This window comes from Alnus glutinosa, chromosome 1 (assembly GCF_958979055.1).
Source record: "Alnus glutinosa chromosome 1, dhAlnGlut1.1, whole genome shotgun sequence".
NCBI classification, from domain to species: domain Eukaryota; kingdom Viridiplantae; phylum Streptophyta; class Magnoliopsida; order Fagales; family Betulaceae; genus Alnus; species Alnus glutinosa.
Genome location: NC_084886.1, coordinates 19,589,349 through 19,661,437, shown reverse-complemented (window position 1 = coordinate 19,661,437; position 72,089 = coordinate 19,589,349). Strand labels below are relative to the sequence as shown.

Sequence of the window (72,089 nt, the reverse complement as noted above, 5' to 3'; positions counted from 1 at the left end):
GCCAAGCCACCCCTCCCCTTTTTATATTTTTTTCCTTTTAAAAAAATAAGTTTATTTGTTTATTTTTTAATAATTTTTTTTTTTATTCAGATGGACATGTGTCACCATCTTATTAGTTTGACATGGCGCCGACGTGGCATTTAACAAAATCTGTCAAAAAATTTAACGGAATTTGACTCCAGGGATCGATTTGTAATTATAGTTTACCATAAGGGCCTCTCATGAATTTTTTAAACCATATGGAGTGATTTGTAATTATGGCATACCTCATGGACAAATGGTTCAATTATCCCTAACAAATAAGTTGAAGCACAATGATACTACAAAACAGTACCATACCAACCAATTACCATATATGACACAAATTTCCTACAAAATAGACTCTAAAAATTACTTGTGTTTTTAATATGTGACAAGTATAGGCTTGTTTCTTTTCCAAAAAAAAAAGAAAAAGTATATGCTTGTTTAATAGCGTGTGAGAATTTAATAGCTTAATAGACCTATATTGCTTTTAAAAAATGATTTGACTGAAAAAAAAAAAAAAAAAATATATATATATATATATATATATATATATATATATATATATTCTTTTTTTTTTAAATACATGTCCCTCTCCATGTGGGAAAGGGACGGGCAGGGGATGGCTAAAAGTCCCCTGCCAATCACTACTTATTGATTTGTAAGAATTTTCTATATTGGGTAGCTAGCCCTACTACAAAACTGCAGGGGCACAAAAAAAAATAATAATAATAAATAAATAAATTCAATAACCAACTATACAGCAGTTGCTTACCACCTTTTGCAGAATCGTAACATTATGCTTAAAGAACAATTAACAAACAAATCTAAATGGCTTTTGAGAAAAATAAGTGTTTAATATGGTAACAAAACAAATGATATAAATTTGAACATTGTTTATTCATTTTAAAAAAAAAAAAAAAAAAAAGAAAAGCAAAGAAAAAGAAAAAGCTCTATATTCTCAAGGCTTCTTTTAAATCTACCTTTACCCAAAACTCTAGTTATGACTTTTCAAAAAAAATTAGGGATAATTCCACCATTGGTTCTTGGATTGGCCTAAATTATAAATCACTCCCTATGATTTACAAAGTTCATGGAAGCTCCTTGTGGTAAACTATAATTACAAATCAGTCTCTAAACACGTTTTCCATCCTCCAAGTTAACAAATTTTATTAGTCAACCAGGTTACACCCAATAAGAAGCTGACACGTGTCCATTACAATAATAAAAATAAATAAAATATATCTAATAAAAATATAAATAAATAAATAAAATATTTGTTTTTTTTTTAAAAAAAAAAAAAGAAAATACTGAAGGAGTAGCTGCCGATTGGGCAGCCACCCCCAGCCACCATTGGGGATGGCTATATATATTTGTTTTATTTATTTATATTTTTTTTATATTTTATATTTTTTTTTATTGAAATGGACACGTGTCGGCTTCCTATTGGGTTTGGCATGGTTGATTAACGAAATCTGTTAACTTGGTGAATGGAAAATGTGTTCTGGGACTGATTTGTAATTATAGTTTACCACAAGGACCCTTCATAAACTTTTTAAATATAGGGAGTGATTTGTAATTTAGGCCAACCCTAAGGATCAATGGTGCAATTATTCCAAAATTTTATGCATAATCTCCTTCTCCGTTTTTGGATGCTTACCATATTTAATCATGTCAATTCCGCCAAACATTGTAAAATGTTGAGCAAAACACCCGTCGACAAATATTAGCATTGAAATAGTTCCTTCTCCATTCTTGCACGGCTTTTTGAACAATGTCTTCCCAAGTTTTCAGTGGATGATTTATATTACATACTTTCATTCATTCCTTCCAAATCCTTCCACTAAACCCACATTCAAAAAAAGATGATCTCTATAACACTTGAGAGAACATATGATGTACGTAATCATTACTTGGAGAGCAAGTATGGGTTAATAAGGAGCAGAATCTCCATTTAATTTCCAACCTTTTATTTCCTAGTCTAGTAAGGAAGATACATACCCAATAAAGATGTAGGCTATTCATAAGGATCCTTAATTCCTTACTAGGTTTAGCCTTTGTAACGTGTAGCTTATAGTCCTCTATATAAGAGAAAGACAATGAATAAGAATGCATACTTGAATATTATTAAACCTAATATATCTCATTGTATTTTGGAGGTCACGGCTCCCTCGAAGTAGCAATCTCACGATTTTTTGGACTTATACTATTTGTTTCTCATCAAGTGGTATCAAAGTCAGGCTACCTCTTGTTAACAAGAAATTGTTAACCATAGAGGCCTGTTTTCCCTCAAACAAAACCAAAAAATTGCGAGACAACTGAAGAGAATCAACCATAGGCCGGTCTAGGAATAAAAGAGTAGACTACCGAGATTTTTCTCTAGAATTTCGGTCTGCAACGCTTTCATTAACAAAGAGCCTTCATCAAGACATTATGGAAGGGCGACTAGGCAACTTGGAGCAATCAGTGCAATCCCTAACTGACTTTCGTGAGCAACTTATTGGCCAGAATGAGGGAAGTTTTTTAGATGCTATCCACCCAAGGGAAGCCTGTAACGCCCCAATCCAACTATTCTACATAGAAGCATACTTTCTATTCCTAATATTCTCAAAGGGTCTATTACAATAATTTCCACAGGTTAACCACGGCATCTATAATCTTCAAGCTTCAATCAATTAATATTATCCAAAAATCACCTGATCAATTCCATATAAACAAGACGTTTAATTTTAATTCTCCCAAATAAAGACTAAACATCTCTATATATTAACCCACATAAGTTCCATAACTTCAAAATACTTACACTATTACATGAATTTGGCTTCAGTGTTGTAGTTTAAAACTACAGCATACATCATATCTGATGTAGAAAATAAAGGGTCTAGATTTATTTCTCCAAAACAAAACTGAAAAATAAAACAGGCGTATACTTAACGCCGTTTGCGGAGGTGGGGACGTCTGACAGCATCCATCTCTGTCCCTCTCGCTCTCTCTCTCTTCCCTATCCTTCTCTTTCGCCTCCTTGTCCTCCCAAATATTAATCCTTGTCATTTCCTTTGCTTCAGCTTCCACGACAAGGTGGGCCCCTTTCTGTGGAGCTGAAGGTTCTGATCTCTCTGAAATCCTTTGTGAAATACCTCACATACATATCTATTTGTTGCCTTTAGAGTTCTTGGTGACAATGCTACAACCTCTGCATCTGGGTCTGCAAAAATTGCACACAAGAATTTAGTAGATTTTCATAACTCTGTGGTTCACCTGCTCAGTTGTTTTAGAATATGCTTAAAAGACCTTCCAAGTTCCATCAACCTTCCCTGGAAAAGTAGAGACTTCAATTATCCTAATATGAATGGATTCCCTTGAAGATTTCTTTTCTTTTTGGATATGGTGGAGGGAGTGGAGGCATCACGGCCTTTTTCGGCAGGAGGTGGACTCCCGGTAGAAGACTAAGAAACAATGGTGCTTTGGAATTGCTCATCGTCTTCAAATTCCTGAGCAAAGTTTTGGACTCGGAGAGAGAGATGACGATACTGTATGCGGTAGTGGCTCGGCGGATCCTGGAGAAGTTGCCGGCGGAGGCCAACTCCAAGCTCTGCTTCTCTTAGGACTCCTACATCTTGCACATACTTCGATCCGATGGCCTCGCCCTTCCTCTGAGAAGGACGGGGAAGAGAGAATGAGCGAGAGTTAGACGTCCACACCTCCTCAAACGGCGTCAAGTAGACGTTTTCTTGTATGTTTTATTTTTTAGTTTTGTTTTAGGAAAACAAATCTAGGCCGTTCGTTTTCTACAGTAGATGCGCTGTAGTTTTGAACTACAGCACTGAAGCCGGATTCCTATTACATATCTCCAAAAAGTTGCTAAAACATACATCAAAAATAAATCACATAGGATTTTTCCAACTAACTAGTCACCAAAAATCTCTCCAAGATACCCAGCCTTTCGCTAAGCTCCAAGATCTTCAAATCTTTCCTGTATCGATATTATTAAAATTCTTTGCTATCTCTGAAAAAATTTAAATAAAATATAATGAGCAACCTCAATAAGTAGAAATAATTAATCAATGGAATGATGTCAAGCCGTTTACCAATTGGAATTATGCATATAACTTAGTAAAACAATTTCCAATATTTTCAAAACAATATATGAAATATTACATTTGTAGCATTCAATAACTATGACAATAATTTGTGCACATGAGTAACCATTCTTACTATGAACAATAAAATAATGCAAATAATTCAAATCTATTAAAATTATCTCCCAAATGTCATACACTCGTTTTCAAATGTTTTTGCCCTGTCTGACTGGGTTGTGCGGTCCCCATATTGGAACCAAAATTTACATCTTCTTGAGCAAGAAGAAGCGACCCTCAATGGAGTCTCTAGCCATGAGACTGCCCATATAATTTATGAGGAATTCACTTATGACCAATTACAATGTTGCCTCTCCCTACAAAGCACACATAGTTGCACGATCCCAAAATTTAGGATCCAAACACTCGACATAAATCTCACAATGCCATAGGGAGTTTTCAAATAATAATCAAGAGGCTCATAGTTAATATTGATCATTCATAAATCATATATAAAGTGCAATGTCCACTTCCAAAAAACTCAATGTCATATTTTATCATAAAAATATCATCGGTCGCATTGGCAATCCAATGCTTTTCCAAATCAACAATACAATTCATACTTATAAAATTTCACATATAAATTCTACAATGGCACCACTGTATAAATCTCACATTATCCATTAGCATTATCAAAAGATAGCTCGACTTAGTATTTACATGATTTATTCAAAAAAAAATTATTTAATTTGAGAATCAATGACAATAAGACATATGCACATGTGTATACACCCAAATACATTTCATTTGAAATCTTTACTTTTGGGTATATTATTTTCATAAAATTCTTGATTAATCAGTTATACGTACCTTAAATTCCTGTACCACTACCACGGGGATTTACCACACCTCAGCTTACGCCACTTTTTTTTTTTTGAACTTTTATCTATTATCTTTAACATTTCTCAAATTTTGTCTTTTTCTTACACTTTCCTTTTTATTCACGTGTATATGACCTTTTTTTTTTCCCTTTTTTTTTTTTTTTTTTTTTTTTTCCCTTTTCTTATTTCTCTTCTTTTTCTTTCTTTTCTCTCTCTCTCTCTCCCACGCACCAGACCCCTCTCTTCTCTCTCTCTCTCTCTCTCTCTCTCTTCTTCACTTCTCTTCTCTTTTTCTTTCTTCTTTTTCGCTTCCCCTCCTTTCCTTCTTTTTCTCCTTCTTCTCTCTCGCACATTCTGCCTCTTCTATCTCTTCTGTTTCTTTTTTTCCTTTTTCTTTTTTAACTTCTTAACAAAAGGAAAAGTCACGAAGGTTTTAGAAACTTTAAGAAATAATTGCGTTTGTTTTTTTTTAAAAAAGTTTTGTAAAATTACTAAAAAGCCCTAAATTATTTTGGTTATTACAAAGCCTCATCATGAGGTAGGGGAGTCCTCACATGGGAAGCATCACAAAGTGGAGGAAGAAAATTCAGATGCTAACACGGGAGAACGAGGTCCATCTTTCATTAACTGACACATCAAGTTGAATTTTCCTAGGTTCGATGGAGAAGAAGACCCTACCACATGGGTATGTCAGGGAAACAATTTTTTCGGTTCCAAGCAACCAATGAAGGTAATAAGACATATTGGAATAAGTGGCTCATATTCTCTTGAGCATAGAAAGTAATACGAGAGTACTAGGGTATTTTTTTATTTTTTCATATTTGTCCATATAATAGGGTTTTGTTATAAATATATAATGATGTAACCCCAAATTATTATTGAATATAGCAACACTCATGTGAATGTAGGGATATTACCGAATCACGTAAATCTGTGTCTTAATTTTCTCTTGCTCTCTCTTTTCTATTACATATTATTCATCATTGTTGTGCACAGTAACAACAAGACAACATTAGCTTCCATCCACTTTGAAGGCGAAGCCCAATTGTGGTACCAAATCTTACTACGTGAAGGGAGAGAAATAGGATGGGGGCGAGTTCAAGGAAGGTGTTTGCCCGCTTCGAACCTACCCAATTCTACGATCCTTTTGCTGACCAAACTGCAACAAGAAAGGAGTGTTAAGGAGTATCAAGCAAGGTATGAGTCCTTACTTTCAAAAATAGGAACTTTAACGAACAACCAACATGTCAGTTGTTTCGTGAGTGGCCTGAAAGAGCCAATCAAGGCAGACAACATGATTATAAGACCTTTCACTCTTACTTCAGCGATTGTACTAGCACGGGTCTATGAGGCTCGCAATCTAGCTCTTAAAAAGAATTTTCATGGAGATACGAGGGGAGACGACTGTTGAACTAGCGAAGCACGACCAGTATGCTACCTCCCAAGATAGTGAAGAATAATTGCATCGTATGATAAGGTACACTGGTATGTGTGGGATAATGGTCATGGGCTTACTATACATGTTAACCCTATGGTCAAATGTTCATTTTTATATTTCGCAACCATATTTGATTCGTAGTCACTATAGACAGTCATTATTAGCGGTGTTGTAACGCCCAAAAAAATAATTATTAGAGTTATAAAAATATCATATAATAGAAATAATCGGTTTAGAGGGCGATCGATCTTCAATGTTAGTGATCGATCCACATCGGCGATCGATCCACTTGGCGATTGATTCCCCCAAAAATGGTGATTGATTGACATAGTGTTACAAAATGCAGCATGCACGTAGCACATGTCATTAATTTAATATAAAAAATAAAAAAATAAAAAGGGAAAAAAATACAATTTAGCCTCCAAACTATCACCATTTCTCCGGATGGCCTCCCAAACTACCAAGGCTTACACTCTGGCCTCCCCAAACTAACAAATACTTGTTATTTGGCCACTCTGTTAGTGTCCACCGTCTAAATGGATAGAAAGTGAGTCACGTGCTGAAGAAAAAAAAAACCCAAAAATACCTTTCTTTTTACAGTACGACTATTATACGCCTTCACATATTGCTCATGCCAACCGGAGCGCCAACTAGCCGATGCCTGGCTTGAGCAGGCATAGCATGTAAAGAAGATTTAGTATTATTATTACTCATATCACAAGATTTTTCCATTAAAAAAAAGAAGTCAACAAAAGATCACACTCGAGAAATAAATCTTAACCAAAGTGTACCAAGCTCTGATACCAATTGAAAATAATTATTAACTTCTAATTTAAACCAAGTGTATGTGTTTGTATGCAAACAAATATCTTAAATGCAGAATTTAAATAAGACAAGATATTTGTTTTGAAGTGGAAACTCTGTGAAGAGAAAAACCACTTCAGGGCAACCAAACCCAGGAAATCCACTATCCAAAAACAAAGTTAGTTACAAGACATTCGTACTCACATAACCCTATGCAGTAGTCATACCTTTAATTCTGACACGAAACCCATCGTGAACGCTTCCCAACCAGATCTCCTACCTGAAGGGGTTTTTGATGGATTCCTTTAGCTTAGGGCCAACCCCTAAGATAGACTTCACACGAACAGTTGAGCACACACCGGCAACGGCTTGAGAGCTAGCGGATCTTCGATTCTCCCTAAACACCCTTTCTAAGCACTATGGAATTCACTGTCGAATTCTGTACAAAACACAAGCCTAGGGCCCTCTATTTATAGGCTTACAGGAAACCTAAAACTGCTGAGATTCGGGCTCTGGCTGGCGAGCGTCCGGACAGAAGTTAGCCTCGTCTGGATGGTTTTCTGCAATATCCGTTCAGAAACAGCGCAATTCTATCTTTATCATGTTCACATCCGAAAGGCTTGACCGAGCGTCCGGACGGTTTTCGCTAAAATCATTTCCGCGTTCGAACGAAACTCTGGAATATTCTGAAATACTGGACATCATCCGGACGTGTTGCTTAAGCCTGGCATGTCTACTCATTATTCGTCTAGTAGGAATGGAACTAAAAGGTACAAATCTATCCCTACTTGTCATTATTGTGGTATTATTGGTCATACTCATCCTAACTGCTTTCAAATACGCTCTCAAAAGCCATGGATTAAAAAGCATGTTCTTAGGGATAATGAGCCCGGTATTAGAAATCAAATCAATAATCTATGTGATCAAGTAAAACTCATCAGTGAAAAATTAGAGAATCCTACCCTTTTTAAGAAAAATTCTGTCATGTCTAAAAAGGAAAAAGATGTCTCGAATAAACATGTTTGGGTTAAGAAAAGTGACAATCTATGTTTAGTTGCTCATACTGCTTTAAAAGTCCTAGATACTTGCTTGTGGTATTTGGATAATGCTTGCTCCAAACATATGACAGGTGACAGGACACTCCTCAAAGATATTAAAATGGCCAGAGGAGGAAGAATTACTTTTGGAGATGGAAGCCAGGCCAAAGTGATTAGAAATGGGTAGATTAACATTCCAGGGATAGAAGTATTCAAAAAGCCCTATATGTGGAGGGTCTCAAGGCAAATCTTCTCAGTATCAGGCAATTGTGTGATGATGATCTGGTTTGTCCAATTTTCTAAAAAGGAATGCAACATCTTTGACAGCAATGGAAAGTGGCTAATGGGAGGAGAGAGGACTAGTGACAACTGTTATGGCATTCCAAATCTCTCTTCAGATTCTCAAATCATCTGCAATAAAGCTACTATTGATGAAAGTGAGTATGGCATCAACGGTTGGGTCATTTAAACTTCACCAACATGTTCAAAATTGCAAGCAAGGAAGTTGTCAAAGATCTTCCTAAAATGAAAGATACTGGGAAATGAGTTTGTGGTCCATGCCAGCTGGGAAAACAGACTCGTACTGCTCATAAGAAGACATCAGGTATCCTTAGTTCCCATAATTTAGAATTGTCACATATGGATCTCATAGGTCCCACCCGAACCTCTAGTCTCGGTGGGAAGAAATATATTCTGGTTATTGTAGATGATTATTCCCTGTACACTTGGGTTCTTCTTCTTCGGGAAAAATCTAATGCCTTTGAAACCGCTCAACAGTTGTTCAAAAAAATTCAAATAGAGCAAAATTGTCATAACATGAGGATTCGTAGTAATCATGGCAAAGAATTTGAGAATGCTCGGTTTGAAGAACACTGTCACTCATATGGCATTTAACAAGAGTTTTCTTTTCCTATTACTTCTCAACAAAATGGGGTTGTGGAGCGGAAAAATAGAGTTTTACAGGAAATGGCTCGAGTAATGATTCACTCTCAAAATCTTGCTCAACTTTTTTGGTGAGAAGCTATCAATACTGCATGTCATATCATCAATAGAGTCTACCTGAGGCCAGAAACTAGCAAGACTCCATACGAGATTTGGCGAGATAAGAAACCCACTGTTAAATATTTCTAGACTTTTGGTAGTATATGCTATATTTTATGAGACAGGGAAAATCTGGGAAAGTTCGATCCCAAAAGTGATGAAGGCAAATTCTTGGGATACTCCACCAACAGTTGTGCCTACAGAGTCTATAACACCAGAACATAAACAGTGATGGAGTCCATAAATGTGGTCATTGATGATGAGATTATGGCACATAGCAAGGGGGAGATTCCTCAGTCCACCCTAGAGACACTACCTTCTCTCATTGGTAATGTAAGTGAGACTTCCTCTGCAGCAGTAGAACCTGTATCTATTCCTCCAATCTCTTCTATAGCAGCAGATGTTCTTCCTGACTCAACTGATGCTGCACCTACTGAGGAAACTGATCCTACATTAGATCAAGATTCAGAGCCGATAAATCCTCTGATTGAACCTGCATCTTGGGTCAAGCTCAATCATCCTTCCAGGCAGCTTCTTGGGAATCTTAATGAAGGTAGGCGGTTGAGAAGCAGAATAATCAACCCCTCTAATGAGGTTGCTAATCAAGTGACTTATAATTGCTATCTGGCTCAATTTGAACCAAAGAAAGTGGAGGAAGCCTTACAAGATGACAATTGGGTTACTGTTATGCATGATGAGTTGCATCAATTCTCTCGTAATGATGTCTGGACCCTGGTTTCCAGACCATATGATCAAAATATCATCGGCACAAAGTGGATTTTCAAGAACAAATCAGACGAACATGGCACGATAATCCGAAATAAAGCACGACTTGTTGCTCAAGGGTACACTCAAATTGAATGGGTAGATTTTGATGAAACCTTTGCTCCAGTTGCCCGCCTTGAATCTATCAGAATTCTACTCTCTATATCTTGTCATCTAGGCTTCAAGCTTTATCAAATGGATGTCAAGAGTGCTTTTCTGAATGGCATTCTTCAGGAAGAAGTTTATGTAGAGCAACCAAAAGGATTTATGGATCCTCACTATCCTCAACATGTCTACAAACTGAAGAAAGCCTTGTATGGTCTCAAACAAGCTCCACGAGCATGGTATGCGAGATTAACCACTTATCTTCTAGAAAAAGGGTTCACAAGAGGACAGGTAGATAGGACCTTCTTCATCAGAAATCAAGGAAATCACAAACTCATTGCACAAATCTATGTAGATGATATCATCTTCGGAGCAACCTTAGATTCTCAAGCTCATGAGTTTGCTGAAAAAAATGAAACAAGAATTTGAGATGAGTATAATAGGTGAGTTGACCTATTTTCTGGGGATGCAAGTCAAACAAACTTCTGAAGGGATATTTATTTCTCAAGCTAAATATGCAAAAGATCTGGTGAAACGGTTCGGTCTGGATGGGAAAAGCCATGCTCGTACTCCTATGAGCACAAATGTCAAGATTAGTGCTGATTTAACAAGCAAACAAGTAGATCCTACTCTTTACAGAAGTATGATTGGCAGTCTTCTCTATCTTACGGCAAGCGGGCCAGATATTGCTTTTAGTGTCAGAGTTTGTGCTTGATTTCAAGCTAATCCTAAGGAATCTCATCTTACTGCTGTCAAGCGCATCATCAAGTACGTAAATGCTACTGTTAATTATGGTATCTATTTTTCTAGAGAAACAAATCTTGGGCTTGCAGGATACTCTGATGCAGATTGGGCTGGAAATGTTGATGATAGGAAAAGCACCTCTGGTGGTTGTTTTTATGTTGGTACAAATCTGGTAGCTTGGATGAGTCGAAAACAAGCCTCAATTTCTATTTCCACTGTAGAAGTTGAGTACATTGCTACTGGAAGCTGTTGTACCCAGTTATTGTGGATGAAGAAATTACTCTGTGATTATGGCTTCACCCAAGACACTATGGTCATTCACTGTGACAATACCAATGCCATCAATATTTCAAAGAATCCAGTTCAGCATTCTCAGACCAAGCACATCGACATCCGGCATCATTTCATCTGTGACCTTGTCGAATCTAGGGAAGTAGCTCTTATGTTTATTCCCACAAAAAATTAATTGGCTGATATCCTCTCCAAACCTCTTGATGGAAGCAGGTTTGAATCTCTTAGAAAAGCCATTGGTATTTGTGACATGTCCTAGACATGTCTTTGATTCATGCTCGGATAAGACTCTTCTTTTCCTCTTAGTCTCTTCCGTGGGTTGCATGATTTTTTTTTATAAATAAAAAAAAAAATTGGGGGAATTTGGTGCAAGGGTTCTGCCACAACATCTTTCAACTATCTCATGTATATTTATCTGTGTGGACAGTTCACTGTGCTTTGATAAAATATACATTCATATGATTAAGTTTCTAAATCTGATATGTGCTAAATTTTCCTACTGCATCTTTACTAGATAGGTGCTTTTCTCATGCGATAAAACCTGTGCACTATCCAAGTCTCCCCTAAGATATTTTTTTCTCTCCTCTGACTTTTAGCTTATGGATTTTTTTTAATGAGAGATTTTTTTGCTACGATGGTCAAATTGACCAACTCGCTAGTTAAACCTAGAACCCATAAATTATGGCATTCTTTCTAGGTTGCAGCACCAAGTGATAAAAGGCATTCAAAACTGAATAAAAATGGATAAAGAAAAAGATCCACTGCTTATGCTATAAATCTGTTCTTGATCTTGTCTTTAAAGAAACAGTCAGTGATCACATCATTGCTGAAATAGACGGTCACCAAAGGACACAGTAAAAGAAAAGTGTTGCAGCTTAGGGGGAGTGTATCAGATGAAGGTCTGCAGAAATTTTTTGCTCATAGATTATTTAACTCTTTTCTATATGCTTGCATATTTTTGACCAGCTCTCTGACTGTTTTCACAGGTTTAGATCCATGTGTGTGCTGATTTCTCATTGATGACCTAACCTTGTTCTTTTCTCTTATTTTTGTTTTTGGTTATGGTTTAATTAATACTATGTTTACCCTTTGTCATTGTGTGACAAAAGAGGGAGTTTTTTTTTTGTTGTTTTGGTTTGGTTTATTTGGTATTTAGACCGGAAATGTATTTCCAAACTAGTCCAGTGTTTTTGTCCCAAAATGGCCAAAGGGAGAGTTTGTTAGTTTTTTAATTGGCTACATTCTGGATAAAACAAAAATACTTTACGTAATGGTTGCGTTTTAACAGGATGGTCGGTTTTCAATACAAAATCTTCATGTATTCAGACAATGATCAAATTAAAGATAATAACTGATCACAAGCTTCTTAAAGATGTCCATGAAGAGTCCTTGCAAAATCCAAGACAAAAACAGTCGGTTCATGTGCAATCGTTCGGACTGGCATTTAAAGGCTTCCGGACGCCCCTCAGTGTCTAGCAGATAACGATGAAGACGTCCGGACGTCAGAGCAACACCGTCCGGACGCTAGGTCAATCAGTATTCAACAAGGAATTGGATTTCAGAAGTCGACATTGTTTGAGAAGTTTCTGCAAGCCGTCCGGACGATGTCCAATATTTCAGAATATTCCAGAGTTCCTTTCGAACGCGGAAATGATTTTAGTGAAGACCATCCGGACGCTTGGTCAAGCCGTCTGTAAGTGAACCTGATAAAGATAGAATTGCGCTGTTTCTGATATCGCAGAAAACTGTCCGGACGAGGCTAACTTCTGTCCGGACGCTCACCAGCCAGAGCCCGAATCTCAGCAGTTTTAAGTTTATTGTAAACCTATAAATATAGGGCCCTAGGCTAGTGTTTTGTACAGAATTTGACAGTGAATTCCATAGTGCTTAGGAGAGGGTGTTTAGGAAAAATCAAAGATCCGCTAGCTCTCAAGCCGCTGCTGGTGTGTGCTCAACTGTTCGTGTAAAGTCTATCTTAGGGGTTGGCCCTAAGGTAAAGGAATCCATAAAAAACCTCTTCAGGTAGGAGATCTGGTTGGGAAGCGTTCACGATAGGCTTCGTGTTAGAGTTAAAGGTATAACTACTGCATAGGGTTATATGAGTACGAGTGTCTTGTAACTAGCTTTGTTTTTGGATAGTGAATTTCCTAGGTTTGGCTACCCCGTAGTGGTTTTTCTCTTCACAGAGTTTCCACTTCGTAACAAATATCGTGTCTTATTTAAATTCCACATTTAAGATATTTGTTTGCACACAAACACACATTTAGTTTAAATTAGAAGTCAATAATTATTTTCAAAAACTTCCCAAAATCTCGGCGTCGGAGGCAGTAGCGAAGGCAATTTTATCGGAACACACTCGATTCCCGTCGGGGATTGCTTACTCTACCCTGAATTTCTCGCCCGCGAATTCTGGGTATTCCATGAACCTCTTTCTGATGATGATGATGATGATGATGAAGACAAAAATGACGAAGAAGAAAGCGATGGGAGCGTTGTCGGTATCAGTCGAGTTGGAACCGAAATCAGAATCAGAGTTGGGAAATTGATTACGGGCTCCAGAGATTTGGATTTCAAGCTTGTGGGATTCCAATTCAGAGCTGGGGATGCAGAATTCAACACAGAATTAGTTGGGGAGGTCGAATCCGAACATGGGTACGGCGCAGTTCTCGAATTGAAGCTTCTGGTTCCAAAATTTTCATTGTTAAACACTCTTCGAGAGCTTGATCATGTACGAACCAAACTATCTTTTCGGCTAAAAGACCCTCTCGAAGAAAAAGAACTCTTCTTCTACTCCTTCATCGTCCTCCTCATTCCCATAAGAACCCACTACAACACTTCCATAACTCTGCTTGAAATCGCGCTTCGAAAGCAGTGAAACTGTGCTCGTCTTTTCAGAGGTGAAACTATACTCATATAATTGGGGCTTTCGTGGGTTTGCGAAGGTGGGTTTGGCCATCTTGGGGGTCGTTGTCGGTACACCCAATTAGTATTTTTTATTTTTTTAAAAAAATTATAATAAGTTTTTGTTATTTTTAGTTTAAAAATTTTAATTTTTTAATTTTTTAGTGTTTTAGTTTTTTTTAATTTTTTAATTTAATTTTTCTTTTTTTTTAATTGGAAAATGATACATGGTAAGGGTATTATGGGCATATTTTGCCAAAATGAGCATTTTTCAAATGTTTTGGTAGTTTAGGGGCCAGAGTCTAAGCCTTGGTAGTTTAGGGAACTATCCGTGGAATGTCTGGTAGTTTGAGAGGCTAAATTGTATTTTTTTCATTAAAAAAAAAAAGTTGGATAATTTTAATCATGTATATATAATAACCATTTATTATTATTTTTTATCAAAGTCAATTTCATATATTAACCATGTATATTAATCATTTTTTTGCTATTGTTAAGAGTTAACTCTTTCGGATTTTTATTGTATTTGCTTGCTCGCAAGTGTCCCACACGAATAAAATAAAAGCAAATACACACTTCTCTCAAGAAAAGTTGGCTTGTCCGGCTATCCCACATGTAAAAAAAGTAAGTAGAATTCATCAACGAAAAGCATTCCTTGTAACCTTACCAAATTTAACTAGCCAAAATAGCTAAAAATCACTTTTCTCTATTTTGGTGAGCCACTTTTTTAATACACCCTAATAGTCTCATCATTTTAACTATTCACTATCACTCTTCCATTTAAATAATATATATATATTTTTTTCTTCAGATTTCTTTATTCTTTATCTATTTAATCTTTTTTGAATGTTTATGTTTTCCTAACGGTCATATTTTTGAATATTTGTTTTATTTTAATGGTCATATTTTTAAAAATTTATATTATTTTATATTATTTTTTTACTACATTTAAAAATGCAAAATAATGAGAAAATTTGTTTTTTAAAATTATGTTGGATGGTTTAGAGAACCCAAGACAAAATTGAAAAAAGCTTGATAAAACTTGAGTAGAATTTGAATTTAAAAAAACTACCCAAACATGTTTTTAAGAAATAATCAAAAATAAAATGCTACCCAAATATGCCCTCTCAATTCCACAAAACTTGTTGGAATATGTGAACAAGAAATTTATACGTCACTGGATGTCTAAAGTATGGAAATATTGTAGTTTAAGAGAAAAAAAATAAAATACGCTTTTAGCCTAAAATATTGCAAAATGAAACAGAGCTATGCGTGAGAAAGAAAGTAGAGAAAAAATGAAGAGAGAAAAATGACTAATGGTCCGTTTGGGTATTGAATATTTTGAATATGAATAATATTCTGAACCTGTTTGCAGATTTTGAGGCAATAAAAATGTGTTTGGATTCTGAATAGAATTCAGATTCTTTTTGAATATGTGTTTGGGTGTTGAATTTTTGAGATTGTAAAAAAGTGTTTTTTAATGGTAGAAAGTGATTGGAAATGATTGAATTGTATGAAAAGTTATGTATAATAATTGGTGTTATGAAAATAAGTATTAAATTTTTGAGATTGAAAAAAAATGTTTTTTAATGGTAGGAAATGATTGATTGTATGAAAAGTTGTGCATAATGATTGGTATGGTGAAAATTATTCTTGATAATGATTGAAATAATCATTGTATACTAATTAAAAATTGAGTATTAAATTTTCAAGACTAATGATTTTAATTTATTTTGCTTTATTATATCTAAGATAAACAGTTTTTTTCTTTTAATTTTGTGATTAATTTTAGTTAATTTTATTTAGTAACGAATATTTTCCGAGTTTAATATAAATTATTTCCTTCTCATTTGTCATGAAAAATGCCTATTTTATTCTTGTTAAAATTAAATTAATTATCTGCTATAATTCTAAATTATAAACCAAAATTATTGACATATTCATTTACCACAAATTAATTTGGGCAAGATATATCTAATATAAAATAAAGAAACTAAAATCAAACAAAAAATATAAGGAAAAAAAAAAAAACAGATAGATAAATTATGAACAAAGGTTGGCATCCAGTCAAATGCATAGTTCCATTATAGTTCATGAGCAGTACTGAAAATAAAAATAGTTCAAGTAGCGATCCCTAGGAATATCCGACATATATTATACAATAAACTGATACCAGTAAAAGCAAAATATATGATATGAATTGAAGAGTGGTTTCACATCCCACCCGCATTACAAACCAAACCACTTCAGGGAAAGATGAGAACCAACAAAAATAGTAACCCTAACAAACACTGGACGCAAATCCATGTAATACCACAGCATCGCATAATGCCCTCGACAATCCACAGCATGCCCGATGCGTTGCCCTGTGCATGTAAGTGCACAGCGAGGTCCTTGTGTACAGGTTTTGCAAAATTTTGCATCAACTCATCTTCCCAGTAGAAACCCTCGGGATGATTCTACAATAACACATTAAAACGGGATGAGACACTGCCATTGCTAAATAACACAAATGCATATAAAATCATTAACATAAAAATGCTGGTTCAATTTGAGGCCTGCGTTTTTTTACGAGTTCATACCTTGCCTAGGGAACACTTGTAAAAACGCCACATGTAGTTCCTTTCTGTTCTTGAAATGAGGAGTCTCATGGGTCCAGCACTACATGCACAGTTCACCTCAAAGTCCATGTCTACTTGGTAATGCGGTATAAAAAATTAAAACGAACTCTAATGTGATACAGGTACAGAATTTGACATGAGAGAATATTTAATTCAAAATTAACCAAACACATGTGTAAAACCACAATTAATTAAATTTATATTTACATCGTTTTGTCAAACACAACCATATCTAATGCATATCCAAAACAAAATACACTACTTCTACTATATAATTGCAATTTTTTGAATTATCCGCATTATAGTGTCCATGACAGGTTTCCCACATTGCTTGTGCAATGCCTTTTCTAAATTGGCTCATTTCAATGGCAGCTGCTTGGGAGAAGTCATAATGTCATGAATTTGAAGGGCCTGCCTCATCATTGTTGCCCTGCCCTGGATTTGAAGGGCTTGCCTCATAGTTGTTGCCATATTCATTTGGCTGCTCACTTATCTCTGTCTGATCGTCGTCCATTTCTGGTTCTGCTACATCAGTGCCGTTGAAGATTTCATCATTCGAATTGTGTACCCCAATGAAGTTGTGTAGCGTGTAGCATGCCATTATAATGGTAGGTTAACGCACCAATAAGTACTCAGGCATACCATTTAATATACACCATCTCCTCTTCAATTTAGCGAAGCAATTCTTGATGATCATTCGCAGCGATGAGTGCCTGAAGTTAAACAGTTCCTTGTACCCACGTGGCAAAAGCCTGTTGTGAAACGCGTTGAGATAGTACCTCTCCCCTTTATATGGAGGCAAAAAACTGCGCGTGCATGAGTTCGCGGAATTGGCCACATAATAGTGCCCTTTATAAATAAAACAGTGAAAATTAGTGTAGGGACACGACAAAATGTTCGATAGAAATTAATTTCATTTTGAATGCAAGGTACTAACCATCTGTGGGCCTCTCAAGACCGTTGTCACGTGTAACAGCATCCTTAAAAACGTGACCATCGTTGGTTGTTCCCTCCTAGCCAATGTACACAAACGTGAATAACATATCGAAATCACATATTGCCATAACGTTGTGTGTGCACTCATTTTTCCGGCCACAAAAGAGGCGTTGGTGCTCGACCAGGACTTTCGACTTTATGTGTGTGCCGTTGATCGCACCAATACAATCCTATAAAAATATAGAAAAAACAAAAAAAATAAAAATAAAACTTAAAACCTGGGCATTGCGTATAGTATTTGAAAGGTGGCATTAATATAACACAGTTGTGTTACAAAAGAACATGAACTCACCTTGAACTAAGGATGATATTTAGGATTACCGCTTACATGTGAGTGCACCCCAGTCCTGTGTCGAACTCTAATGTAAACCCTCGCCAGACGGCCCACTGCACCAAGCACCGTCTTGAAATGGCGGTTTACTGTCTCAGTGGATTGTTGAAAGCAATCTGACGCGACTCGCTGCCCTTGGCTGTGGCCAATAATCATAAGAAATATAGCCACACTTTCCTCAACATCAAGGTACCATGTACTCCTCATGAGTTGGCACTCCCTCAACTCACTACACAAAGCTATAAACTCCGGTGGCTCCATACGGAACATTTCCTTACACAGCGTTGGGTTACCGTTCAGCATGTACGTTATATACATGGCCCCTCGTAATGGCAAGTTGCGTGTCGGCATTTTGGTGTTTTCATCGTCGTCTGATACGTCTAGCACAACCAATATCATATTTAATTAGTCATCAAATTCCACGTCGCCATCTTCATCCACAGAGTCGAAAGGGATGTTAGATCCATCCATCCTACCAACGGACACATTTGAGTTTAATACAGCTTAAAATAATTTGATGAATAATACCAGCAAACACACATTCAATTATTGTCACATACGCACGTAATAAAACACATATACCAATCATACCACATTGCAATAGCTAATACCGAAAGTACATTAAACTAACATAAATGGTCTTCAATGTTAAGTGAAAATAAAATAACACATTGCATCCCAATATAATTGTCTCATACCTAATACCTAAAATACATTAAACAAACATAAATTATCCTTAAAGTTAAGTTAAAATGAAATAACACATTGCAATCTCATCCTGCCTGTCAGTCCAGGGGCTTATGCTTTTTTAGCCAGATCAATCTAGGTCCTCTTGTCATGCAGACCCACGCGGCTTGAAGTTGTTCATTCATCAGGGCAACTGTTGCAGCCACGTAAATTTTGTCACCAATCTCATGCTGCAACTCGTCCAGTAAGTCAAGAGCCCGACATATCGGGAGTGCGGATTTGGCAGTGCTGTGCTGTTGTGTGGAACTCATATCCTGCTAACTCTGTCGAAGCAAGACTTCTTTCCTTGCCTTCGCCATCTCCCTTAACTAGTTGTACATAGCCTGCTTCGAAGCCACCATCGTGCTTTTTGTTTGCTTGGACAATTTTTTACCTGATGATCCTTTTCGTGTAGATCCCATTGTGACGCCCAGTCCAATATCACGCCCCGGGTCACCCCTTGTATCCTCCACCATCGGCTCTTTCCCCCTGCACCCACCTCCACCAAATGAAGGTCCACCGACTTCATCATCATGCGGACTATCAAGGTCAACAAATGCCTATGACGGATAACCTTCTGCTCGACCTGTATGTCTTGTCCCACCATATGCACGTGTATGCCTTCCGTCTGCATACGATGCATGAGACGTTCTTCCTCATCTGTGTCAGGCGGGGACTGTGCGGAGGATCTTCAAAGAATGCCAGTTGCAGTGGACCGATCGAAAAGGATCCCCAGACGGCACCCCCTTGCCTTGAAGCATGTGATTCTCTCATCTACCTATGAAAACCCGAAAAAAGTACTCAGTTTACATTTGTTGTTTCCATGATTTATATAAAAGATTGATCACATCGAGGTCATTTGGGATAGAGCGTACCATCTTGACAAACTCCCATTGCGTCGGTGTCCTATTGATTGTGTTTAATATGGGATCCCACCCAAAGCTGGTTTCATGACTTAACAGACCTGAGAAGTCTTTGTGGTCATTTCGAAACCTTGTATACTTTGATGATAGCTGGCCAGGATTAAACACCCTATTGGTCCTCACATTCATTTTATTAGTCAACTCCACCCATGTATTTTGGTTCACGGTCTCTCTAACAATGGTACCATTATGCACACATTTTAGAAGAAGTTCGAGCAAAAGGTCCTCTTCCTTGTGAGTCCATTCAGTTCCCTTTCCTTTTGGCATGGCGCCTCGTTTTCTCTAGTATGGTCAAGAAAAATAGGGCCATTAATTTAGTATAGTAATGACGTACGGAAAAATGCCCAACCAAAAGAACATGAAGTTGACATATTTTACATAACCCCTTAAATTACCACCTCATTTTCTATGTCTCCCAAATTACCAATTGTGTCAATCTCCCTCTTAAACTACCAAAAAATGTACCCCCTAATGACAAAGATGAATTTTATGAAAGTATTTTTTTTTTTTTTAGATACAATTGGTATTTATGAGGGACATTGACTATTGAATTGAAATTTGAGGGGATTAGTGTACTTTTCCGTTTGGGTGCCAAATATTGAGAATTTCTAAAGTTTGGGGGGCTACATTGTATTTTTTCCTATTACATTTTTTACTTATGTATATTTTTGTTTATTAGGACTGCTAGTCAAATATTTTAACAAAATTCGACTATATGATAAATTACACTTAACTCTCAAAGTAGCAAGTAATTTGTAATGTAGCCTAATTTTAAATTAAATTAATTATAGTCTAAGATTCCAATATATGCCTATGCTGAAAAAGTTATAAACATGCATTATTTTTACAGCATACATTAAGAAACAGGTTGTGAGGGATACCTTTCTAATATGAGAGGTTTTTAACGCGTCAGGAAAACACTGCTTCTTGCTTCTCGTCGAATTTGGCTGTACAAAATGTAGCATAAATTTAAGACAACATTCAATTTGTGCTGTGAGCATGGTAAATCTACCAAAGTTAACAAAAAAAAAAAAATCGTTTTATCACCCCTTGTAAATAAATTTGTTTTTGATAATGTTTTGATTAATTTGTGGTTAGTTTTTTTAATTTGTGCCGGTTTTGTTTTAAAGTTAAGAGTGGTTCAAAGACAATTTTTTTTTAAAAAAAAATTTGTTAAAGATATGAGTGTCTTGTAAATAAATTTCTTTTTGATAATGTTTTGATTAGTTTGCGGTTAGTTGAAATAATTTGTGCCGGTTTTGTTTTAAAGTTAAGAGTGTTTCAAAGACAAATTAACATTGAAGAAAATTTGTTAAAGATATGAGTGTCTTGTTCATAAATTTGTTTTTGATAATGTTTTGATTAGTTTGTGGTTAGTTTTTTTTTTTTTTTTTTTTTTTTTTTTTGGCGGTTTTGTTTTAAAGTTAAGAGTGTTTCAAAGAAATTTTTTTTTTCAAAAATTTGTTACAAATATGAGTGTCTTGTTTATAAATTTATTTTTGATAATGTTTTGATTAGTTTGTGGTTAGATATTATTGTGCCCGTTTTTAATATTTTTTTTTTTTGGTGTATTGCCATTTTTTTTTTTTTGACCTTTCGGTTGGATTTTTTTTACTTTCTCTTGATGCCTTTTGACTTCTTCAATCAAGTGATGTTGTTGTAGCCAAACAAAAAAAGAAAGCATATGAACAACATCTATAGTTGTGGATCGTAAAAACAAAGTTACTTTTCTATATTGGTCAATGGATCAACTTATGCTTTCTTTTTCTTTTTTTTTTTTTTCTCAGTGTTTTGTAAGTAAATTTGTTTTTGGTAATGGTTTGATAAAATTTGTTTTAAGTAAATAAAACCGTATTGAACTTGTTTTAAGTTGTTAGCGTGTCTTGTAGGCGATTTGATCAAGTAAAAAAGAAAAAAGATCAGAGTGTTTTATGATTTTATTTTCAAAGGTTGGAGTGTTGTATACTAAATGTGTTTTTGACAAAGTTCTGATTAATTTGCTTTAATTTTTTTGGGTTAATTTGTTTTGTACCAGTCTACACATGCTTTTGATGAATTTGTTTTAAGTAAAAAAAGGCAACAGATTGTCAAATTGGCACCAAGTCTATTGTAATTTGGCAGATTGTTGTTGTCCTAAGTCCTAACCTAAAAGCAACTTGCACTTTTTTTAGAAATTCATTCAGAAAAACTATTTGATATTATGAAGTTGCGAAAAAAAAAGCTTTGACAATTATTTTGTAAACACATGCGGATGGATGTGATTGAGAAAAGAACACACTTAAACATAAATCACCTCCACGGAAATGATTTGGTGAACAAAAAATTACGCTGGAATTCGACTGGTATGAGATTTTTTTTGGTTAAAAAAGAAAGATGTCCATTAAAAAAATATGTTATAACAGATCAGTTCTCATACTAGTCCATTAGGTGAATGAAAAAAATATATACTTAAAAAAAAAAAAAAAACACACACACACACAGATCTACCAAAATTAGAACAACAATTCAAACAATAATAACAAATCTACAAAATTATGCTGGAACTAGACTTGTATGAGAACTGATATAAAAAATCCAAACCAACAAATAGGAACAACATTTGAACATTAATAACAGAATATACAAAAAATAATAACATCATAATAAATCCCCTTAACAGTCCCTGAAATACAAAGTTCTTGTGCAAATTACAAATAAAAATGGAAACAATAATCAACAACAACAAAGTATGAAATTGAAACTAACCCTCCAAGACCATGTTCTTGGACCGACCACGTGGACTGTCTTCATTGGAGGAACTGAGTATCGTTCGGTGTTGGAAGCAGCTGAGGAAGAATGCTCATCCGAGAAAGAAGGCTTCTCTAAAGACATTGAGGTTCTACCTTCCGATGCACGATCTTATAGCCAGTTTCCGTCCACTGTGCGAGGCCGTCACTCACAACACAAAGCCCAAAAATTATTAGGCTCAGGTCTAATAAATAGAATAAAAGCAAATAACGCAAAAATCACCTACCTCTCTGATGGGTGAAAGACCCTAATCTGATACAAATGCCGGCGAATATTGCTGCAACGGGCGGAAGGAGGAAGAAAATGAGAGAATGGTGCGGTGTATGTTTTACACCCAGTCGAATTCCAATGCACTCACGCGTCTTTAGAGTCTAAGCATGTTTATTGAATAAGATAAAAGCTTAATTTTTTTTTTTTTTAAAAGAAACAGAAAAGAGGCTCGAATTACGTTACAATGCGAGAGTGGTTGGGTGTGTGCACGCTGATATGTACAAATGCAACCAACGGACGAGATTCAACCATTGTACATCGTGATTTACTCAACGGTCCTTACAAGCTCATACTAACGCCTAGCATTTATAGTGAAATACATGTTAGTCTTGCATGATAGTGCATCTGAAAACGTGGGTCCCACCATCTCATCACTGAAAAGCCGGTTTGAGAGTAGCAATAAATGCTACGAAACTCAAAATTCACGTCTCTGATAAATGCTAGCTATGAAACTCAAAATTCATGCTTGACAATTATTTCACCTTGAAATTCAAACTATATTCAAACAACATTCGGGTTTCATTCGGCTTGTTTCCGGGTTTTTGAATAAAAACCTGATTCGAATATTGAATAATATTCGAACCAAACAGACCATAAATTTTTATAGTTTTTTTAATGATATGGTGAGTGAATATTAATGGTAAGTACTGTTCATTCACCAATTCTTTTTTTTTTTGTTATAGTAGTGAGGCTGCTGGAAGTGATTTTTATGTTTTCATTAAATTGCCTCACCAAAAAGCTATTTTGGTGATGCTTCTAGGAATACTCTAAGTAATCTATTAAAGAGAGGCAAACCTACCTTATTGAGCCAAAGCTCCAATTGTCCCAAATGGAAAGTGTAAGGATAATTCATTGCTCAAGTAATCTATAAAAAGATATGGAAACCTCTCATTTTAAGCCAAGTCATGTGTGTCATTACACATGCCAACAAAAGTAACTTTGAGTTTTAATTATAAAGTTGCCCTCAATTTGATGGTTGGAACTTGGAAGTTAAAACCTTTTATTAATATTATTTAATTTAATTTGTCTCATTCGATGATCGGGAAGATGAGCTTTTGTTATAAATTTTTTATTTATTATTATTTTTTAAATTCTATAAATTCTTCATTAGCTAAGTTGAGTTTAGAGTATTCGGCTTGCATAGCAAGCGAGCTCGAACTAGCACAAAGAATTCTCATATCGAACCGAACTAAGTTTAAATTTTACTACTTATCACGAGCTCGGATCAAGTTTAAATTTGTGCAATTTTTAAATGAGTCGAGCTTGAACAGACAGAATGTCTTGTTTACCTACTTCTTCGATTAAAAAAAAAAATCATGCAAGAGATGATATCAATGGCATTGAGCTGTCAGCATCGATCCCCCAAGCTAGAACCCGCCTCCTATAAAATAGCCCTCCACCTGAAAAAGATCACATTTCATAGAAATGAAACGAGAGCCCACCCATATGGACTCAGAAGGCACCTCCCATGGAAATCCAAGGCGCCTGGAGAATTTTCCACAATAATCCCCATTCAATCTTTGCATAGAAAGGCAAAGGCAATGTGGTTGTCTACGCTGAAGAACCTGAGATGGGCGGTCATAGTATTGGGACTTTCCAACGCGGGGGTGGTCCTTCTGGGTGGGTTTCTCGTCATTCTCGATTACCGGTCCTGTGACTGGCGACACGTGTTTCCCTTCGCGGCCGTTTCGTTGACCGCTGGGATCAGAATTGTGGCAATGGTGCCGAGCGGGATCGCCCAAGAAGCCACCGCCAAGACCATTCTCGAGTCTCCCGCAGAGAGCTCCCCTGCCGTCCTCGACGCCGTCATTCGCCACGAGAGACGGGTACGAAACCGTTGTCTATTTTGCTTGTTTTTCTCTTTCTGGGTTCTGTTTGGTTGTCATGAAAGCTGAGATGAATAGTTGTGATGGGCTGAGTTGAATGGGGATGTTAGGGACCCAGATTTTTGATATAGAGCACTCGGGACCTGTTTAGATAAATTAAACGTTTGTTTTATAGCATTGAGTTGTGAGGGTGGGGACTCAACGGATGTTCTGCATCGTATACTCTGGTGAAGTTTGAATGCAGGTAGGTGGGTTCTCAATGGTGGGATGAATTCTTTGAGGGGTGCTCTTAATAGGGAGAGCCAGGGACGTGACAACAGCAGCATACCTAATAGAGCTCTGCTCCACAACCATGCAATGTGTCACCTGAGATTCATCAATTATTCACAAGAGAAACAATTCCAGAGGAATAATAATTTCACCGGTGGTGCACCCAGCGGAGCAGTTAAACCAGAACAACAGTATTCATAACCACATCCACCAACTATTCTGACATAACACATTAAAACCACAAAATGATCTACCGGTAGCTACCTTGTAAGAAGTATGATGCAGACGATAATCAAGGACATTGTGGATCAATGAGAAGTAGAGAATCATTTTTGAATGAAAAACGGAAACAAACCTAAGTGTTCTTTTTTTCTTTTAATCGTAATGTCTGTGGTACAAACGTGAAGTTATTGTTAATTTTCTTGATGAACAGATGAGGTATAAAAAATGGCTTTGGTGGACCCGGTTTGCGATGGTAATTACAGTGCTGCAATTTGTTGGTGCAACTTATCTTGTGTTCCATATGACTAAACATATATCTCATGATGGAACATCGAATGACTGTGTTTTAGGTAAGGTGGGTTCCTTCTTCTTATTATCTTATTTTTTTAATTTTTTTTTGGCAGGTAAATATAACTCTCATACTCATACGGACCTCATTCTCCACCCCTTATTTGTATGGAGGAAAAATACCATTTGGTCTACAGACCATTGTCCTAGACACCATTGGCCTTCTTGTAGTTATCATTATGTCATATGTGTGCTCATTCTTTTTTAGCTGAAAATATGCATTTCCCACCAATAAATATATATATATGTGTGTGTGTGCGCGTGCGCGCGTGTAGATATGCATATATATGTTGTCTAATAGTATGCATTTTATTATGGAATACATCCTAAATCTAATCTTGAATATTGGAATTGAATAAACAAAAAATTATAAAGGGGACACTCATTAATTAGAAGAGGTAGTACTTCTCCAAAGTGGGGAAAGTTACTCTTGAAAGGGTTTGCTCTTGTAAAGGGTATGCTTTCTAGCCTCCCAACTTATTTCATCTCCCTTCTCTATATTTCTGCTTCAGTGAGTGGTAGACTTGCAAAACTTCATAGACTTTCCTTTGGAATTGGAAGGGTGTTGAATTTAGATATGATTTAGTGGGAGGATGTTTGTTCACTCACAAAGAAAGGGGGCTTAAGGTTGAGCCACCTGCATGAACTCAATCAAGTTTCTTAAGTAAGTGACTATGGTCTATGGAGGTTACTGTTTGAGAGGGATGCTTTTTGAAGGAGGGTGGTAGGTGTAAACAAAAATGGGGTGACCTTGTGGAAACCGAATACGGAGTAGGTGGGTTGAGATTGAAGAGAATGTTTCCCGTAAGCTGGGTCGGTGCAGAAATATTTTTTAGCCTTTTCTTTTTTGGCAAATTGACAGATTGTGTGGTATGGAGAAGTGGAAGGAGTTATTTATTGATTTATTTTCTATTGGCTGTGAATAAAAGGACAACTGTGGTTAACTATGTAGGCTGGTCAGGAGGTTGGAATTTGAGGTGTTTTCGGCTTGTTAAGTATTTGGTAATGGAGTCGGTCAGTTGATTTCTTATGTTCAGGTGTCTGTTAAAGATGTGATGTGTTGGAGATCAAGTAGAAAAGTTGCAACTTTCAGGTCAAATTTTTTCATTTGGAGCTTTGCGGTATTAGAAGAGATGAGTTCTGGAGAGTGTTTGGTGTGTAAGGTATCCAACTAAATTTGCATTCTTTGTATTGATGGCAACCTTGATGCATAATTTGATGGGAAAAAATATGTAGAAGCAGAATATTTTCTTAATTTATTTATTTTTCCCAGTTGGTGTTACATGTGGCAATGAGATGAGGAAACCATAGACAATTGATTCCTTATTGTCTGGTGACTTGTTAGGTGATTTGCTGGATTCTTGGAACATGAAATTTGGTAGCGGAATTGGTTTAGCTGATTGGAAAGTTGTACCTTCTTGTCTGATGGAATTTTTGGTTGGAGAGGAATAGGCAAGCTTTTGAAGGAAACAAACTATCCTTTGTGAGATAAAGATTTCTTGTTGCATTCTTCTCTTGGGGTTCAATTCATCTATCTCATGCAGCCTCAGATTCACTTTTAGAGTTTACTGTGAAATTGAAATTTAGGATTTGACGTAACCTTTTTTTGACCCCCCTTTTTTTTTTTACCTCTCTTCATGTGCATTTACGTGCTTCCTATGCAAACTGGGTTGCACTCCTTTTTGTGCCTTCTAAATATTTTTTTTTTGATAAGAAAAGAACATATAATAATATGAAAAAAAGAAAGGGGTACAATTGCTGCAAGGGTATGTTTTTCTATTAGAAAGATGATGTATTTTCCATATCTTCTGCCAGTGTCTACTGACTGAATTTTTTTTTAACCCAAAAATCAAGGATCTTGCCACATCATCTCATATAATGGTCCTTACCATGTTGACTATAGGGTTGAATTTTGATCTATAGGGAATCTGCTTGAAAAATAAAATTGTCTCATTAATGGTTCATTTGTGGTTGAATTTGATTGAAGTTGAGAATATAGACTGTAAGGCTTTTAAAGTTTGACTATGTTAGGAAGTTTAAATAATAAAAACTCCACTAATTGGTTCTCGGTTGGTTGGGTATTTGGGTATAAAGTTGCCATTGAAAGGCCTACTTGGGATTCTAAGGGTATAGGCTTTTAGATATCTGGCCTGTTATGTTTCTTATTTATAAATTCAGATATCTGTCCTGTTACTTTTCTTATTTATAACTTTCTGATTCTCGTTGTCAAGGACTTTCCCTGGGTTCTTGTGAAATGTAATGAATATCTTCGGCAATTTCTGTAATGCAGGTATTGTTTCAAACCGTAGCTGGTGGAAGCAAATATTACTGGTTTTATTTATGACCATGGTGTGCTTTGTCACACTAGTTCAGTGTTTTACGGGATCTGATATTCTTAAATGGAGATCTTACTATGCAACCCAAGATAATGCTTGGAAAGCTCACTACAGGGAAGTATTTGATAATGGCATGCGTGAGGCTTTGTGCTGTCTGGGGCGTGTCAAATACTTGTAGGCTTACCTGCATTTTGGTTGACCTACAGAATTTCTATATATACATCTTTCTGATTTTAGTGTATGTTAACTCTCTGATCTTCCACTTTTTGATCTCATTTGTCCAGGAGTGTGTTAGAGGAAGATGAAGTTTATTCTGTAGCAAGACTATTGGGTGATCTTGTTGCTTACCGTGCTTCAGGAACTGGGCATCTGGAAATCTTGGCAGGTTTGTTTTGAAATTGTGCTGTTGTATACTGTGTTATGCTTGTATGTTGTTTCATGGTTGCTGCATGTCATAACTCTTAGATTTTTAAATGATGTATCAATTCGCTATTGTATTGTATAATTAGATAATTATTTGTGCTTGTCTATTGTTAAATCATTAGTTGTCCCTAAACCTTGAGTTGATAGGAAATTGCGAATTTAATTATTTAATTAACATTCTAATACTCTCTATCACGTTTGAGCTCAAGCTTCCCCTCCAAAAGTGGGTCCTAACACATGGAATATTTAATAGAAATGATAGCTAAATTACAGAGTCATTGTTCAAATTCAGGACCATTGCTTTGGTACGATGTATTAATGGTGCGTTTGGCAAAAGAATTTTCAAAAACAAACGTGATTTAAAACAAATCATATTTTATTCAGCTTTTTCAAAAACTAATCATATTTTATTCAATTTTTTCTGAATAAATCATATTTTATTCAATTTTTTTTTTAAAATGTCAAACCTCGAAATTCGCGCACCAAATAAGAATTGAATTCTGTTTTAAAAAATCGAACACCCAAACGGACCATAAGTCACTAGTTCTTTCAAAATTTTCATAATTTTATGAGCATGAGTTGTTCGAGAAGAGCCTCAATGCTTCATTTATTGCTTTCATCTCTAAAAAGGTTGGGCAGTTGGAAGTAAAGTATTTCAAACCTATCAACCTAGTGGGGAGTGTTTACAGAATTTTGGCGAAAGTCCTTGCTATCAAAATGAAATAGGTGTTGGGAGTGCTTTTATTGAAAACATAGAATGCCTTCATAGGGAGAAAAATTCTAGACTCGGTTCTTATGGCTAATGAGTGTCTGGACAACAGGCTGAAATCAGGTATTCTTGGCATTACCTGCAAGCTGGACTTGGAAAAAGCCTACAACCATGTCTATTGAGAGTTCCTCTCCTATCTCATGAGACGTCTTGGCTTTGGTTCTAAATGGAGGAAATGGATGTCTGCTTGTATTGCCATGGCCTGCTTCTCTATTTTGATTAATGGAAGCCCACGTAGCTTCTTTGGTAGTTCTCAGGACCATCGCCAAGGTGACCTTCTCTCACCTATTCTCTTTGTGATTGTCATGGAGGTCCTCAGTAGGATGCTATCTAGAGATAGTTGGGGGTTATTTATCGGGATTCTGGGTAGGCACCCAAAACATTGCCCCCTGGAAATATCCCACCTCTTTGCAGTTGATATGCTCATTATGTGCGATGTAGACCACGAGCAAATCTATATTTTGGGTCATATACTCCACTGTTTTGAGGCAATTTCGGGCTTGAAGGTCAACCTTCGAAAATTTGAATTAGTCGCAGTAGAGGAGGTTCCGCATCAAGAAGAGCTGGCTGACATTATCAATTGTAGTTTCTCTTCTCTTCAATTGAAATCTTTGAGACTTCCTCTGGGAGCATCTTTCAAGTCAAAAGCTATTTGGGAGGAGGTAGTTGAGAAGATGAAAAAAAGACTGGCTAAATGGTATAAGATTTATTTGTCTTGGGGTGGATGCCTTACTCTAATTAAGAGTACGTTATCCAGTTTACCTACGTACTTCTTATCCATTTTTCCTTTGTCAGCTGGTATAGCTAAGAGATTAGGGTGTCTCCAAAGAGACTTTCTTTGGGATGGACCAGGAGGTGAGCCTAAGTTTCGTCTAGTGAATTGAAAGACTATGCTCCTCAGTTTCTAGAGAAGGGTTGGGAGTTAAGAATCTCATGTTGTTCAACAAAGCTCTTCTTGGGAAATGGTTTTGGAGATTTGTACACGAGGAGAATTCTTTATGGAGACAAGTGATTGTTGAGAAGTATGGGAAACATTAGGGGTGGGCAAATTATCCGATTACCGAAAACTCACCGACCGCCTACCGTAAAATAAAAAAAAAAAAAAAAATCGAAATAAAAAAATTTACCGATTTAATAGTAGGTCGGTAGTCGGGTAAAAGGATATTTCCGTCGGGTTCCGACTCGACCCGACATTAAGCAAAACGGCATTGTTTGATGCGTTATCTAAAAAACCCTAAAATAACAACTAAAACAACACTGTTTAGCAAGCTTATATATACAAATTTTTCTCACTTTTCAAATCCTAGAATCATCTTTGCCGTCTCCCACTCTTAGTCTCTCGTGATTGCTAATCTCCCTCCCTCCCCAATACTTGCTGCTCACGCCTCACACATCTGCTGCCCTCCTATTTTGCAAGCCTCCACTGTCCACATGTGCCACAAGATCCACGATGCCACGTCCGGTCTGTGCAGCAAGAAGCCAAGAACTAAGATCATGATTCATGAACAAGAAGATCGTGATTCACGAGGACCACGAGCCAAATAGCCAATCCTGTTGATTTGGTACCTAGGTTTATTTTTTTTCTTTGATTTATATATATTGTGATTTGTGGGTTTGATTATTGTTGAGTTTGAGAGTTTTGGGTTATTGTGGTTTCACTAGTTTGTAATGTTTGTTCAACTTTGTTGAAAACTTGAAAGTTTAGGCTGTAATCTTGTGATTCTTGTTGAATTTATGGTTGAATTTCCTATTTATCCGACCGAACATTACCGATTTTTCCTTTTTTTTTTTTTTTGCGAAATTATTCCTTGTCGAAATGAAGTTGGGTAATTACCCGACTTCACTAACAAGCACGGTTGGGGATTGGAAACACCATTTCCGGCCCCGACTTATTCGACGCCCACCCCTAGGATGGGTTGGAGTTCAGAGGAAGTTTGTGGGTCCCATGGGTGTGCCTTTTTGGAAGATTATTAGGAATGATTAAAGGGTATTTCTTCAGCTCTATTTCCTGCAAGGTTGGGGATGGATCCTGCATCTGTTTTTGGGATGATGTGTGGTGCGGTGTAGCCGCTCTCAAGTTTGCTTTCACAGACTTTTATTCGATAGCTTGGGACAAAGAGGCCTTGGTGTGAGATTACTTGGTATCCTCGAACTTTTATACATTAGAATCCAAGTTTTACTACGGCAGTCCATGACTGAGTGCTGGAATCTCTTGATTCTTTCCTGAATCCTTTTTACTCCTCTAAAACCCATTCGAGGGGAGATGAATAGAATGTTGTGGATTTAATCTAGCAATCATGACTTTGATGTGAAGAGCAACTATAAATCTTTATAGTTTGGAGATCTTGGTTCGTTCCCCTGGAAAAGTGTTTGAAAAGTCAAGGTCCCGCCACACAGTGCTTTCTTTACTTGGACAACAACTTTAGGTAGAATTCTCGTGGTTGATAACCTTAGAATGCTAGGTTTCACCCTTGTAAACTGGTGTCACGTATGCAAAAAGAATGAGGAGATTGTAAATCACCTTATCCATTGTGAGTACACTAGTGATCTTTGGCACTTGGTTCTTAACCTATTTGAAATTTTGTCGGCTATTCCTAGCAACATTCTAAAGCTGCTTCTTTGTAAAGACAATGTCTGAGACATTTCAAAGAGGCTACTTGGAAATTATTACTGCACTCTTGATTTGGAGCATCTGGAGAGAAAGGAATCATCGCCTTTTTGAGGACTGCGAGTCTAATGTGCTTAGTTTAAAATATGTCTTTTTGAGATCTCTCTTGGATTGGGTTGTAATATATGTTCCTAATCTCCCCTCTTCGAATCTTTTAAATCTTGTTAACTTCTTAGATTTTAGACACCTTTTAGGATGGTTGTATCTGTTGTATAATTTTTGTTTACTAGGGCTTTTGCATTTTCCCTCAATAAATTATTATTCAATAGAAAAAAACTAGTTGTCTCAAAAGTTTAAGCTGATAGGAATGAGTGATTAATCATTTAATTAATATTCTAACATCTATTAACATAACTTAGTTCGTTAATTCTTGGTGGAAGTCCTGCCTTGAAGTTTGGTGGTTTGCAAGTGCTGCCAAGTGGCTACTGCTTGTGCAAAGATGTACAGCAGATAATGTGGTAACTCATGGGGGGTTAGGGGACAACTTTTGATACTTCTGGACTTTTGTATTTATGTGTTCACGTATAGTTGGTCCTTTTTCACTTTTTCCTGTTTCAGCATGGCATCTCTGACCCACCTTGAGATGAGAGTTGTCCCTAGAGATCCAAACGTCTGGGTTCCTCTATAGTAGGAACCATTATTCTCCTAATCGCTTATGAAAAATTTGTTTTCAGGTATTATAATATGTAGTGTGTCTGTGTGAACATCAGAGATGAGGACTGCAGTATCTGGTAGTAGGCAGTTTGTAAGCATTCAGCATATGAGCTTGGGATTTTGTCCTTGCATTTAACTCGCCCTGGAGCACTGTAGTTTTTTAGTTCCTCCACTTTAACAAATCTTTGTTTTTCAAGAAATAAACAATTAACAGGCCAAATCAATTAGATTCATTAGAAACATAGAATGCATGAAAAATTTCAGAAACATTCATAATCAGTTGTTAGTGTTACTCATCTAACTTTTTGATGTTTTCCTGATTTTTTTCTCCAATAAATTCTACTTTTTCTATTATTTTTATTTTTTTTTTAAAATTTTTATAACTGAGGTATCCAGGGCTTTGCCCCGACTAGATCCCTGGAACACAATGCAAAGCGCCCCCTCTAGAGAGGTTGGGTAAGGCTCAGACTTTTGCTCGCGGGTGTGGTCCTATGAAATTGTTTGCACTCAAGAGGGATCGAACCTTAGACCTGATGCTTCATGAGGCATCAATGCCAAGTGACTTTCCACTCGAGTCAATCCCTTAGGGTTATTTATTTTAGGATTTATAGTGTGAAAATCAACCATGATTAATTTTGTAATTGACATGAGGATTTTGTTTGGGGCTTACCTTGAGGAAGATCCTAAAGTTTGGACTTTGATGCTTATCTCATGCCTTAATAGGTGAGACAAGCATAATTTGTGTGACCTGTCTTTATGCACGGTCCATATATGTTGTTAGTCTTGTATATTTGCATAAAAACAATATCTCAAGGTCTGGACCATTGTTTATCAGTTATTGAGTTTCTTTGTAATCTGCACCTTAGATTTTATTATTGAATGGCTTGTGCTACTGTAACTAGTGCTCTTCCCTTTCTATCCCTTTGTATTCTTTTTGTCTAAGCTATTGCATGCGCTAATACCAATAGCAAGATGTATGCTGTCAGCACAATCCCAGTTTGTACGAGCCACTAAGAGCTCCGTGTTGCTTTTACAAATCTTCATCTTCCAATTGGATCTCTCTCTCTCTCTCTCTCTCTCTCTCTCTCTCTCTCTCTCTCTCTCTCTCTTAATTGCTTGTTCTTCAGAGATTTCCATTTTCTTTCTTCTCCTTATTCATTTTCCCCCCTTTGCCTATTACTTTGTGAACTGTTTCTTTAACTAGTATATTCAAACTAGAAAACTAGTTGTCGCTAGTGGGGAACTATCTGTTTTCTTCAAAACAATTAGGTCAAATGAAGCAAACAGAAAAAAGAGTACCAAGGAAACCTGGTCGTATTTTGTGCCAGTTTAATGCAATTAATAACCAAGGCATTAGAGGCCTTGTATACATCACTGGAACCCTTATGGATGTCCCTTTAGGTGTCAGTGACTAAAGAGTTCAGAGGTCACCTGTGCTAAATCAGAACTATTGATTGGGTTTTTATTTCCTGGACTTAAGCAATAGCAATGATTCATGACAGTTTATTTATTTATTCTTCTATCATTATCTTATCCTATAGCTTTTAATGAAATGCATTACTTAAAAATAAAAAAAATAAAATGATCATTATCATTGTCCTATAGCTTTTCTCTTCTCTCTCTTTTCCATTTTTTTTTTTATTTGATTCGTAAGTTACATACACACACACACCCACCTAGTGATAAGTTCACTTTTCATCTATATATGCTTTATGCCTCAAGCTGCTTCTTCAGAGTTTCATGTAACTGGTATTAATTCCCATGACATCAGAGAGCATCCCTGTCCAGGTTTAGCCTTATTGCGGAGACATAGTCAATCCTCTAAATCATTTGAAGATTCCATGGAGGCACCTGAAGAACAGATTCAGGAGGCTGCAGCTCTTCATAAATTTGCCGAAGCTGCCTACACAGTAGTACATTAAATTTTTTGATTCAATATGCCTTTTCAAGTTTATCATCTTAGTTTTATTTACAACTGCTACATTGTGCAGGGTCCGTTACTCGATTTTGGAAGAAATCCTTTCTTATTTCCTTGTGCATGGCTTTATAGGCAAGGGGTTTTGACTCCCTGGATGCGTAACAGGTCATTAATCCATACATATCCTGCTTGATGTATATGGGCAACATTATAATGGGACGTAGCTAAGAAATTTTAGGACCATGAGTTAATTATTTTGGTCATCTTTCGTTTTTCAATCTTTATTTTTGAATATAAAGGCATTCTTAGAGACCTTGATCTCTTAGAAATTACTGCTTTAAACTTTTGGTGCTTATGATTCTATGTTCTTCTTCTCAGGCGGCCCATACTTGGTGGTGATAATTGGTGGCGAGGCCATGCGGCAGCCTTTTTAAAATATGTTAATTTAACCCCAGAAGTACTTAGACAAGGGCGTGTTAACCAGGTGATTTTATTTTAGTGCTCTTAATTTTCCATTCGTGACAGAAAGAACTAAATCAGATTGGGTGAGCATCACCCCACGAGGCCATACGGCAGCCTTTGATTTATTTTCCTTATTCCATTTCTACTCATGACTTGCATGTGTTGATACCAAATCTGATGTAAGATTTGATGGATTTTGTTTAGAGGTTTGAAGTATTATTTTGCAGTTGGAAGGATTGAATCTTGAGTGGTAGAAGTGGTTACAAGATTTTCTTTGACAGGAAGGGTCTTCTGATTTTCTGTAGCAGCAGGATTCTTTGGGCATTTAGGGTATTAGGTTAAGGAATTGATGGTGGGAAAAGGTTGATACAATTTTGGAAATTAGGACTTCTGTAAGGGGTATGTGACGTGGGACAGAACTAAGATTGTTTTAACAGCGTATGACAGCAGCAAAAACTATGAATTGAAGATAGAAAAGAGAATTCAGGAAAAAAGAAAATAACAAATAGGGAAGAGAAAAGCCTTAATTGTCCCAAATAAGTAAACAGAAAAATAACTCTGAAAAACTTAAAATTTAATTGATACTTGAAAATTTTTTTTGATAAGTAATAAACTGACTTTATTAAAAGCGTCAGGCGCCCCTTAGTACACCGGCAGTATACAAGACAACGCATTGCTTGAAAATAAAAAAAAACAACCCTAAAAAAGGAAGAGAGAAACCCACCCAAGCCATCCCACGATAGCAAAAAACCCCAACCCAAACCCTCAAAGAACACACCACATACCCATCCAAGAACCCTCATAACCGATTCCAAGATAATACAAAACTGCCTTTATATAGGCTACTTTCCATGTAAAATACTTGGAGACAAAGAAAGAAATAAAAATACAAAAATAACCCGAAACTTTGAGACAAAACAAAATACTTGTATAGAAAGTAAAAGATATTATTCTAGAAATAATCCCTAAATATCATGACGATTCTTTCCATTCTTGTGCAAATATTCTTTATTAAGATATTCCAATGCCATTAATTCAGTATCTGACAACTTAGCTACTGATTAAATATTTTTTCCTGCATCAATCTCCTCGGGTTGGAAAGAATTCGTCATCGAATTCAAATTATATTTGCCTCGATCTTTTGGATGTCCAATCAATCCCTTGACACCAAAGCAACTTCATACTGGACGAGAAACAACTTGCAACCCATCATAATGACTCTGAATATTAGATCTAAAGTTACTCACACCAACTTGAGATGAGAAAATCTTCACAAGCTCTTGATTGATTGTCATAAATTCATTCATCGTAAAATTTTTCCAATTCTTTCTTAACCACGTAAAATTAATTTTTCTTCCAACATTCCAAAACCACGTCAAGATTTTGTTTAGGAAAATTTGATAGAGAATTTATAATCCCAAGAAAATCAACAGAATTAATTTTCTCTAGATCCCATTTAGATATTTCACTCTTTAGACTTTCATCAAACGCATGATTATCCACTTTTTGTTCAACCTCTTGACCATACCTATTGGCATATGTATCATAAGTTGGTGTAGAATTCCAATCTACAAAACATTGAAAAAGATCTTCTACGTCTTCTTCATGTTGAAACTCTTGATCGACAAACTCTTCATCCTGATCATGTTGGTCCCGACCCAGATTAGGATTGTGATACAGGTTCTCAAAATTGGATTCTGAATCGCGACCGTCAATATCGTGATACATCTCCATGTTTTGCGCTGCTAGACGCTGGGTTAACTCTACAACCTGCTTTTGCAAGTCTTCAATCATTACTTCTTGTATTCTGCGTTCATGGTAGGAAACTTTCCCGTTCGGAACCTGTACATGCCAACCACGATCACCAGTCATGAAAATTCACTCCAAAAAGACGCTAAGCTCTGATACCAACTGATGCGGGACAAAATTAAGATTGTTTTGATAGTGTATGATAGCTGTGGAAATTATGAATTGAAGATAGAAAAGGGAATTCAAGAAGAGAGAAAATAACAAATAGGGAAGAGAAAAACCCTAATTGGCCTAAATAAGCAAACAGAGAAATAACTCTGAAAGACTTAAAATTTAATTGATATTTCAAAACTTGATTTCAAGATAATAATAAGTAAGCTTGAGTACTTTCCATGTAAAATAATTGGAGAAAAAGAAAGAAATAAAAATACAAAAATAACCCGAAACTTGGAGACAAATCAAAATACTTGTACAAAAAGTAAAAGATATTATTCTAGAAATATTCGCTAAATATCATGATGATTCTTTCCATTCTTGGGTCTCCAAGGATCAGCGTGGTTGATGGCCACCGTTGAGGAGGCATTGAAAGCCCCAGTGAAGAAGGATTTCGTCAAATATTTTTGGGAGGATGTGAAAGCCTTGATGGTCCGAGGGGGTGGTAACAAGGCCGGCCGCTACCTAGAGGTGGTAGCCTACGTTGAGGGTGGTCGAAAAGGGGCTATTTGGCTCCCGGAAGGCTGTGAAGGTTGGGGTTGGTCTCAGGTTATGGGTGAGTTACGACAGATGTTGGCTTTCCTCGAAGCGAAGGAATCGCTGCTAGTTTCTGAGGTGCCTTTCTCGGAAGGAAAACAGAAGGGAGGTATTTTATCTGGTTGTTCCTATACAGCAGTGCTACGCTTGGTGGACAGAGTGGAAGAGAAGATGGTGGGGTTGAAGCTGGTGTCCATGACTCCTCTCGATCTGCTTCCATTGATGTTGGCGAATGGCGGTGAGGAGGTGTGAAGGGTGGTGAACTGCTACAAGCTTGATATCTCTGGGTCGTCGACGGTTCTTCCTGCGTCACAACGAAGAAGACGATAGAGACGAAGGGCAATTCCGTCATTTACTGGCTGAAGTTGTTTCTTGGGCGTTCTTGTTTAGTGATGGATCAGGTTAGAGCATATCTGGGTCGGTTAGTTGGGTTGGGTTCTAAGCCCAATGGTTTCAGGCATAAGACTGTCAGCAAGAAGCCCATTATCCATCTTAAACTGTTCTGCAAGTCTTCAGGTCAGGGTTTTAAGCTTTTTTTCAGGTCTTCCCTTCAGCCCAAATACTCTGGGCGTGGACCTTCGGCTTTGGTAGGAACTCATGGAGCTTCCAATTAGATCTCTTCATCGGATATCTTGTCAGATGAAGGTTTTGGGTCTGACTCGGTGGAAGGCTCGATGTTGGGGATGTCGGAGGTTGGGCCTGAGTTGTTCTTGAAGGACCTCCGGTTGGGTAATGTGGTTTTGGTTTCCACTGCTCGGAATGGGCTTGTCCTTGTGAGCTCCGGTCCTTCTCCTTCAGAATCTCTGCTTGAGCAAGAATCAGCTATGGTGTCTATGGAAGCTTCTCTCAAGCTTGAGGGGTCTGCTTCGGCTCTAGTTCACTTCTTCCCCAGTGGTTCTTCCTCAGGGGCTGATGAGATGGGAGAGAGGCTACGCCTTTCTCGTCCATTGGCATCGACCTCAAAGCTGTTTCAGTATTATTATAGAAAGGCTAGGGCAGGTCGAGCTGTGAAAATGGATGAGCGTTTATTTTTCGATTCTGTGGCGGTGATGAGATCAGAATTTGCTGGTGGGATACCTTTTCCTCTCTCGGGTGCCACTTCTGAATGAGAGCTCCCTTTGGAGTCTAAGCTAGTGCTAAGCTCTCGGGTGCCACCCCTTGTTGAGGAGGCAGCTTCTGTGAAAGATGTTATTAAGCAAATTCCTCTGGCGAGGGGTTTTTTACGGGGAGGTTTTCTCAACTCGAGTCTGGCTAGGCAAGTTTCACCTAAAGGTAGTCTCTGAGAATACCTTGTTGAGAAACAAGATTGTGGATTTTGAATTGAGATTAGGTTTGTCTAAGAAGCTTCAGCCTGATAGTAGTAAAGGTGCTAAAGCTCGTAAAGCTTGTATTGATAAAGGCAAATCCATTGTTGATAATGTTGTCAATAGTTCTAAGTCTAAAGCACCCTCTAGGAAGCAAACCTCGTCCAAGTTTGTTTCTACGTGTTACCATTTTGGTATGAGTGGCCACATTCGTCCAAATTGTCATCTCCTTAAATCTTCTCTTCCTAAGTCTAGGAGGAATGTTACCAAGAATAATGAACCTGAGTGTGACACTCGGATGAGTATCCTGATCGATCAAGTGAGACCTGTCAACTTGAGACTGGATGAACTCTCTCTTGCTCTTCTTCTAAGAACTCTAAAGTTCTTCCTAGTTGCAAGAATAGTTCTCAGGCTTTCTTTGTTAGAAACAAGAAGCTTTTGAGAGATAAATCTGACCATTCGTGTTTTGTTGCTCACACTTCCTTGAGATGTCTTGATTCTTGTAATTGGTACCTTGACAGTGTCTGCTCTAGACATATGTGTGGGGATAAATCTGTGTTTAAACATTTCAATGAGTGCAGGGGTGGCAGTGTCACATCAGAGATGGGAACGAATCTCAGATCAGGGGAAAGGGTTCTCAAAACTTCGTGAAGTGCTGTATGTCAAAGATCTCAATGCAAATCTCCTCAGCATTAGCCAAATTTGTGATGATGATTGCATTGTTCAATTCTCCAATAAGGAATGCAATGTTTTTGCTGAGAATGAAGATTGGATCATGGGTGGTCTAAGGACCTTTGACAATTGATATGGCATTGGGCCAAGCGCTACCTTGAGTTGCAATAGAGCTAAACTTGATGAAGCTGAACTGTGACATCAACGGTTGGGGCATCTGAATTTTAAAGACCTCTATAGGGCTTCCAAAGAGGAGCTTATGGTTGGACTTCCTAAGTTGGGAAAGTCAGAAAAAGTGGTGTGTGGCCCATACCAATTGGGAAAGTAGATCAAGTCTCAGCACTGGAAGACTAACTCCATTCATAGCTCCAGCATCCTAGAACTACTTTACATGGATCTGATGGGTCTCACTAGAACAGAGTGCATGCGAGGAAAGAGATATATCACGGTTGTTGTGGACGACTACTCTAGATACACTTGGGTGATGTTACTCAGAGAAAAATCAGAAGCATGTGATAAGGACAAGAACTTTGTTTAATAGGATTCAAAATGAGAAGGGGTATCTCATTAAACGAATCCAAAGTGATCATGGAAGAGAGTTTGAAAACATTGCTTTTGAAGAATATTGAGCTGAAGTTGGAATCAAACATGAATTCTCTGCACCCATTACTTCACAAAAAAATGGAGTTCTAGAAAGAAAGAAAATGGTTATTCAAGATATGGCTCGTGCCATGCTACATGTGAAGTTGTGAACACAACCTGCTACATGTTTATTTTTATTATAAATTTTTATAGAAAACAATATTCCAAATGGAAATCAAATCTATTTATTTTTTATATTATAGTTATATTCTATTATTATCATTATCATATAGCATTAAAAGGGATGTACGGACTCGAACCATAGACTTTCTGGGTAAAAAAAATATGAAACTGATCATAATCAAAATGATTTGAACTGTTTCAAAGACCCAATTTTTTTTTTTGGGCTCTTTCACCAACTGATATAAATATTAGTTAGCCTTCTATTATTATTATTAATTTTTTTTTTTTTTTTTTTTTTTTTTTTTTTGTCTTAATAGAAAGATAAGGAGATAGTTTTGTATGCTTTGATTTAGTATTTTGATTCCAAGAAAAAATAAAGGAGCACTTCCTAAGTGTTCCAGAGAAGGTAAATATTTTTAAATATTTCTGATGTCATAACCCCAAGGGGTTGCCTCAAGTAGTAAGGGCTTTGGTCTTTGTGGTAGTCCCTGAGGTCTAAGGTTCAAACCCATTGGGTGCAAACAATTCTTTGGGGCCAGCCCGCCTGCAAAGCCGGAGTATTACCCGATCCGTGTGGAGGGGGCACTTTACATGGGTCCGAAGTTTACCTGACAGGGGTGGGTACACGAAGTGGCCCTGTCTTGGAAGGGTTCCTCGTCATCAAAAAAATATTTCTAATGTCATGATTCGATCCTGGTCGGCTTGATGTTTGATCTCTTACCCTGGACCTTCTCAATTTTCTGGTTTGATCATAATTTTTGAAAGATTGTTCTTACCTCTTACAAACGAATTATTAGGTGTAAGAATATTGCTGAACAGCAGCCACCTGCACAAGAATGTGACTCTTGGTAGTGCTAAAATAGATTTACCATTTTTTTTTTTTTTAAATTTATTATTATTTTTTTTTGATAAGTAATTTCAAATTCATCAATAAAGCGCAGAGGGGCGCAACCCTAATACACGGGAAGTATACAAGAGCGCCCCTAAAAGGGAGGAACAGATAATAAATTTAGAAAGTCTACAAAAGTAAAAACAACTAGGTGGCAAAGACTGGACGCTAACCAAAGAAGTAGCGTGTTAAGCATACGCTTCCTTAACACTACCATTACAGTCTCTACATTTTCAAAAAGCCTCGCATTCCGCTCCCGCCAAATGCTCCACAAAACACAGTGAGGAACTAACTGCCAAGCTTTTTTAGCTAGGCCATGCCCAAAAGACGCACCCCAAGTAGTCAACAAATCCAGCACCGTTTGTGGCATGACCCACTCAACTCCAAATAAAGAAAACATAAAGCTCCAAAGCTCACGGGCGGTGTCGCAGTGAAGTAACAGATGATCAATAGCCTCCCCCTTCTTTTTACACATACAACACCACTCAATAACCACAATATTCCTCTTTCGCAGATTGTCATGGGTCAGTATTTTTCCTAAAGCTGCAGACCATACAAAGAACGCCACCCTTGTCAGAGCCTTAGCACACCATATATTCTTCCACGGAAATGAAGGGCCTTCTTTCCTACTAAGCACTTCATAATATGACCTTACTTCAAATAAGCCCCTTGTAGAGGGATTCCAAACTAACCTGTCACCCTCTCCTTGTCGAATCGAAGTGGAGTACAACCGCTCGAAGAAGGAAAGCACCATCTCCATCTCCCAGTCCTGGAGTTGCCGCGTAAATAGAACATTCCAATGAATATTTCCATTATGAACTGCCAAGTTATCCACCACCATTACAGCTTTGTTCCTCACAATACTATATAGAACTGGATAACAGTGCTTCAAAGATCTCTCTCCACACCACCAATCATGCCAGAAACTGATATGTGACCCATCCCCTACCGCAAACCGAACAGAATTGCAAAACTTCTCCCATCCTTTCCTGATATATTTCCAAACCCCCACTCCATAGGAACCCGAGACCTCAATAGAACACCACCCACCCTTTAGGCTTCCAAATTTGGCGTCGATCACCAAATGCCATAAAGCCTCTCTCTCCCTACCATATCTCCACAACCATTTACCTAGAAGTGCTTGATTAAACTGGATGAGATTGTGAACTATATATCTCTAATTGAGAGTTTCTTGACTTTATGGTCTTAAATGGTGGATAATTTCTTTGAAGTTTGTGGTTTTGAAATCCTGAAAGTCTCTATTCATGTTACAATCATATATTCCCTCTTTGTTCTTAAGTTTGTCACTTTCAGGTTTGTTATGCTCACCAGCCCAATTTACATTTTTAATTTTGTTCTTTTTCTTCACTTTCTGTTCCAGGCAAAATGTGAGGCTGCATACTTCATTGTGGTTCTGCATCAGTTAAGATTGGTAGTGATTGCTGTAAGAGGAACTGAGACCCCTGAAGATCTCATCACCGATGGTTTATGTAAGGAATGCATCCTTTCTTCAGAAGACTTGGATGGATTGATGAAGTATCTCTCTCTCTCTCTCTCTCTCTCTCTCTCTTTCTAGTTCTATCTATCTATTAATATATCTTGACTTTTATGTGTTTATGTTAGTGTCTGTGCATGATGATTCATTGCTTAGGTGATCCTTAAAACTCAAGTAGTTGAATATTGCACTATAGAAAAGGTTAATTCAAACCTGCCTTTGTTAGAGCTTGTAGTGTCAATTTTTGTTCTGAAATACATATAGAAAAGATATGGGCTTGTTTTTAATCCTGTTATGCCTTTTGTTTTTGTTTTTATTTAAAAAAAAAATCTTATCTGAGTATCTTACTCTGCTTACCTAGCTCATATAAGGGCAGCGTTTAGGAAAAAGAGAAACCAGGAAGCTGATTAAAATTCTTGCTGCAAATCTGTCATTAAGCTGCTGTTTCAATTTCTAAAACCAAATACTGAAAATAAAACTGTATTGTCCTAAATCTTTCTAGGCCTCAACCCTGATGAATTTAAAGAGTTCCGAATTTGAGACTTGTATTCTATTAGCTTCTATGGTTTCGACCATACTAGATTGTTTCAACATCCACGAAAATCAAGATCCAGCCAAAGTATATGTAAAATAAACGGAAAGGGGGAAAGTTTGTGGTTACATGGATTCCCTTTAAAATAGATGGGTATCTACATTCCTTGGGCTATAGAAAGTTTAATGTTTGGTAAAATGGCAGTATTAGCCCTGGGTAATGTCCTTTCTTTCTTATTCTCTCTATCACCCCCATTAAAGCTGAGTACCATGCCAGCAACTTTATCGACTGCATGCTCTGCCTTCACCATCTGCTTCATTCCTGTTTTTCTTTTCATTTCCAGGTGCTCTCACCTCTAAGAGTTTTTATCATTTATTTTATTAGAGGAAACTCTTGCCACCTTTACGTGGAATCTAGATGCCTGGCATTAATGTAGAAGAGAAATAGCAAAATATGAAACCAATTCCTGGTAAGGGGTGTCATTTTTTTGTGTGGACAGCAGCCTTAGGAAAGATCTTGATGCATAACAATCTGCATAGGCGTAGTATAGTGGTGGTTGAGTGGTGCTATTTGTGCAAGAAGAGCGGGGAAATCCATTGACCACCTCTTACTTCACTATGATATTGTACGGGATATATGTAGCTTTTTTTATATTTTGTTTGGGGTGGAGTGGGTTATGCTGCGACAGGTACTGGATTTGTTGAGTAGCTGGGGCAATTTGTTGGGTTGTGGCATGTTAAGCAAATTTGGAAGCAGGGTCCTTTATGTGTCATGTGGGGTCTTTGGTGTGAGAGGAATGCTCGGCACTTTGAAGATGTAGAAATGTCAATATTGGAGTTGCGTCGAAACGTGCTTAATACTTTATTTGTATGGGTCTTGGCTCATTATAGCTTGAGTCGTGTTACGTTTGCAGAGTTTTTAATTTCTTACTCTTCTGTTTCCTCTTTTTGCGGGCACTTTTGCATACTTCTTGTATATTAGAGTTGCGCTCCTCTGCGCTTTTTAATGATATAACATTATTTAACAAAAAAAAAAAAAAAAATTCCTGGTAAGTTGGCAACACATACAAGATACTATAGCTGGCTCTTATAATATGGTCTATTTTATTCAGAATATATAACATAGAAATATACATGACTAGGGATTTTCCTATATTCCTTGGGGTAGTTTTTCATTTTTTTTTTTATTAATTTTTTTCAGATCTCACTCACCAATGGTGCTGATGAGCTTCTGCAGTAATTAGCCGAGTTAGGAACCCTACCAATTACTTCATACATGTGCATAACTTATACAAACATTTCTTGATTATATATATTTTACGTTGTAACTTGTTGCAGTCACTTTGTATGTTAGTTTTTACCTCTGCAGTCTAATCATTAATTTACCTCGATGTATGCCAAGGAATACTCAATTCCGATCATTTTGGAAGGAATAATCATCAAATAATCACCATATTTTGGTTACAAATAGATAATCTATTGGTGGTCTTCTCTAGAATTTTTTTTTTTTTAAAGCAAGTTATTTAGACAAGAAGATGAAAAGATATTCAAATGACTCTTTTATCAGCATATTTTGAGATCAAAAGAAATTTTTCCAGGATTCATTGGAAAAAGCAAAATATTAGAATCTCATATTCTGGAATCTGATAAGGTTCCTTGTCAAACCAAAAATTGACATCGTTATAATTCTGGGCATTCAAATGCCATGGCATTATAATCCCGGAACTTTTGATATTAGCGGGTAATGTTGGATTTCCTGAACCAAATGCCTGGTTAATTCAATCTTTCAACATCCAGGAATATGGAGATCCTTTACATTCTTTATGGGTCTGGTTTTGTCGCCTCTAGTATAAGAGAAGAGGAGAGAGGAAGTGTTGAATTGCAAAATGAAGTAGGAGGCACCGCATATAGAGGAAGGGGCTTGTATCTGCTGCTAAAGCATCCTCTCCTCTGCTTGCTTTGGATTTTGCAATTGAGTTAGTGGACCAAAGTCAAATCAGGCTTTTCAACATTCTCTAACTTGATTTATTACATAATCATTCTCAACTAGTGTAAAATTTCAGAGTATATTGGCTTTCAAGCTTACTCATCTAGTGAGCGTGTATTAAATTATAAATAGAATATACAAGGTAGTATAGTTTACACGATAAGCCTTAGCTTATAGTATTCTAATCTAACACAAACTCTTAGATAGAAATATAATTACAAGTAAATCTCCTCTAGATAATCTTTATCCTTATCAACCGGTTGTGATATCAATACTCACTAGGAGGTTTGATCAACCGGAAGTCTATCAGCACACTCACTAGGATTCTTAAGAGATTGAATCACACTAGGAGTATGCTGTGCGCTAATAACTAGATTTGCCATTTGCTGGATACATGCGTTTCTCTGCTCCTATTGCCTCTGTTGCGGTTTTTTGTTCTGAACATAGTGGCATTCGATTTAATACTCCTTTTTTTTTTCTTTTTTTTTTTTTTTCCTCGCATTAGCAGTTCTGTTCACCCAGATGTGAAGCATAGTGTAGACTCATCTCTCCCACACTATGGGCACTCAGGTATACTAGAGGCTGCACGAGAGCTCTTCATACAAATTGATGGGAATCCTGGTGCCACTGGTAAAGCGAAGATTTTATTTCCTTCAAACTTATTGAGCTTTGTTTTGCTGATTATTTTAATTTTTGACAATCCTTTGAGTCATTATTAGCTTTAAAGCTATAAAGCTAATATAAAAATATAAAATATAAAATATAAGGCCCTTTGGACTCTTTACACACAGACACACAGATCTTTTCAGGATTCATGTAGATAAAAGATATCCTGAAGAGGGATGAGTTGAAAGCAAATTCATAAGAAATTTTGATACGGGTTTGTTAAGAGTTAAAAAATGATGTTGTCTGATGCTGTCTTATAAGTGTCTTTGATTTCTCAGGTCTTTCTGTATCAACACCTGCAAATAGTATTACATAGAACCATAAGCTTACACGATACTGATTTATACGTTATTTTGTATAGTTAGGACCCCTTGGATCAAACATCCTCTCTAGGGTTGGCGAATTATGAATCCCACAAAATTTACAGAGTTGGAATATTAGATACTCTGTGCCTTCCATATTGATAGTCTGCAGTTCTTTTTTTGGATTACCCAAATTGTTTGTCCATAGTTAAAAGTCAAATATTATTTTTTCTACTTTCCCATAGTACCTTTGCTTTAGCCCATAGTACCCTTGCTTTAGCCCTTTGCTTTACATTTATCACATATCATGTATCTAAGTTTTCTCTTTGAAGTATAAAAGTAAGTGCAAAGTTGTGTATCTCTAGTAGAAAACAAGTTGGTCAAAATAATTTAATGGTAGTTTCTTAAGAAAACGTATCCCTTGAATTGGCCTATTAGTCTGGGATAGACGGAGTAGTTTAACACCGGGTGTAATTTGATTCTGGCTCTCTCTCGCTTGCTCCCTGTGTGGACCTGTTTGGTGTGTTTATGCTGTCTTCCAAAGGTATATGAGAGGAATGAGAATGTTGGGTTATAGATTGTTGTGTTTCTAATTTGAAGAAGTTAATATTTCAAATTGTGTTATCTCAACTGCAAAGTTTACGGTGTTGATATGTTGTGATAGTTATGATATGGGATGGCTTATATCATTTATTTTTTGACATTTCTGCCTAACTTCTTTTCCTCTTTGGACAATGGCTTAATTGAGATGCAGAGTCTAAATCAAGTGGTTTTCTTTCCTCATTGCTCGGAGCTGGATGTGAGTGTGATGGTTACAATGTTCGCATAGTGGGGCATTCCCTTGGAGGTGCAATTGCTGCATTGCTAGGAATCAAAGTATGGCCTTTCTTACTTGAAAGCAATGGGTTGTTTACCTTTAGTTTGGCGTGTACTGTTATTTCATAGCTACTAAAAGATTGTGAGATCGAAAAGATAGAATGATAGAGCATACCACTGAGCATTTAGTTACTCTATATATCATTACTTAATACAAGATTGGCCTCATTAAGATAGCTTTCTTAATGCTTCTCCTCAAGTTGGAGTGTCGATATCTATCATCCCAGGCTTATTACAAAGATTCTTCCATAATTCGTTTCTAATAATATCTTTTAATTGATTGCACGAGCTAACATAGGATGTTGCTGTTTTCTTTCTCATACACCATATCTCACATGAATGGCTTATAAATTGCTTCTTAGTTATCACAACATATTCAGGGTTTCTTTTTCCATTTTTTTGTTTTCATTTTTATAGATAAGAAAAATCACCTCCCCCCTAGGAGAGATATCACTATTAACATTTCATTATATGGGGCTAGTCTTGTACTCTACTTTTGCACTGAACCTTTTGACCATATTTTGCTTCTCACTTTTCCTTGTAACAAGATTAAATTATTCAAAGTCTAAAAGTCAAACATGGAACTTCTATCAAGATGATCAGCGGTCCAATCTGCACTGAAAAATCAACGAAGTCAAGATTCTTAGAGGATTTGAACATTAAACCCTTACCAGGAGCACCCTACATAGCATTTCAATGTTGTCACCTTGGGGCTTGCATGAACTTACTTTTTTATTTTTTTTTTATTTTTTATAAATAACTCATTTCATTGAAAAGCGTAGAGGGGCACAACCCTAGTACACATGATCTATACATAGAAAGTCCTCTCTTACATGCTAAAAGAAGAACAAAAGTCCATAAATTCAGAAAAGTTAGAGGATTGAGAGTTATTATATGCCCCAATCCAACTAAAAAGCCATTTGACCAGAATGTTCTTAAGCTCTTCCTTCGTTTTTCTCTTCGTATATTCCACATTAAGTACAACGGGGCTATCCTCCACACTTCTAGAACTGAGCGACTACCTACCTGACCTCGCCAATAAGCTAACAACTGTACCACCCCTATATGCATAACCCAATAGAATTCGAATAGGGTCCACCACTATTACTCTTCTCTTTCTCAAATTATCAAAGGTCAAAATCTTCCCATGAGCTATTGTCCATACAAAAACACTTACTCTCAAAGGAATTTTAACTTTCCAAACACTCTAAGAAAAAAAAGATCTCCCCAAAGTAGATAACTCATGAAAAAACGGCCACACCTCAAATTTCTTCCTCTTTGAAGGAATCCACCAAACACAATCCTCACTATCTTCTCTCCATCTGAATGAATATAACACAACAAAAAATGCAAGCACCAAATCCACCTCCCAATCTTGTACAACTCTGAAAAAAGACACATTCCATTGAATAACACCATTAGAAGACTCTCCACCCCCTCCTAATATGTTTCCACACTCCAACACCAAAAGGTCCTGCTACCTTCTTAGAACACCAACTACCACTCAAACTATCATATTTTGCTTCCACAACCAACGCCATAATGATCCCTCTCTGTAGCATAACGCCATAACCATTTACCCTGCAAAGCTTGATTAAACTTAATCAAATTTCTTACTCCCAAACCATCCTATTGCATAAGAGAACAAATAGTCGACCATTTAACTTGATGGAATTTAAACTCCTCTGTGATACCTCCTCATATAAAATCTCTTTACAATTTCTCAATCCTATTCGCCACACCCAAAGGAATGGGAAACAAAGATAGATAATAAGTGGGTAAATTGGACAAAGTACTTTTGATCAACGTCAACCTCCCTCCCTTCGACAAATATAGCCGCTTCCGGTCCGCCAACCGCCTTGTTTTTTTTTTTCTACAATACTATTCCATATAGCAATTGTCTTGTATGGCGCCCCCAAAGGAAGTCTCAGATATTTCATTGTTAACACAACCACCCTACACCCAAATATACCAGCCAACGTTTCTATATCATCCACCTTGCCAATATGAATGATCTCTGACTTCAACTCGAAACCGCTTCGAAACATACAAAAAGACATCTCAAATTACGAAGATGTTCACCATTAGCCTCAGAAAAATAAAAAATAAAAAAATTTAAGTATCATATGCAAATAACAAGTGCGACACAACCATTCATGCTTCTTGATCCCATTGCAAAACCATCCAAAAGACCCCTATCCACTGTGGCCGACATTTTCCTACTCAAAGCCTCCATAACCACTACAAAAGTAAAGGTGATTACGGATCCCCTTGCCTTAAACCTTGAGTACTACTAAAGAAACCAAATGGGGCTCCATTTATTAAAACTAAATTGTGAACCGTAGAAATGCAAAAAGCTAGCCATGCTCTCCATTTCACCCCAAATCCACACATTTCCAACAAGTATAACAAAAACTCCAAATTCACATGATCATATGCTTTTTCGAAATCCAATATGCATAATAAACCTGGTACTCCTGATCTGAGTCAACTATCAATACCCCCATTTGCAATCAGAACCGAATCCAGAATTTATCTCCCCTTAATAAATGCATTCTTTGAATTTGATGTGATCTTCTTCGACATTGGTTTCAATCTGTTCGCTAGCACCTTAGAAATTATTTTGTATAAAACACCCACTAGGCTGATAGGACGAGAATCCTTAATATCAACCGCACCAACTTTCTTTGGTATGGGAGGTATGAAAGTAGCATTAATGCTTTTCTCAAACCACCAAATCCTCTAAAAACTGCCATTATATCCTGTTTCAAAATCTCCCTACATTTTTGAAAAAAATCTCAAAGAAAACCCATCAGCCCTGGGGCTTTATCTCCATTCAGTTTTTTAACCACCTCAAAAACTCACTCTCCTCAAAGTCTATCCAACCTATAACCCTCCTCTTCACCAATGGCTTGAAAAGAGAGTCCATTCATCTTTGGCCTCCAACTTTACTGTTCTGAATACAGTTGCATATAAAACTATTAACTGTACTATATGATTCCTTATCTCTGTAGAATTTGATGATAAGGACCGATTCACAAGTAAAGAATCGATATTATTATTTCTTCTATTTGAGCTCGCCTCCCTATGAAAAAATTGTGTTCTTATCTCTTCCCCTCTCAACCAAAGTGTAAACTAATACAAAACTAGGGTAAAAGACCTTAAGCACTTTATTCTTAGGGTTTTGTATTAATGTATATTTATAAGGATTTACAAGTACATATATGCCGTGTACACTGTCATTTACATACGGTAAGAATTATTCTATTCTAGGAAGGTAGATATGGTAATATAGCCGTTGAGGTACAATAGGAAAGTTGCGAGAGAATAATGCTAGCTGTAGGTTTTATATGGAAAGAGTATCCGAGTGTGTGATTGTTGGGGAAGATTGCCTTGATTCACGGCTGATTGATCTAGGGTTTGTGTGGCGGCTGCTAGGGTTTGTGTGCTGTCCATGAGTGAACTTGAGATGGTAGATGCGGCTGTTGGCATGGGATGTGAGTTGACTATTATATCCTTAACACCCCCCCACAAACTGAGGGGAGGGACGACCGGAAGTTTGTCACGCAAGAAGCAGAAGCGATCGGCAGGGAGGCCTTTAGTGAAGATGTTGGCAAGTTGGTCGATGGTGGAGAGGTAGCAGAGCTGAATGTCTTTGTTGAGAACCTTGTTCCGGATAAAGTGGACATCAACTTCGATGTGCTTGGTGCGGGCAGGAGAGACCGGATTGGAGGCAATGGCAAGAGCGCTGGAGTTCTCACACCAAATTGTGGGAGGAGATGGCAAGGGAAGCTGTAATTCTTTGAAGAGCATGCGAAGCCAATAGAGGTCAGCAGTAGTGATAGCCATGGCACAGTACTCGGCTTCGGTGCTGGATCTGGAGACGACAGTTTGTTTCTTAGCGGACCAGGAGATGAGGTTGGAACCAAAAAAGATGCCATAGCCAGTGGTGGAGCGGCGATCGTCAGGGTTGCCAGCCCAATCGGAGTCACAGAAGCCGTGGAGGGTGAAGGAGCCTTTGGTATAATGGAGGCCAAAATCGAGGGTGCCTTTGAGGTAACAAAGAACTCTTTTAGCTGCTGTCCAGTGCACGGAGGTGGGAGCTTGCATGTGCTGGCAGAGTTGATTCACTGAATAGGCAATGTCCGTGCGCGTAAGAGTGGCATATTGGAGGGCCCCAACGAGTTGTCGATATTCAGAAGGGTTGGGAAGGAGGTCACCATCATTCTTGGACATCTTGGAACCAGAAAGGCAGGGGCTGCGGTATGGCTTGGAGTCAATTATGCCAGCACGGTGGAGAAGATCCTGAATGTATTTGGATTGCCGGAGGTGTATGCCAGTGGAGTCCCGGGTGGTTTGAATGCCAAGGAAGTAGGAAAGGGAGCCAAGGTCCTTCATGGCAAAGTCAAGTTGGAGTTTGCCTATAACCGATTGCATGGAGGCGTTATTGTTACCTGTAATAATAATATCATCGACATACACTAAGAGAAAGATGTGAGATCCGTTAGTGTGAAAAGTAAAAAGAGAAGGATCAACTTGAGAACTAGAAAATCCAATTTCTAAGAGAGAAGTAGAGAGCCGGGTGAACCAAGCCCGGGGAGCTTGTTTGAGCCCATAGAGAGCTTTATGCAACTTGCACACATAAGTGGGGAACTGAGGGTTTAAGAACCCTTGAGGCTGTTCCATATAAACATCTTCATCAAGGTAGTCGTGAAGGAAGGCATTGGAGACATCCAGTTGTGTGATGTTCCAATCAAATTGAACGGCTAAGGCAATGAGTAACCGAATGGTGGGAGGTTTTATGACTGGGCTAAAGGTATCATGGTAGTCAATTCCAGAGAGTTGATCAAAGCCTTTGGCGACGAGACGGGCTTTGTAACGGTCAATGCTACCATCTGGTTTCTGTTTGAGCTTGTAGACCCATTTGTTGCGGACAACATGTTGGTGGGAAGGGCGGGGACAAAGAGACCAAGTGTTGTTGGAGAGGAGTGCTTGGAATTCAGCAGTCATAGCAGCAACCCATTCAGGTTGGGATGCAGCTTGACGGTATGTGGAAGGTTCAGGTGGAAGGACGACAGAGGTATAGGTGAGTAGGGGATGTTTGATAGCATGAAAGGTGGTGAAGTTAGGATAAGTTCAAGGTTTGGAGGATTCGGTCTGGGATCGGGTGATAGGACGGTTGGTAGGGGCTACTAGGTGGGTAGGGAGAGGAGGAGGGAAGATAGGGGAGGGGAGAGGGGCAGGGGTGGGGGAGGAGAGGAGAGGGGCAGGGGTGGGGGATGATGGTAGAGGCAGAGATGTATGGGATGCTGGGGATGGAGATGCAGAGGGAGGCAGTGGAGTGGAAGTGTAGTTTGTAGGGTTAGGAGGTGAGGATGTAGGTGTAGGGAGAGCGGTGGAGACAAGAGACGTAAGTGGGGAAGAGGGTAGGGGGAAAAGAGCAGCAGGTTGGAAGAAGACGGGAGTATTAGGGGCTGTAGTGATTTTACAGGACCCGTGAGAGAGAGATGGTGTTTTGGCTGGAAATTTGGTTTCATCGAAGACAATATTGCGGGAAAGGTATATTTTGTGAGAGTGAGGATCAAGACACCGGTAGCCACGTTGGTTGGCACCATAGCCGATAAATATGCAGGGCTTGCTTCTGAAGGATAGCTTATGAGCAGCATAATGACAAAGTAGGGGATAACAGAGGCAACCAAAGGCACGGAGCAGTGTGTAGTCAGGTTCTTTATTGAAAAGTTTGAAGAAAGGGGAAGTGTTGTTTGTGACTGGTGAGGGCAGACGATTGATAAGAAAAATGGAGGTAAGGAAGGAGTCTACCCAGTATTTAGGGGGTAAACCGGATTGAGCAAGGAGGGTCAAGCCGGTTTCAACTATGTGTCTATGTTTTCTCTCAGCAATACCATTTTGCTGAGAGGTGTGTGGGCATGTGAGGCGGTGAAAAATGCTATTTTGGTCCAAAAATTGTTTGAAGGTGGTAGAGGTATATTCTCCACCATTATCAGTTTGAAAGTATTTAATAGTAGTGGAGAATAGATTTTCAACAAGTAATTTAAATTTAATAAAGCACTGAAAAACTTCACTTTTATTCATAATAGGATACAACCAAGTAAACCAGCTGTATTCATCAATAAACAAAACATAAAATTTGCACCCACTCAGTGATGGAACCAGAGAGGTCCATACATCGGAGTGGATTACTTCTAAAGTACTCGCGGAACTTCTAATGGACTCTGAAAACGGAAGTTGTTTGGACTTGCCAAGTTGACAACATTCACACACAGTGGACTGATTGACTGAACCAAGAAGAGGAAGGTGCTGATGACGAAACAGATGTTGTAAAATAGAGATAGAAGGGTGTCCCAGTTGCTGATGCCAAACCATGTCAGTGGTTTTGACATCAAGGAGGGCAGTGAACCCGGATGCCTTATTCAAAGAGTGAGGGTGCAACCGGATGGGGTACAACCCATTTTCACTAGGTCCGTGGAGCAGAATTTTCCCTGTCAAATTGTCCTTCACAGTAAAATCAATATCAGTTAGAGCAAACCAGCATTTGTTGTCTTTACAGAATTTATTAATAGAAAGTAAGTTTGCAGAAGCAGCCGGGCAATGTAAAATTTGTGAGAGGAGAAGTTTAGAGGATGCAGAATTAGGGGATTGAACAATGGAAGAACCGGTGTTGTGAATTAGCAAACCTGTGCCATTACCGACGCCAACAGTTTCGGAGCCATCAAACGGTTGAGATTCAGTGAGGAGAGATGAGTCGGCTGTGATATGTGTGTTGGCACCGGAGTCAGCAAGCCATTCTTGATTAGTGAACTCTTCATTAGTCTGAGCAGTCATGGCAGCAAGTTGCATTGGTGGGTGACGGCCTTGGTAGGCGTAGTCCATGCGATGATAACAGTCTAGGGCACGGTGGCTAGTTTTGCCACAGATTTGGCAAGGAGAGTACTGACGCGGGGGCTGAGTAGCACCATTGGTGGGGTGATTGCCAAAAGAAGTATTGGGTGAGGGTGGAGTTGGATGTCTTGGGGAGTAGGAATTAGGAGCGGTTGACTGGCGAAATTGACCAGGGGGACGTGGGAGGGGTTTTGGTTTCCTGAAGTTGTTGGGGCTGGGACGAAAGTTGGGAGGACTATGGAAATTGTTGGGGTTGATGAGGTGGTCGAAAGCGGTTGACATGAAGGGCAAAGGATCCTGCTTCAGGGTTAAGGGTTTGCTGCTGATTTTGAAGGAGAATTTCATGGCTCAACAATTCAGATTGGAAGTCATGAAAGTTGGTTTCACGGTCACGTAAAGTAAAGGCAGTAACAAAAGAGTTGTAGGTAGGATTAATACCATTGATAACATAGGAGATGAGATCATCATCTTCAACGGGTTTTCCCACTGCTGAAAGTTCGTCAGACCAAGTTTTGGCTTGGCTGAGGTATTCAGTGTAGGTTTTGTTACCTTGCTGCAAGTGGTGTAACTGGCGCTTGAGATGGAAAATTCTGGACTTTGATTGTGCTGCAAACCGTGTTGCCAAACTGCTCCAGGCAAGCTGCAATGTTTTTAAACCGTACATCGAAGGTACCAATGGAGGAGCAAGAGAGCAGATAATAAGATTCAGCAATTGTTGATCTCTTCGCAGTCATGAAACATAGGCTGGATTCGGAATTTCACCATTACCAGCTGCATTGGCAATGAGTTTAGGAGGGCATGGATCTGATCCATCCAGTAGGCCTTTGAGTTCATTACAACACAAGATAGGTTGAAATTGAGCAACCCCTCCGAGATAGTTATGACCTTCTAATTTGATGCTTCCAAGTTGGGTGACATTGGGCATGAGGTCTGAAGTAGTAGGAGCGGCGGCGGTAGAAGGAGTGACAGTGGCCATGGATGAGCGTTGGCTATTGGTAGGCTCTGATACCATGTAAACTAATACAAAACTAGGGTAAAAGACCTTAAGCACTTTATTTTTAGGGTTTTGTATTAATGTATATTTATAAGGATTTACAAGTACATATATGCCGTGTACACTGTCATTTACATAAGGTAAGAATTATTCTATTCTAGGAAGGTAGATATGGTAATATAGCCGTTGAGGTACAATAGGAAAGTTGCGAGAGAATAATGCTAGCTGTAGGTTTTATATGGAGAGAGTATCCGAGTGTGTGATTGTTGGGAAGATTGCCTTGATTCATGGTTGATTGATCTAGGGTTTGTGTGGCGGCTGCTAGGGTTTGTGTGCTGTCCAAGAGTGAACTTGAGATGGTAGATGCGGCTGTTGGCATGGGATGTGAGTTGACTATTTGACTATTATATCCTTAACACAAAGAACTCAAGATTTGTCTCCAGCTTCTTCACTGAGAAAACTTCTCTAACTCCCTAGCAAAATCCTCCTTCCTCACCTTTTCCTCCTCAACCAACACTCTCCCTTCCCCAATGACATCTAGCTCTCGAATACACTCCAATAAAGCCATTTTTCGCTTCCCTACATCCCCAAAAATATCTTCATTCCATTTTCTCAAACCACCTTTTAAAGCTTTCGGTTGGCATGCCAATCCATAACTAGGACGGCCCTCAAACTGATAACTCTGACACTATAATTTCACTTGATCCACAAAGCCCTTAGATTTCAACCACATATTTTTGAATTTGAAATACCCACCACTTTTAGATGATGCCCCACAATCTAGCATTAAGGGGAAATGATCCAACAAAAGTCTAGGAGTCTCCTCTGAACTACATCAGGAAACTGTTCCTCCCAATCAGGAGAGAATAAAAATCTATCAATTCTTGACCAGCAATAATTGTTGGACCAATTTAACTTACCACCCACAAGAGAAATATCCATGAACTTACTATTTCAACAGAAAAAGTGATGTCACTTTAAGTCACAGTCAAGTGGATCAACTTCCCTTCAAGTATTATATTCATTCTAGGATTGTCAAATTGTTACCCTTTTCTTTACTAAATCTACTCGGATGTTGACTAGTTTGACATACAACATGCCTGTCTCCATAAGGATACTGGTGACATGCTTCCTCAATGAAAAGTAAATACCCTGCTTTGATCTCCTTACCGCAATACAAAGAATGTATTGCAACTCTTCAAGTCCTTTAGGTGAAAGTGCTCACTTAAGTCAGTCTTGAAGGCCAAAATGCCATCTCTGTTGTCTGCAATTACAGCAAGAATAGAAATGCAGCACAACTTTATGTAACAAAAACTAAAGAGTGACATTGACCTCTTCAACCCATATATTGTTGCTACCTTACTAAACTTACCAAACTATGCTCTAGTGGATTATTTAAGACCATAAATTGCTTTTTTCAACTTGCTAACCTCGTGTGCCTCCCTTTGAGCAACTAGGTTGTTCCATATACACTTATTTATGAACTTAACATATATAAAAGCATTCTTGATATCTAACTAATATGGAGACGATCCTCTATGAATTAAACTCGAACAGAATTGAGATTAGCCATTTAAAATGTTTAAAACAATCCAAAAATATGAGTAATTCTCTTGGCAGTCAAGCAGGCTTTTTGGTGCTTAATGGTATCATTAGGATGATGCTTTGTAGTATGTATCGAATGGCACTCAGCTTTCTATTTGCTTGGAGGTAGACAAGTTAGTTCTCAATTATCATTCATCCATTGCACCCTTCCACCTATGTAAGGGTGATGCCTGCACATAAGAACCAGGAATCGAAATAAAGGACAAAGTACTAATGAATGAGTGGAAACTATTTAATAAGTGTGAAAAATATACAATTTTACAAATGGGATGACAGGCAAAAGATAGGATGCCTTTCTTTAAGGCAACAATTGGATCACTGAACATAGGTTACTCAAAGGCAATGGGAATTTGAATAGACGTAGGGTGGAGGAGGTACTTAAGTTTGTTAGTCAAAAGTTATTGGTTGTGTCGGGCCTGCACTCCCACTTCGTCATGTAAGATCAGTCAAAAGTCTCGCTTACTCAGATGTTCAGACAGGGGCCAAAACAATTATTTGGTCTCTCTCTCTCTCTCTATGTATATATATATATATATATTTGTGTGTGTGTTTTACCCTTTTCTCTTCTGAAGTTGTTCTAATTGCTTTGGAAATCCTTTGTTTTGATTTATATTCTACTGATCATTTGTGGACAGCTTTATCGCCAGTACAAAAATTTACGCGTCTACGCATACGGGCCCCTTCCATGTGTGGATTCAGTTGTAGCAAATGCTTGTTCAGAATTTGTTACAAGGTAAATGTAATTGTGACTCATGCCACTGATAGTTTTGAGGTACGTGATGTTCTTTTTGTTATAGGTTTTCTTTGTATGTATGTTTTAAGTCTTCGAATTTTCTGCAGCATTGTACACAACAGTGAGTTTTCAGCTTGCCTTTCAGTTGGATCAATCCTGCGTCTTCGTGCAGCTGCAATTACAGCACTGTCACAAGATACCAAAACTGATACAGCCATGATTTTCCGACTTGCACGTCGGTTTCTATATGTGAGCAAGTATCAAAGAAATAGGACTGAGGTAGAGGATGCTTACTCAGGGACCATCATGGCCGAAGATCTCAACTACCACAATTATGGAAGTCAGTATCAGAATGATTCTCAAGGTAGCCTTCTTTGTTTCTAATTTAATATTTTTCATTCTGAAAAAATGCATAATTGTCACTTCCGCATAATTAGCACTGTCACTATACTTGCTTGTTTAACAAATGATTTTGACTTCCACTGCAGGGAGCGAGGGACAGGATCAAGGGTTTTCTCTCTGGAATGAGGCTGACAAGAAGGATATTGTTATTGAAATTGATAATCATGAATTCACCATTCCTTTTGCAACCAATATAAATACATTAGATGACCCCATTTCTCAGTTTATGGAAACTGTCCCAAGATCCGAAAACACATCAGCTGGGGATCCACCAGAAATGTTTCTACCAGGCCTTGTAATTCATATAGTACCACATCAAAGAAGCTTACATATTTCTTTGTGTGAAGGCTGTGCTGTGCAAGAGAAGACACGAAGTTACAAAGCTTACATAGCAAACAGAGAAAGCTTCAAAGATATTATTGTGTCACCATCTATGTTTCTTGACCATCTCCCTTGGAGGTATTACAACTGAGTTCTTGGATTCTTTCTTAATAGTTTAGTCTCTATACTTTTTTTTGACAAGTAAAGTATATTTCAAAAAGCGTAAAGGGGTGCAACCCATGGTATACAGGATGTATTCATGATACCCCTTATTCAAAGAGAAAAGAGAGCACCTATCTAGAAAATCAGAATAAGAACACTCAGACATAGACTATATTTTCACTCTTCACATAAATAAAGTTTGTATCACTGGCTTTTTCAAGTTACTCAAACCAGTCTCACAATCTTTAAAACTGCATGCATTCCGTTCCCTCCATACACACCACATCAAACACAATGGAGCAATTCGCCAAATTGGTATCAACGTCCGGTTGCCCTTTCGCCCCCTCTAACTCCCCAACAAATCTTTCACCGATCGCAGCATTACCCACACCACACCAAACTTGATATGAAATGTTTGAGAATCTGATGCCATCTACTTATCTGGTTTAATATTTTTCAGATGTAATTATGCAATGCAAAAAGTATTGGAAGCTCAAAGTGCTCAAGGTATACTTGATGAATCTCATTTAGATCAATTCTAAACTCCTGCAATTATTGGTGGTACACAACTGTTTCTTTCTTTTTTCTTCTGCTATTTCTGGATGGTTGTGAATGTTCAAAACCTATGGACTAAATGAAGGAAACTTAAGAATCAGAAATGGGGTCTCTTATGATTACATGATACCTGTTAGAAAGGAAGGGACAAGTGCCTCTATTCTAGAAGGTGGTGAGGTGTCCATATGCGATATCCTTATGAGTTTTCTTATGGTGAGGTATCCATATTTTAAAATATTGTATTTGTTCATATATATATATATATATATATCAATGAATGATGGGTCAGAGATAGAGATCATGTGCCTCTCTTTTGTGAAAAACAATAATCTCGACAATACCCAACTACTGAAAAATAAGGAACAGAATTCCTAATGTTATTTCTTTTATGGGCATATAGTGCCAAACATTCTAAAATTCCAAGTTCAAATGGTTGTCATTGTGGATGTCTTTTCGAATAATTGTAAATATAAACATTCTTCTGCAATAATATGAATTGATGGCCATCATTTTTTAAAGTTCTGCTATCAAGATCAATGGCCTAGGCCATTGCAGGCAGGCCCCGTAATTCATATGATTAAACTAAATGGTATTAGGGCCTAGGGGAGCACATTCTCGGGGGTTTCATGGTTGGCTACGTTTATAGCTGCAGCTTCATCCTCCCAGGTTTTGGATATCAATTCTCATGTTTTCTACTACTAGATTAGAAGCTTTGTAGCTTGAGGATTTTTTAGTATGATACTAAATACGATATAAAAAGGTATTCTTCAAATCATCTTAAAGCAAAGTAATTTTGCAGTTTGATTAATTATTCTTTGAATATTTTACTGGAGAAATACATTTTATTTTATTTTATTTTTTGTTATCAAACTGGTAAGATCCATAGCAATTATCTTTAATGATGTGAGTAAATAATCCTTTGAGAAATGATCTTCAAGCTTTCTTACGTTTTTGAGACGTGGTTCATTATCTGGCTGATGTTTGAACTTTAGCAATGCTAAGAAAAATAAAGCAGCCATTTAAATCGATAAACTGCTACCTTTTTGAAATCTTTTTTTGCCTGGTCATGCATCACTCAGAGCTTTTAGTAGCTAAGTTTTAACTGTGTTGCATACAGGATTTATGGGGCATAATTACCATAGTAAAAGTTAAAGTGACGTGTAACTATTTTGGCTTGTCAGGAACAGCTTAAGAATAATATATCCATTGTTGTCTGACACTCACAGTTGTATGGTGCACCAATTCAATGGCATTGATGACGAATTTCTTCATGATATCATATGTAAAGTACAAAATAGGTACTGATTGATTTTTTCATTGTGTTTCTAAATTCTTTTCATTTTTTGTGTTTTGGGTTTGTGTACATTAATAATGTGCATGAACATATTGGTTGATAGCGAGTTTAGTTAGTGGTCACAAATTTTGTGGTTTGAGACAGACAAACTTGAAACCCTGAAGAAAATGTCTTGATCCCTTCATCATGTTAAGAGATTGTTTTTGTGTAAAAGTAGGCATATAATGATTTTTAGTTTAGGGTAATGTGCATAGATTAGTTGTTTGAGACATATGATATTGTGTTGTTATAATATCATACTATATTATTATTTCCAGGACGTATTTTTATCATGCTTGTATTGTCAAATATTGTAACTCAATGATAATCGGGTATCTTTTAGTTTGTAATATGGCAGAAGTATTGTATGAGATGAAGTCCTATAACAGACTGAATACTTTTATATAAATTCTTATCATAGTAAATGTTCATTGTGTTGCAAAATCCATTGGGGCGTTAGTGCAAATGGCATAAAAAGAATAGATGTGATTGGGTGTTCAATAAAGACAGTGATGGCATTTAACCATTGTAGTATTGTTCCATATATTTATATACCCAATTACGAGAGTCAGGCCAGGAAACAAGGCCTAGGACCTATGGCCCAATAAATAATGTATCTAGGCCCATTGCCCATTCTGAGACTAATAGGGGATGCACAATAGATGATCATCGCCTCACCACATCACCATAATTGTCCCCTAAAAGATAGGGAACAAAGGACATTTATGTTGCCCTCACATGAGTACGGATGACTGGCAGATGATGAGTGGAATAGGGCCTCACTTCACGACACGCCACGTACAACTAGAGTTGATACAATCCTTCGGTGATACCTTGGCAAAATGATTATTTGAGAAAGAAGTCACGCCTAGAATAGGGGAAAGAAAGCACCCATCGCAGGTAAGGACACTCTGAATATCCATTTTGCAAAAATTCTATTTGCTCTCTACTCTCAAAGAATATCCTAACTGACTTAAGTATCGGAGGCATCCCCTGCCAGTGTATCCAACAAGCTTCCAAACTTATCTTCGACTCTTTTGTAGGTACTCTTGATTAGGGTCTCGACGTGCGGTCATCTGTACCAACAGTTGGTGCCATCTGTGGCAAACTGATTCGTAAATCCCTTAGACAAAGATCGTATGTTTAAGACCAGGTTGATAAGTGTCCAAGGCAACAACACTGGCACCACCAGCCAACCAAAACCCAGGAACAACGACTTACAACACTCGAAGCACAATTACTACAACACTACGAGAATATGATCATAATCATGCAGCAAAATCATGAGATTATAGAGTTTTAGGATATGTAGGTAAAAGTGCATACCTTAATTGTATGGCAGTGTTGGAATATATAGAGAATAAATCATTTAGCTTACACTAGATATCTTTTACATGAAGAGTTCTAGTACTAACAACTATCTACCTTATCACAAGACTTAAAGAGACCTAGACTAATATAACTAGTCTAAAGATTATCCATAGAGACAGAGTCTTGATCTAACTCTAACACTTTACACTTATCATTATCTAATAACAAATCTTGATCTAACTCTAACACTTTACACTTATCATTATCGGATAACAAGTCTAATCCAATACGCCCCCTCAAACTCGACGTGGGAGGATGAACGTTGAGGTTGAATCGGAACATGATGAACCGGGCAGCAGCAAGTGGCTTCGTGAGGATATCGGCCAATTGATCTTTTCCAGAGATGAAACATACTTTAAGGAGCTTTTTAGCGACCATATCTCTAACAAAATGATAGTCAATCTCTATATGCTTTGTGTGAGCATGATAGATAGGATTTGAAGCGAGATACGTGGCACCAATATTATCACAATACAAAATCGGTGGTTCTGGAGATATTACATCAAGTTCACGAAAAAGTGTTTGGATCCAAGTTAACTCTGCAGCTGTATTCGCAATGGCCTTGTACTCAGATTCGGTACTAGATCGGGACATTGTGGGTTGTTTCTTGGAGCTCCAGGATAAGATGTTTTTACCAAGAAGGACACAATACCCGGAAGTAGAGAGTCGGTCATCAGGACAACTAGCCCAATCGGAATCTGAGTAAGCAGTGAGATGCTTTGTAGAATTCTTTGAAATGCAGAAGGTATGTGAAATTGTGGACTTTAAATACCAAAGGATACGTTTTACTGCCGACCAGTGAGTGTCCCGAGGATCTTGCATAAACTGTGATACTTTATTGACTGGAAAGGCAATGTCAGGCCGAGTAAGGGAGGATATTGAAGAGATCCCACTGTGCTTCGGTATTGTGTAGAGTCTGTAATAGTAGAACCTTCAAACCGGCTGAGAGTAGTGGAAGCCGACATAGGAGTAGCTATTGGCTTTGCAAGCAGCATGTTTGTCTTGGTGAGGGGATCATGAATATACCTTTGTTGGGAAAGATGAAGATCATCATTGTGCCATGTAGCTTCAACTCCAAGAAAAAAATGAAGAGGTCTAAGATCCTTAAGGGCAAAGGATTCGTGAAGGTCACTGATGAGCTGAGAGATGGCTGCTGAATGGGAGCTTGTGATTATGATGTCATCAACGTATATTAGGACAAAGACAGTGATGCCATGAGCTTTGTATATAAACAGAGATGAGTCTGATTTGGAGCTAGTGAACTTGAGATTAAGTAGTCGAGTTCTTAGGCGCAAAAACCAGGCGTGGGGGGCCTGTTTTAAGCCGTATAAGGCTTTGCGGAGCTTAAGCTGCTGGATATTGTGGATGCTGAAATCTAGGAGGTTGAGCCATATATACAGTTTCTTGAAGGTGACCATGAAGAAATGCATTGCTAACATCCACTCGTCGAATGTCCCAACCTGCAGAGACAGTAATGGAGAGCACAGTACGAATAGTAATAGGTTTGACCACTGGACTATAAGTTTCAGCAAAGTCAATTCCAGGTTGTTGGTGAAACCCTTTCGCCACTAAACGAGCCTTGTACTGTTCAATTTCTCCATTAGCTTTTCTTTTAATTCTGAAAACCCATTTGGAGCCGACAATGTTCATTGAGGGAAGGGATGAAACTAGAGACCATGTTCCATTTTTGAGGAGAGCATCAAATTCAGCATTCATTGCTGCTCGCCAGGCCGGATGTTTCCTGGCTTGAGAGAAACAAGTAGGTTCTTATTCGTTGGATGCAATGGAAGCCGTGAGAGCTTGAGGAGGGTACCTCACCCTGCCATCAGTGAACTTGGATGGCTTGAAGATCATATTCTGTGACCGAGTGGTCATGTCATGGACTCGGGTTGGAGGAATTTGTAAGGGGGCAGAAGAACCTGGCTCAGATTGAGGAGGTGAGGGCGGTGTGTTTACTGTAGGGGAAGGTGATGGAGTAAGTGGTGTGTTTGGAAAGGTCAGCAGAGGTGGATCTGAACATGAGGCAGGAGATTGAGGAGTTAAGGAAGGTATAATGGGAATAGAGATCAATGAAGGTGTGTTAGGAACAGTAATGTTGTAGTAGGAGTAGCAGTTGAAAAGGGGAAGCTGATTTCGTTGAAGACAAAATGTCTTGCAATATAGACTCGATCGGAGGGAAGATGAAGACATTTATAGCCAAGATTTTGTTTGCTATATCCAATAAACACACAAGAGGAAGAGCGGAAGGAGAGTTTAGAGGAGTTATAAGGGCGAAGAAAGGGCCAGCATTCACAACCAAATATTTTAAGGAATTTGTAGTCGGGAGGAGTGTGAAAGAAAGACTCAAAGGAGATTTTCTGTTGGTAACTTTAGATGGGAGACGATTGATGAGATAAGTGGCTGTTTCAAAAGCTGAATCCCAAAAGATTAAAGGTACATTTGTAGTGGCAAGAAGGGAGAGGCCGATTTCAACAATGTGGCGATGTTTTCTTTCAACAGTTCCCATTTGATGATGGCTGTGTGGACAGCTTAATCTATAAAAGGTTCTCATGGAATTAAGGGCAGATTGAAGTGGGCGAAATTCACCACCATTATCACTTTGGACAGATTTAATTTTAGTATTGAAGAATGTTTCAACAAGATGTTTGAAACGAAGAAAAGTTGAACACACTTCAGATTTAGTTGCAAGAGGAAAGAGCCAAGTGTACTTACTAAAATCATCAACCACACTTAAATAGAAACGATTGTTGTTTACAGAATTTACAGAGGCAGGGCCCCATACATCAAGAAACAGCAATTGAAGGGGAGAATTTGAAATAGAAGGTGAATAACTGAAATGAAAACGGTGACTTTTGCCCTATTGACATGGAGAGCAGACAGAGGAGGACTTTGATGAAGACACGGGCAGTTTATTTGACTGGACAACTTGGTTGACGATTGGAGAGGCAGGATGACCAAGCCTTAGATGCCACTGATCCAGGGAGACTTTTTCACCAAGGAAGGCAGCAGGTGACAGGGAAGAAGCAGCAGCAAAGGATGGCCATGGATAGAGGCCGAGCTTACTCGGGCCTTGAAGGAGCAAATGACGAGTTTGAAGATCCTTAACATAGAAAAAGGTAGGGTGAAACTCAATGAAAACATGGTTATCACGTGTGAATTGATTTACGGATATAAGGTTTTTCTGTATTTGAGGAACATGAAAAAGAGAGAATAAATGAAAATTACGTGAGGGAGTGGGTAAGAGTCCACGACCAGAATTTGAAATATGCAAACCTTGCCCATTGCCCACTCGGATCTGATCAGTGCCATTGTAGTTCTCAGCATGCATATTGAGGTTTGCCAGCTCATTCGTGAGATGGGCATTAGATCCGGTGTCATGATACCATTGAGAGTCAGATGTAGTAGGGAGGGAAGCCAAGTTTGCATTCAGGGGAGAGCTTTCAGATTGGTATCCTTGTTCAAATCGGAACTAGCAAGTGGCAGCCGTATGGCCTAGCTTGTGACAAACTTGACATGTAGGGCATTGGGACGGGCCAGAAAAGGAATATTGATGAGGTGGTCCTCGACCACGGCCACGGCCACGCCCCCTGCCACGAGAGAAATTAGTGTTGCGGTAGCCCGTATTGGAGCCACGATTGTTCCTTGGATAGCTAGGACTTTGACGTTGAGCAGTGTTGGCAGTAGAGATGTTGATATCAAGGGCTGTTTTGTGAGTTTCTAGACGCAGTTCATATGATAACATGTAACCATAAAGATCAGTATGAGAGATAGAAACCTGCCTTGTTGTGACAGACGTAACAAGGGGGTCATAATCAGCACCCAGTCTGGCAAGGATGTTTGAGATTAATTCAGAATCTTCGACGGGCTTGCCAATGGTAGCCAAGAGGTTTGCAATTCCCTGTGCTTTTTGGAAATAAGCAGAGACAGTTTGAGCATCTTTCTTCAGATTGGATAGTTGTTGCTTGAGTTGGAGGATCCGAGATTGGGACTGCGCAGCAAATAGAGTTTCGAGAGTGACCCAGACTTCCTGAGATGTTGTAAGGCCGATAACATGAGGCAGTGTTTCCACCGAGAGCGTGGAGATGATGGCGCTGAAGATAATGCGATCTTGATGATACCATGGAGAATGATTGGGATTGAGGATGAGGCGACTTAAGGTTCCGTTAGGGATGAGTTTTGGAGGCTGAGGGAAGGTGCCATCAACATAACCAAAGAGGTTGTGGCCTTCAAGAAACGAAACCATGAGAAATTGCCATAGGATGTAATTATCCTGGGTTAGTTTTTCAGAGATGTGATGGTGCACATTCTGAATAAGAATAGGGGAAGTAACTGGGATGGAGATAGGCGGTGGGTTTGAGGTGGTAGAATCGGTTTCAGAGGGTGGGAGCAACCATAGACGTTAGTCTTGACTGGCTCTGATACCATATAGAGTTTTAGGATATGAAGGTAAAACTGCATACCTTAATTGTATGGCAGTGTTGGAATATATAGAGAATAAATCATCTAGCTTACACTAGATATCTTTTACATGAAGAGTTCTAGTACTATTAACTATCTACCTTATCACAAGACTTAAAGAGACCTAGACTAATATAACTAGTCTAAAGATTATCCATAGAGACAGAGTCTTGATCTAACTCTAACACTTTACACTTATCATTATCTAATAGCAAATCTTGATCTAACTCTAACTCTTTACACTTATCATTATCGGATAACAAGTCTAATCCAATAGAGATGATGCAACAATTCCGATGATCACGTCATCGTGAGCAAGAACCAACCCTGACCAAGGAGAGGGAAGCAAAAGGTGAAGATTGCGAATACAATTTGGGAAACTGAGAAGAGAAAAGTAAACTGCCATCCACCCATCAAATCTCAAAAGGGAAATGTGCTAATCACTAAGAGGCAGGCAATTGTGTGGATGTCCATCTAGACGATTTGCAAGCTAAGTTCGACAAGATGGTTAAACCGATGAACAATAAACACTCTACCGTTGAGAGCCTTCTTCAAGGCATGAACCTCCCCTTCACTGCCAAAGTCATGGAGTTGCCACTTCCCCTGAAATTCAAAATGCCTCAATTTTTTCATGTACAATGGCTTCAAGGATCCCGTGGACCACATTGATACTTATAAGGCCCACATGCTTCTACAGGAAACCTAAATGAGATCATGTGCCAGGCCTTTCCCATCATGCTGAAAGGGCTAGCTTAACAGTGGTTCGAGAACCTACACCCTGGCTCAATCAGCTCTTTCAAAGATTTGTGCAAACAATTCATCACTCAATTTCATCGGGGGACAAAAGCGTAGGAGACCAACTATTTATCTTCTCACTCTAAAGCAAGGCAAAACTATAACTCACCGAGAAATTCATTAATTGGTAATTAAATTTTCAGTACACCTCACCATCTGATTCCCCCAAAGAATAAGACCGAAGGATCTCTACTGCTCAAAAGACAACTAAGTAGCAGAAACATATGATTTCTATTAACATTAATAATTACAACCAGAGCATCTAATAAGAGTCATCACATTAACATCACCAAAATATACTAATTAACATGAAGGGCCTTCGAAATTCTGCGATGAGTCTTCAAGCGTTAACCCGCTCACTATCAATACAACCAAACGGCTGCAACAGCTTTGAAATCATTCTCACTTAAAACCGGCATCTAAAGAAGTCCAAGTATAAAACATATGTTTTACAGTTGGAAAAGATATAAGCGTAAGTCCACAACTTAGTGAGTTGTAATAGATATGGTGTATAAGTTATTATGTAGTGAACTCAGTTATTTAGTAAAAGTTTGTAAATCACAAGCAGTAATATAAATGAAATCTTTCGTCCAATAAAAGAATGTCATGGTAATGCATTCTAGATACAGTTCATGCTATATGAAGTAAACATGTCATATTTTAAATAATATGGTCTACTCGAGATATTAACCCTTTTTCGGCAGAGTTAGCAAGTCCAATGTCCCAAGGGACTTGTACTACAACATCGATGCCTCGGATGTTGCCGCATACTGTCTATCACTAGTAACTCGACCGAGTCCGACCTCGGGTGGCCCAAGATGCAAATGACGTTCCTAATGGTGACTCATCCATACATGGTTCGCCCGTCATAAAACAACCATTAGATCAAAGACCAAACATAAAAGTAAATCTCTCTGAGCATATGGTTAACTTGTATAAAAGTAATCTCATGGCCAGTATTCTGCACATATCGGTGTACCATGCTATACGATATAATTTAATTCACAGTCTTTTACATACATGCATTTATAAACTCATCATTTTCATTATCTTATTATTCATCAATCATTTTCACAAAATATAGTCCACGTTATTTTAAAATGTATTTCATATGAGTTGTAAAGATGCATGTTTTATACATAAAAATTATGCTATGCGGAAAATAATAATAATAATAAGTATCCGAATGAGTTTTACTCAGTTGAGTTGTTTGGCTCCTACTAAGAAACTTCAAGAGACTCAATCTCGAAATCTGATAAAATACCTCACATCAAACCCTGATTTAGACGAAAATGCCATTAAACCTAAACAGAGGTCAAAATGGTCATTTTGCCTGGCTGTTGATCGTTCGAGTATTGTGTCAAACTTAGGCCACAAACGTTTGGCTACAAACATCCGACAACACCCTGAAACATTCAAAGGTCTGGCAGAACCTCCCATTTGACAAATGGTCCAAACTTAACCCACTTAAACACAATCAAAGGTCCTATTAACAAACCTAAGACTGCCTTAACCACAAAAAACACGTTCATGCACCAAAAAGTACTTCCAAGATCATTAAATCACGAACCCATCTTTAAACTCATTAAACCTTAACATAACCCTACAAATACAAACCCATAACCTAGATCTACAAGATAGAGTTGTCTAAATTATGAAAACAACACTAACAGAAGCTAAATATGCTATAACATCAAACTAAACGAGTTAAAGGCTAGGATATTACCTCATGAAGAAGATTAGACCAAGATAACCTCCTTCTCTCTCCCAAACATCTACTCTCTTTCTCTCTCTCTCTCTCTCTCTCTCATTAGGGTTTAAGAACTGAGGGGAAATGAAAATAGGGCTTAAGTGTTATAAGGACCCTATTTTATAGGCCTCCATGAACGCACATGAGTCCAATTTTTTATTTTATTTTTAATAAAAAAAATCCTAATAACAGGCATCAAATGTTCTGGATGTATTGAGAGTTTCCCTTGCGAGTGTTAGAAGGAAAGTTCAAATGTTTATTGGCAATCGTTTGAAGGAAACTTCACACATTTTCAGAGACAGAAATTTCTTAAAACTCCAAGATCTCACACTTTTCTAACTAAGAACCAACCCTAGCATCCTTAAGTTATAATTAAAGTGCACTTAACCCTAATTAATGTTTGGGGTATTACAGAAACAGAGCCTTTTTGAGACTTAATGCTTTGCTTCAATCGAGAGAAACTGTCCATAGACGACCGTGATGAGAGTGTAATCCTGGTGGCCTTCCTTGGATGAGTTTGGCTGCACAGCTTCTTCATAAAAGCCCTTGCCAAAAGAACTCCCTACACTATGCAACAATTTATGGACAAAGTAGAGGAGTTCATGAATGTTGAGGATACAATTAAGGCCTTTACGGATCAAAGTCAGAGAGGCAGCAACAACTCTGACAAAAAGAGGAAAGAGCCTTCTTGGTCTGAGGGGCATGGAGCAGCGGGTCGACGGAGGAAGGTCGAGGAGCAACATAGACCTCACCAACAAAGGCAGGGATCGTCTCCCCGTCAGCCATTCAATTTCATGCCACCTAATACCTTAGTGGCAAAAGTGCTAATGCATATTCGAGATGATCCAAACCTGCAATTGTCTGAAAAGTTGAAATCACCCCACACTAGAGCTCGGGAAAAATACTGCCAATCTCACCTTCATGGACACGACACTGAAGACTACTATGACCTTCGAAGTTAGCTCGAGACCTTTGATCAAACAAACGAAAGCTGATAAGTTTCATGGCCAATCAACAACAAGCACCAAGACTACACGGGATTGCCAAGAGCCCTATGTAGGTCACAACATTGGTAATTTCTTGGTGGTAGGCTGCCCTTTGACAAACAACATTGAACAACATGAGGGCCATCACTTTTACGTATCACCTAAAAATGAAATTATCGAATGAGAGCAGTGTAGGGGAAGTAATGGGTGACCAGGTGAGCGCTTGGAAATGCTACATGGCATCGCTGAGTGACCCAACTTCAAAGGACACCCTCACAGTAGAAGTGTGAGAAGACAAGGACAAACAAATGCTTAAGCAGGGAGAGCCTATCAAAATTTTTGTAAAAGTCCCCATTGATGAAACAATGCCGAATCAAACTGTCCGAGTAATGTCCTTCCTCTCCAAGACCTTCAAAATCTAATTGCTTAATTTCCTCCGTGAGAATAGAGACGTATTTGTCGAGACACATGAAGAGATGACGGGCATTGATCCCGAAGTCATTGTGCATTGCCTAAATGTACATCCGACGAAAAGGGCAATCAAGTAGAGAGGGACCTTCACTCCCGAAAGGAATCAAACGATGGCAGAGGAAGTAGAAAAGCTACGCAAGCGGGGTTTATAAGAACGAATAGTACCCCGAGTGGTTGGCCATGTTTTAGGTTAGAAAGGCTAACGACAAAGGGATAATGTATCGATTTCACCGACCTTATAAAGCTTGCCCTTAAGATAGCTTCCCTCTCCCAAGGATCGACCTTATTGTGCAGTCCACTGCCGAGAGCTATTCAGCTTCATGGACGTATTCTCAAGGTACAACTAGATTACGATGCATGAGCTTGACTAAGAAAATACCTCATTTATCACTGATTGAGGGTTATATTGCCACAAGGTCATGCCCTTTGAGCTATAAAACGCAGGAGCTACATATTAGAGGCTCGCGAACTACACATTAAAGCAACAAAAAGGGAGAAATGTGGAAGTATACATCGACAACGTGTTGGTAAAGAGCATTAAGCCAGAGCAACACCTAGCTGACCTAGGAGAGACGTTCGGAATCCTGAGAAAGTATTAGATGAGATTGAACTCGACTAGATGCGCCTTTGGAGTTTCCTCAGGAAACTTCCTTGGATTCAAGGTCTCCTAGAGGGGGATTGAGGCAAAACTTGGAGAAGATAAGGGTCGTGATGGAAATGCAACTTCTTTGCAATATTAAGGAGTTACAGTGATTGTCCAACAGGGTGGCCGAACTAACCAGGTTCATATCTTGGTCGACAAATAGGTGTTTGTCGTTCTTCAAGATTCTACGGAAGGCATTTGACTAGACTGAAGAGTACGAGGAAGCCTTCAAGATCTAAATAACTACCTTCAACAGTTTGCCTCAGCTTAGTTGGACAAGGGCAAAGGAGCCACTGTACCTAGCAGTATCACCTACACCTGTCAGCTCGACCTTAATTCAAATAGAAGACGGAATCCAAAAGCTGGTCTAGTACACAAGTCGGGCTCTTCAGCGGGCAGACGAGAGACCCAAAAATAGAAAAGTTGGCATTCGCTCTAGTCACGTCAATAAGATGTCTACAACCTTATTTTCAAGTGCACATGGTGAGGGTCTTAACCGAACAACCTCTAAGGAAATCCCTACACAAACCCGACATGTGAGGCGCCTCATCCATTGGTCAATTGAGGTAAGTGAATTTGACATCGAATACTATCTGAGGGTGGCGATCAAAGGGCAACTAGTGATTGATTTTGTAGATGAATTCATAATCGGAGAAAAGGAGCAGGAATGCGAATCAGAATGTCCCAAATGTTGCATTTAGGCCATAGACGTCAACAATTCTTCCAACAAAATGACAAGTGGGTCTGGTTCGGTCCTTACCTTGCCGGATGGAATAGAATTTGAATATGCTCTTCCATTCAAATTTGGGGCTACAAAAAATGAGGCTGAATATGAAGCAATCATAGTCGAATTAATCTTAGCAAAAGAATTCGGGGCCAAGGCAGTGGCAGTACGTAGCGACTCAAGATTAGTGGTCGAATAGGTTTTCAAAGGGTACTTTCTGATTTGAAAAAAAAAGGTTATATTAATCACTTCAGAAAATTCAAGATTAGGCAAGTTTTGAGAGAGAATTGTTGAGCAGCTCATGTTGCTTGATTGGCCATGGCTTCTGAAGTCGACCTCGGTAAGTGCGGTATACCTGTAGAATTCCTCAAAGAATTTCCCATAGACCAAGCCAAAAAAAGAAAGCAAATCAACTAGATAAACTCGGAGATAACTTGGGCTAGACCATTGATAGAGTATTTGAAGGAAGGGAAGCTGCTCGACGATAGGAAGGAGGCCAAAAAGATTAGATTTCGAGTAACGAAATGCTTAATGATGAATAGGGTTTTGTATAAAAACAGCTTCACCCTTCCGCTTCTTTGATGTATCTTGAAAGATGAAGTTGAATATGTACTAAGAGAAATTCATCAGGGTGGGAATAACTCGGGGGTAGGGCCCTAGATCATGTATCTTTCTTGAACACCATCAGTCTGAGAATGCAATAGGCTATCAAAATCCTCCAACCTTTTGGCATTAGTTGGGAGGGAGAAAGGTTGAAGAAGGATAGTACCTCTCGAACATGGCTCAGAATTTGAGACGACCCTCATCATTTCTTCGTAAATGCAAACTTCGTACCTCCCCTTGAGAATGAGGGCCCCCTCACTGGGTTGAGGAACCCTAAGCTTGATCGAATCTAGAATGCTACACTCACGCTGTAAAGATTCCAGTAGTTGTTGTGTTGCCTTTGAACGCCATGAAACTCTTTTGGTGGATGACGAGTTGACGAGAGCCCGCGATGGCAACCCTGTTGAGATTCTAAGTCTCCTCCCTATGTTGGTTATCACCATGTGCCGTAAAGAATGAGATAGCCGAATAGAAATGAAGGGTGGTAGGTTTGAGAAAGGGAAGGAGAATGGACAATGCTGCCTAGATAGGCAAGTCAGCACCGACAAAAGGCTCAAGGTCGGGGATAACTGGCGGAGGCACAAGCATGACAAACTCCGACGAAGGAAGGGAGGAAGTTCGATGGGTATCAGAGTGATTCCAG

General features: G+C 38.2%; 1 protein-coding gene across 3 annotated transcripts; it reads left to right on the top strand.

The window, feature by feature from the left end:
* Positions 1-24,138: 24,138 nt before the first annotated feature.
* On the top strand, positions 24,139-60,508 carry LOC133876341 (uncharacterized). 3 transcript variants are annotated; one of them, XM_062314617.1, is made up of 15 exons: positions 24,139-24,584; positions 25,288-25,426; positions 27,715-27,934; positions 28,045-28,145; positions 34,063-34,187; positions 34,266-34,357; positions 34,571-34,676; positions 42,165-42,319; positions 45,302-45,426; positions 46,519-46,640; positions 56,775-56,872; positions 56,980-57,236; positions 57,361-57,733; positions 58,218-58,264; positions 60,405-60,508. In XM_062314617.1, the coding sequence occupies exons 1-15, from the start codon at positions 24,300-24,302 to the stop codon at positions 60,473-60,475; spliced, it is 2,316 nt and encodes a 771-aa protein (XP_062170601.1). In that variant the 5' UTR covers positions 24,139-24,299; the 3' UTR covers positions 60,476-60,508. The 3 variants fall into 3 exon arrangements, with proteins under 3 accessions (XP_062170601.1, XP_062170594.1, XP_062170605.1); XM_062314610.1 differs by having other exon boundaries at positions 24,140-24,584; positions 34,063-34,184; positions 46,513-46,640; XM_062314621.1 differs by having other exon boundaries at positions 24,141-24,584; positions 34,063-34,184.
* Positions 60,509-72,089: the final 11,581 nt, after the last annotated feature.

Excerpts from the sequence above, each read along its gene's own strand:
- LOC133876341 (XM_062314610.1), top strand. The coding sequence starts at position 24,300 with ATGTGGTTGTCTACGCTGAAGAACCTGAGATGGGCGGTCATAGTATTG. Across the intron at positions 34,358-34,570 it reads ACTCCCTGGATGCGTAACAG|GCGGCCCATACTTGGTGGTG; the intron begins GTCATTAATCCA and ends TCTTCTTCTCAG. Across the intron at positions 34,677-42,164 it reads GACAAGGGCGTGTTAACCAG|GCAAAATGTGAGGCTGCATA; the intron begins GTGATTTTATTT and ends TTTCTGTTCCAG.